General features: G+C 32.8%; 3 protein-coding genes across 7 annotated transcripts; all 3 read right to left on the bottom strand.

Annotated features, from left to right (window-relative positions):
- Nucleotides 1-13,004: 13,004 nt before the first annotated feature.
- Nucleotides 13,005-31,696, bottom strand: LOC105343470 (secretin receptor). The gene is made up of 14 exons (XM_011450862.4): nucleotides 31,549-31,696; nucleotides 27,958-28,651; nucleotides 23,530-23,635; nucleotides 21,549-21,659; nucleotides 20,503-20,621; nucleotides 20,101-20,195; nucleotides 19,516-19,669; nucleotides 18,231-18,387; nucleotides 17,658-17,718; nucleotides 16,477-16,549; nucleotides 16,046-16,131; nucleotides 14,402-14,540; nucleotides 13,972-14,013; nucleotides 13,005-13,746 (listed from the first exon to the last, which is right to left on the bottom strand). Exons 2-14 carry the CDS (start codon nucleotides 28,042-28,044, stop codon nucleotides 13,453-13,455), a joined length of 1,524 nt encoding a protein of 507 aa, XP_011449164.3. The 5' UTR covers nucleotides 28,045-28,651; nucleotides 31,549-31,696; the 3' UTR covers nucleotides 13,005-13,452.
- Nucleotides 31,697-34,555: 2,859 nt separating this feature from the next.
- LOC105343473 (ribonuclease Oy-like) lies at nucleotides 34,556-43,703 on the bottom strand. Of its 4 annotated transcripts, none has more exons than XM_066072099.1 (10): nucleotides 43,547-43,703; nucleotides 40,861-40,937; nucleotides 40,486-40,570; nucleotides 39,383-39,429; nucleotides 39,175-39,244; nucleotides 39,019-39,086; nucleotides 37,474-37,587; nucleotides 36,031-36,073; nucleotides 35,762-35,839; nucleotides 34,556-34,887 (listed from the first exon to the last, which is right to left on the bottom strand). In XM_066072099.1, the coding sequence occupies exons 2-10, from the start codon at nucleotides 40,917-40,919 to the stop codon at nucleotides 34,663-34,665; spliced, it is 789 nt and encodes a 262-aa protein (XP_065928171.1). In that variant the 5' UTR covers nucleotides 40,920-40,937; nucleotides 43,547-43,703; the 3' UTR covers nucleotides 34,556-34,662. The 4 variants fall into 4 exon arrangements, with proteins under 4 accessions (XP_065928171.1, XP_065928169.1, XP_065928170.1 ...); XM_066072097.1 differs by having other exon boundaries at nucleotides 40,480-40,570; nucleotides 43,547-43,702; XM_066072098.1 differs by having other exon boundaries at nucleotides 40,861-40,920; nucleotides 43,547-43,698.
- Nucleotides 43,704-48,419: 4,716 nt separating this feature from the next.
- Nucleotides 48,420-59,104, bottom strand: LOC136271686 (ribonuclease Oy-like). Of its 2 annotated transcripts, none has more exons than XM_066072094.1 (7): nucleotides 58,971-59,104; nucleotides 56,441-56,528; nucleotides 52,647-52,737; nucleotides 52,485-52,531; nucleotides 52,229-52,301; nucleotides 49,700-49,767; nucleotides 48,420-48,870 (listed from the first exon to the last, which is right to left on the bottom strand). In XM_066072094.1, exons 2-7 carry the CDS (start codon nucleotides 56,497-56,499, stop codon nucleotides 48,753-48,755), a joined length of 456 nt encoding a protein of 151 aa, XP_065928166.1. In that variant the 5' UTR covers nucleotides 56,500-56,528; nucleotides 58,971-59,104; the 3' UTR covers nucleotides 48,420-48,752. The 2 variants fall into 2 exon arrangements, with proteins under 2 accessions (XP_065928166.1, XP_065928167.1); XM_066072095.1 differs by lacking the exon at nucleotides 48,420-48,870 and adding an exon at nucleotides 48,887-49,285.
- Between the last annotated feature and the right edge of the window lie 2,459 nt (nucleotides 59,105-61,563).

Genomic DNA, 61,563 nt, shown 5'->3' with positions numbered 1-61,563 from the left:
AAATGGCGTATATCCATTATACGAGACAAATATTAATTTGTAAAACTTAAAACCCTGTGCTGGATGATTATGCCAGTGCTAAGATGGCATTTTGCACCCGCTTACGATACGGTTTCGTAAAAATCCATATGTTCCAAAGATATACTCTCGCCCAGAGATTAAAAGTTTTAAGACCATCTTTGTTTTTACAGTGTCTTACCTGACATGTAAGATATTGGCATTTTTAAAAAAAATGTCCCATATAGAAATAATAATTACCATAGAGAAAATGATTTTTCTACAGGAAAGATTAAAAATTTTATAAGATTTTTTTATGATTATATTTCCTAGAGGTGAATATCCAAAAGTATTTCTAATAACCCTATAGGCATTATATATCTTTAAGTTTTTTTCTGCATAAATTCGATTTAGACAGGTAGTTTTTGTATAGGAAATTAAAATTCCTTATCAGATTTTAAACTCCTTTAGGAAGTTCTTTTATTTCGCTTGGAAATTACAAATATCCGATAGAAAATTGTTTTTCTTATAGGAAAACATTTTTCTGTAGTTTTTTTAGGGGTAAATATCTCACCTGACAGGTGAGATACATTAATAACAAACGACGGACTTCCTGTAGTATTTTGTCTTTAGAATAAAATGAACGGGTGTCTTTATTAAATATGGGATTGTCGAAACATTGCTAAAACAATGTCGAATCTGTTTAACACCATAGTTTTAGCATTTTTACTATCGTTTTTCTCTCTGACCCGATTCTATATTTTACAATTTGTGGCAAACAAAATTAATTAAATAATTATTAGAACACGAAAGTAGATGTCCCAGCTTTTGCAAACAAAGTAAATATTTGATATGGTAATGACCTCAGAGCTCTGCTGGGATTATATAGGCCAATGACCAGTGAACGCCATGTTTATTTTTCTTTACTTATAAATATACACACAGTGAATTAGTGCTGTTTCCAGAGAGAGAGAGAGAGAGAGAGAGAGAGAGAGAGAGAGAGAGAGAGAGAGAGAGAGAGAGAGAGAGAGAGAGGTTTACATGTCCGCTAATGATTGTAAACTAAGCCCCAGAAAAACCAACACGAAGGATCGATACACAACACCTGCTTCTTCTGTACACAAAAACCCCAACAACAACAAGAAGAAAGCAACGACAAAAATAACAAATAGGGTGTAAACATTTCACTGCATTCGGCCTTATAGCAATCCCGAGAATTCTTTCTCCGACGATCTATACAGATTTTGTGAATAGATTATCGAACTGTTGTTGCGATGTAAAATTATGATAGCGTGTTGAAATACACGTGCAGGTGTTATAATATTTTTTTTTATCACTCCCGATCGATTGGGTTGAATTATTCCGATATCTTTCTAATCGGCTTTTAGTTATGCATATGATAGTACAGAAATTCTGCTTTCATAGGATGAATTTTGGGGGGAAAATTGTCTATGTTGCAAATCGTTTGTGTTTTATAATAGATAACGTCCTATAACGAAATTTTTTAAGTTATGGGAATTTCAAATAATTATATAAAATACTGTTATCATATTAACTGTTACAAGCTGTTGTGCCTCAATTCATCGAGAATCTTTAATAAGTCACCGCATTTTTGGACTTTGCATAATTTCAGATGAAGGTGAATGTAACACACCACAGTGGACATTGCTCTCTCACTCACATACGATCAATACAGACTATTAATTTGTAAAACAGTAAAGGTTTGAGACATGTCTAGGACTCCTCGATCTGTATAAGAACAGAAAACAAACCGAAATGGTAATTTCTTATTGTGAATATCGGCATGCGATAAAACTATTGCAAATTCGAATCTTGAATACTAAATATTTATATTTCTCAGTGTCTTTGTGATAACACCACGAATCGATTTTGTAACATATAGTCCAAAACATGTCATCACCCCCGATCTCATTTGATCAATCCATAATACTCAAAGAATGATTCTATATTGTATATTCCTTTAAATTTACTAAATTCCTGTCTGTCTGTCCGTCTGTCTGTTAGTCATTAATCCCAATTTTCTAATTTTTACTTTTCAGTTGTCAATACAATGCATTTTAGAAGAATGAAAACACCCAAAGAGTGAAAAATTGCTCTTGATCATTAGCTAACGCTCATGATCTATGTAATTTATTATCTCCTGTTTATGACGGGCGTTTCTTCGGCATTACAGGTATTACTTTTTCTTAATCTCTCTCTCTCTCTCTCTCTCTCATTTTTTCTCTCTCTCTCTCTCTCTCTCTCTCTCTCTCTCTCTCTCTCTCTCTCTCTCTCTCTCTCTCTGATTGCTTTGTTTGGTGATCATATATATGAATACACGTATTACAAACAAAACAAAACAGGTCGACAATACTACACAAGGCCAAACCCTCAAGCCGACAGAACATAGCCCAGGCTGTACTTATAAACACGGGAGCCGTCCAGATAACGATACAGTGTATTAACGACCGACCAGGTAATTAATTTCTACGGGAGTCAATAAATCCTAAATTTTAATTAATTAAAATGGATCTTTTTACCCCAATCAATAGTTTGTATCAATGTTTATTTTGTCAATACTACGGAAGGAATTTTCAGCTATATTTTGTATGATTGATTTTAAAAAACCTAACCAATACAGCATAGCATTTTGTCAAAGGCATTGAGTTCTAGCCTATCTATTTTAAAGATTGAGTTCTCACAATTTCAGATCAAACGCTACTAAAAAAACGATGAATGTAGCTTTCAATATAAATTCCGTATTTTTAAAATAATTCAAAGAAAGTATATAGGAGAATATTTTTTTGAGGAGGAGTGGGGGGGGGGTCTGATGCCAATTCTAAGTAACATTACTATGTGCATTTAATATAAGAAGTTGAATTTTCAAGGTGGTTTCGGACCCCCCCCCCCCCTCCCCTTCCCCGATCCCCACCAGATGCGCGCATGCTGTAACACAACACAAAGAATGTCCCCTTGTCATTTCCAACCAGAAAATCGAGAATGCAAAATGAATAAAAATCTCCGTCACTATAGTGAAACATCCACTGAATCGAGGAATGAATTGATTGAACGTGGGACCAGCAAGATGGAATTAGATCCCAGTATTGTTACGGATTGAATGAGAAGACAGACGAATAATGAATTTTATTTTTTAGAACAGTAGAATTTAGAAGATGTTTTAAGATGGTGGGGGAGACTTATGTCGCCGAATCATTTTCTAATAATTGAAATCAAGCGTGCGTCATGGAACAACAATAAAAAGTCCACGTTCTTTTTCCAAGGGTATTCTTAATGCATTGTTACAAGGAACATTGTCTGATACGTTCCACTGTACAGCCTGATTGTCTTCTAGCTCTACAGATGACGTCACAGGCCTTTCAGTCCTAATCCTTTTGCTAACAAATCAGTGATCTTTGTTTTTTAGTTTTCACCAAGTCGTTATACAAAATGAATAAATTAAACATTAAAATTAAATATTTATAACTCAAATTAGACAATTACTAGCTATACTTGAAATCGCAACAACGCCCTATATCTGCAAGAGTTCATTCTAGGTTATACGGGTTCTACATTACTTATACACTTGGTTTCCCTTGGACTGAAATGTAACTGTTTCATTGGTTTAAACATTACACGTGACTACTGGATATATCGCTATGTCCGTCTGGTGAGAACAAGTAATCGGCAATATGGCCGACGCTTCGCCTACTCATATCGTAAATACAGAAACTGCGTTACGTGGCTAAAGATATTCTTTTGCTGAGTATTTATAAGTTCGTTGTGCCAACGTTTAACAGCGACAATAAAAATTCAGCAATATTTGATTTGTTCAAAAATGACAACTACATAAAGAATTTAAAATTCAAAGAACACACATTCCAATGGATAGATTAATCTACTGTTATGTTGAAAAATACGACACAAATTTTATTTCACTATTGCAATCAGGAACGTAAAAGTTTTTGCGATATTTCTATTTTTTTCTATCAGTATTCTATTTTAAAGAAAACTTAGACACATATTTTTCTCCCCCGAAATTGCAAACAATTTCGTGAAAATATTTAGTTTATAAAACCGCAACCTCAATACAATTAAAACAACCTCCACAAAATGGCATCACACGTATTACAGAAGATGATCTCGCCCTGATAGAGGGAGGCATTTTGCCCCGCCCTCCTTTGATTTCGCTTTTAGCCTAAAGGAGACGCGGGGTTATCAATGCTTGGGTAAGGTGCTTGAATCAATGAACATGATCGCTATGGCAAAAAGAATCCTTATCAAAGTTTATTTACACCCTACTAACCAATATTTTCAGGCGAAGCTACAAATATAACGTGATTTATAAACCTCGTTAGATCTCAACTAGTTTTGTTTTCAGTTTCATTCACTTTTTTTGTGTGGAGTTTTTATTTATGTGACGCCTCAGCGTATATCACGTGATATTGTTATCACGTGCCTAATTGTAACTATCTGGGCAGTTTGTTAAGGACACGTGTTTTCTCGTATAAATAGAAGAAAAGATTATGTCTACGATATATGTTTTCTTTCTGAACAATATATTAATAGAATCTATTTGCCAACTTGCGAGAATGTACATAAACACATTTTTTCGCATGATGAAATGCATCTTATCTCTGATAACTATACCTGCGTGTCTTCCTGTAAAATAAGAGGCTACAACTTCAGTAAAAATTATGAACAAAACATTGATTGCTTGCTTTTTTAAAATGTCGACTGTTTCAACGATTTTTAAAATAAATACATGTCCGATTGAAAGTCATTAGTGAATCTTTGGAATATTTCGTTCAAAACCAGAGACTTAATGGAGTTTTTGCAGGAATATTGTACATATAAAACAATTTCCAAGCGACTGTTCATTTTATTACAAAAAAAAAACATATTATTTTTTGGCCACGGCTAGAATAGGAAAAAAGGTTAACTGTCTATTACAGAGGTTAAAGATATATAATTGTCTAAAAGAATGCAATAAATCTTGCCCCAAAACTGTTTATACATTTTTTTCCCAAAGGTTTAAACGCCTGATTCTGTTAAGTTTATACCATGTCATACAGAGAGTTAGCGCATTAATCAACATAAATAAAGCTCTATCAACAGATGTGTGCATTATTTGGAGTCTAAAGTGTTTATGACCAGAAAAAGCCTGTAAACCTCTCAGATATTACAACAGTTTATATCATGTTGTACAGAGTAAGTATGTTTGTATGAAATTCCTTCAAGTTTATCAATATTAGTATAAATTCAACACCAGGTGGAGTTCTTCAGCCACTATTGAATTCAGAGTAACATATATGAATACAAGCAGGCTGAATATCTATCTATCTATCTATCTATCTATCTATCTATCTATCTATCTATCTATCTATCTGTCTGACGTCATCACTTCTACTTTTTGTTCGTTTCAATGGATCATTTAAACGTTAAGAGAACACAATGGTTGTCTGCCTCCTACGTAAATTCGTTTCATAATTGGAAAATTAACAGGAAATGCATGCACCGATAGATTTTGCAGAGATTTTGAAAGTAAAATTTAAAAATATTGATGAGTAATTCGATTAGCATCCAGATAACAGTCAATTGAAAATGAAACTATTTTATTGGGTGTGTCGGCATGCAGTGAGAGGGGGTGTTAGAAAGTGATGCTAATTTATTAATGATGTCAAGAATTTATGTCGGGCATGTCTGGCCTAATTTTAGTGTAAAATAATTTGTGTGTGTGTGTCTGTGTGTGTGTTTGTGAGAGAGAGAGAGAGAGAGAGAGAGAGAGGACTGAAAATTCAAAGCAAAATTGATAGATAATTTGTTTTAGTATGCCCGTTATATAGTAGCCACGAAACAGTCTTTTCTAATGCAATACCACATTCTAGTATCTAAATCTAAAATTTCTGATGTTTTACTTTAGCATATAAGAGTTTTGGTTAGAACATTTTTAAATATTGTAAGTGTTGAAAGTTTTAAAATAGGGATGTGATGGGAATGGGTTTTTTTTTCCCCACACTCAACCTCCATCCAAGATTTAAGGTGCAGAGTAAAAGACTTATCAATTATAAATCTATAAAGTATCTTATCATTATTGTGTTATGTACGGTTTAATTTAAGAAATGAATTACCGTCAAATGTAAATGACCTTTCCTAACAAAATTTTAATCGATCAATTTCACATAGTTAACAACATGACATAGTTATACATTATACGTTTCTGAATCGTTTTTACAGAGAATTTAATAACACGGGGCGTCAATCATAGTGCCTTCATCAGTCTGCCATCAAATCTGTAGAAACACCTTCAATGCTTAAGTATTTCATAAAGTCACTGATAATTCTTGGGTTAGCTGGCCTAGCTCCCAGCACCTCCAACATTTTGACTCTTTGATTATCATTAAAATATCTCTCTCTCTCTCTCTCTCTCTCTCTCTCTCTCTCTCTCTCTCTCTCTCTCTCTCTCTCTCTCTCTCTCTCTCTCTCTCTCTCTCTCCGCAAAAACTTAAACTTTAAAATTAGAATCAGTTTTCAATTCAAATCCCCGAAAGATTAGTTCATAAATTTCAGGTAAAATATCTTTGAGCCTGAAAATTCATAATTATTAATCTTTAAATCTTTAGCTCAAAATAATCATCGATTAGTATTTAAATTTCTGAATTATCAATATTATCTTTTTGCAAAGAAACTATACGTTTTACCAGTCAAGTAAGTGGTTACCTTATTTATCTATATACATATATATTTTTCTATCGTGTTTACACATAATTACATAATCATAATCAAGATTGTCCGGAAGTGCGTCTTTATCGAACACTTCTATCGAGATACGTAAGTTCAAAAAGGTCAATATCTCTGACAACACGGCCGTGACTCAAATGACCTTTCTCTCAAACTAGTTCAAGGTCAATGCCAACGGTGGATAGTAATCTCTGCTGCCAATGTTTGACCATGAACATTTTGAGATACTGATAGACTTCATGCATCTACTATGGTGTATTGTTTATCACAAAAGAACCCTGTGTGGTTCAGTGTTTTAGTGATAACAAGTTGATACACATTTATTAAGGAACTATTTTATTGATAACATATTTTCTCTAGGTCAAGAGCTGTGTTATGTTAACGATGAAATGCTTTCTTTGGTGATTCATGCGGGTATGAAGGTATCCGTCATTGCAGAAAATATATTTTAAAAAATCTGCAATACTCGCTGCCTTTTATAGCCCGTCTCAAATTACTGGCTATTTACATCTCTCTCTAAATCAGTAATCATGTTTTAAAAATGAGCAAACGTATTTGGATTATTTTAAATATTGTCGATCAGCACGTTACACAAATGGAACAGCGTATTCCCATGTACATGTATGTGAAGGTGTTCACACCTGTACCCAGTCCGTGCAAGTCCGTGGACTTCGCGCTCTCAGTGTAGCGCCACAGCTTAATTCAAATGATCGAGTAATGGCGTACTCTTGATCATTAATTAACAGACGTTCATGATATGTCTTATTTATTATTTCTTGTTTATGACAAGCATTAATTCGGCATCACACGGTATTACTTGCTTTGTCTTTTATTAATTTCTCTCTCTCTCTTTCTCTCTCTCTCTCTCTCTCTCTCTCTCTCTCTCAAGACAAATGTCTGTGAACATTTTTTTTTAGTTATATGTTGTAATTACGAGTCATGTCGTTTTCTTCACCATGTGTTGCTTTCGTTTGAATCAATATTTCAAGAATTTTCTTTGCATTGTACATGGATCTTGGAACTGATGTGATGCTTTCTTTTTCAAGACCAGTAGAATAAGGTATTCCAGTATTTCCGACAAACCTCAATTTCCTATTCCTGGAGGGTGGGTGGGGGGGGGGGGGTGGTGGGTATACTCATTTAGTCTTTATAACGTTAAATTCACCGTAAATGCACGTGCTCATGTTTATGCTTATGTAAATGACAAGAGTATCAAATGTTGATTTACACCGACAAAATGCACATTTGTTGTTTCAATAATGATTGACTTGTAAGCCTAAAGCTGTCCCAAAACATATCGTCTTTACACAATAAGCGGTAATTTGGATTTCAGGGGAACTGGTTTTAGGTCTATCGTGTCAATGTACATGTATGCTTTTTCCTGTTGAAATGTTTCATGATTTTTTCATGTACAGATCACTATCTGTATGGGTGAAAGTGAAAAAATATTGATTTTTGTAGTTAAGGATACCGTCACCTAGGATGTCCCTAAGTTACCGTCGAGCTACATCTTAAAATGTGTCCTAAGTTGATCTTAGGGTGTTCCTAAATTTTTCCTAGGTCTTATCCTAGAAACACATTTAGGTCATATCTTAGGAAAGTGAACATGCCTGTGACTATACAAACAACACTATTTCAATAACACACTTTGTTATACTTTCATTTTAAATACTGAAATCTGATTGGTTAAGACGCAGTTCATAATCCTTTCTATTACCCTCAGTGTTAGCAACGCACTTAGCAACGGGTAACATTAAAAATGTTACATGCGCAAAAATTATGCGCGTACGGTTCGCTGAAGAATTCACGTTATTCCTATATAAAAGCAGTAAAATTTTCTTAAAAATTAAGACATTCAGTATAACAAAATAAATAGTGCCTGTTTGGGAGGATAACAGTTGAAATTGACACCCCTCGAAAACCATTGTCAACCTCCGCTTCGCGTCGGTTGACAATGGTTTTCTCGGGGTGTCAATTTCAACTGTTACCCTCCCAAACAGGCACTATTTATATAATAGTAACTGCTGCAAGGCTGTTCTGCATTCCCCATTCAGGCTGGTTTTTGTATCGTAAAAAAACCCTGATATTTTATTTGAATTTATCTATGTTTTGTTTGATATCTTATAATATTTAGAAAGAAAAATAATTGCATCCATTTAGGGCGCCTTTCTCCATTCACTATTCATTATTCAAACATAAGAGTACATTTACTTGTACGCAGTAGTAATTAATGAAGACGTGATTTACCAGGAAAATAATATAATCATGGTATCTCACAAAACGCAACACTCTGAAGGTCAAAAAACAAATAGAATGCAAACAATTTTGTTTTCTGTAAAAGTAAATTAGAGAAGCGAAGAATCGCATGTTAATTGGGTACAGTGGGCCTCTTTGCGGGTATTAGCCGCACCTGAAGTTGACAGAGCAAGCTATAATTGCAATCAAAGTCCGGACAATGAGAATCGCTCGTATCTCGGGTGAAAAGTCCAACATTACACATCGCACGCCAACTAGCCATTAGTCCCTGAGGTGTTTATCGCGAGACTCAAGAATAGCTCCATAATCCGGGATGATAGATTTGCCGGCGTTGCATATTTTTCTTGCGCATTCTGGTTTAATTGCGTTGTGATCAAGAGATATTTGAAAGACATCTTATCGGTTTATTAGTTTATTTTTCATATGGTGTTATTATTGTTGTTCCACGAATATTGTTTATAAAAAAATATATTATTCTTTGGATACTGGACAAGATAATTCTGACTGAATTTACCGACCAATGTCCATGTGCGCTACAAAATAAGTTGATTTTAAAACCACGTTGCGCGATTTATGAAGCAATGATTCTAGAATGGACATACCACATACATCAGACACTGTTACTAAGTGGGCCACGTTTATTTTATATTTTGACATTTTGAATTCTTCATATTTTGTATTAGTCTTCCCCACTTCGTATATATAGTATTTCTGAAAATACCATTAATTATACGATTTTTACAATCAATATTATGCCATTTAACATATAACTGTTTTAATCCGGCATGGAGTATTTTAAAGATAACTAAATACCCAAGATTAATGATATATTTGAGCTTTTTTGTTCAAAACCAGATGATCGGCCTAAATACAAGTACCCACTGACTCGATGTTTGTAAAATTCATAGCTCATCAGTGCCAAAAGATGGATTATTGAAATTAAAAAAAAAGATGGAGGAAACAGTGAAAGATCTAGGTCAAGTTGGCAGAAGACCCCCCATACCGACCCGTTTTATTTTTAAACTTAATAAATGTCATCGGTGTTCGATCAGTCGTATTTTTAATTATGATTTAAATCTCAAATCAATCGCTGTCGTTTTGATTACGACAGCAATGAGGGAGTATTTACAAGAGTCAAAAATTGTCAGGTATATGCGAATGGTCACCGGCCACACCTCTAGCTCAGTAAATGTCACATATATATGTTTCTGTGCCCCCCCCCCCCCCCCCCGTAATACCGCACATAGTTATGGGTTATACGATATCGGGGCTTGGGTAATTCACAAGATTTTTATATTCGGTCCTTTATCCCAATATATCCTGTTGATTTTAACGCAGAGATATTTCCATAATATCACAAAACACACAAAGACATTGATGTCGGAATAAATGCATCTAATTTTCATGGCTGATTTTTTATTCAAATAATGAGACGATTTATGTTTTGGACACCTTCATCTATATTTATAGAAAAAGAGCATATGAAATACGAGAACAATTCAGAAATCATGCATTGTTCATGCATTACAATAACTCTGGCAAATTATACTTTCATTATCTTGAACCAATAATCAACTCGGATCCATAGAATCATACGTTGAGACTAAATTCTAATTAGAAAACTTTTTTTAATTTTTTGACCGATCCCAATTGAAAACAAACTGCTTACAATTCAAATTACCAAAATAGATACATATAAAAAAGAAATCAAGTTTCAGAAAAAATACTTTAATTTTCAATGAAATAAACTTTTGGTCTACCGTTCTCGCCTTTCATGGTTCAATCCTGTTTTTCGGACTGTGTTTGTTATACAAACGTAATTGTGAAAGGCATCACAAACGGTAGTAAGTACATATCTGTAATGGTAAGATAAAAAAACTAGAAATATAGAAATAGAAAACTTTCATATGAATATTTAGAATAAACTGTAATTGACTTTTTCCACATTGTAAAGTCACATTACAAAATTATTACTATTAATAGTTAAAAAGAGGAATACAATATCAACATTTTCTTCAATGGATCATCCATGTATCACTTGTTGTTAATCAGAAAGTGGAAAATCTGTTTTAATTGCAAGAAAGAGACTGTATAGAGAGTTTTCAATTGCTGTAAATAAACACATTTAAATAATATCTAGTAAATCATATCCTTTACATGTAATGATATTTAAACCTTTTATTTTAATAAATAAAAAATAATGTATCAAATGAAAAGCATCTTTTGTTTGTATTTTCAACATATTGCTGAAATATTCCAAGGAGATATATCTTTAGAAGAAAGCATACTTTTGTTTTGTTAAAACAAAAACAAAAAAGTAAAAATTTTTAGAAATATAACTGATATGTTTTTAATTTTTTGACCGATCCCAATTGAAAACAAACTGCTCACATTTCAAATTACCAAAATAAATACATATATTAAAGAAATCAAGTTTCAGAAAAAATGCTAAAATTTTCAATGAAATCAACTTTTGGTGTACCGTTCCATCTGCATTCTTTAAAAATCATGCATTGGAGTGCGCGCACCTTGCAAGGTTAGATTAGATTTCTTTGAGTATGCGTAGTATATAATCAAACAATGATTATAAATCGGCGGATATTTCGGTAGCTCAGCTATCAAATAAACAATCGGTTTCAATTCTAGAGTTAAAGAGTAGAGTGCAGAGAACTAAATAATTGGGCCTTGAGTGTTTTCTGAAGCTTCAACTGTCAGCCTTGTTGAAGGGTCGATCCATTTCGAGAGTGAGAGGCGCTCACCGCAGCTTCACGAGGGGCAAATTCTTTCTAATTGAGGGACTCGTTTTTTGTTTCGATCTTAATGAACTTATGGGGAGACACACTATTGTCAGTGTTAAAAAAATTGAAAAATTTACGAGTAACTGTAATAAGCTCACGAGCGGGTTACTGCCAGAGATTTTCGCCTTTTCCTGTATGAAATGCTACTGTTTTGCGTACAGTACAAAAGGCAAATTAATAGTAATGAACTTGGGGGTAGGTATTTTGCAAAGACAATAAAATTATATTATACAACATGAGGTCCAATTTTTGTTTCGGTTAACAAGTACTCAAAACCCATAAAATTATATTTGTTGTTTCTGTTTAAATCTTGTTTTATGGACAAGCTGTTTTCTATATCTCGTTTTGTAAACAAATGTCGCTAGAGCTCCGCTATTCCCAGCATTCATTGTATTTAAATAATACTGATATATGCATATTACATCTACATGTAGTAAATTCACATTTTTTGGCCTTGATTAAAAAAAGTTATTTATAAGAATGTGCTCAATATAAATATATTAATGGCACTTACCAATCATGATTTTAATTTTTATAAGATTATATTTTTGCTTTTCGCTGATGTCGCAAAAGAGGCACATTATATTTGTTCTAGAGAATGGGTGTCGCTTATTAATACATGTACACAAATGTATTTACGAACAACAAAGCATCAAGCAAACAAAAACAGTAACGTAAAACCACAACTCACCGAACAGAGTGTTACACAAGTAGTGTTATGGCACCAACTTGTAAAGTAACATTCATATATGCATGAACAGCGCGACACATTTTAAATAGTTTTATTCCTTAAAATTAACGAAGAATCTATGTTTTAAGCAGTGCTTTAGATTTCATTTATCTGACATCTCAAAAAGTGTAATGACGTATATTTTTTGTAATAATTGATGAAATGCAAGTCTATTAAGTTGAAATCAGTTCTGTTTTTCAACTTTCATCAAAGAACTGTATGAGTATGGAGTTAACTTATTTTAATTAGGAATCTTTCTTTTGAGCAGTGCTTTAGATGTTATTTTATCAATGCTATATTTAATGGACTGTGTTATTTTCAAGATTTTGATCTAAAATGGTATCGGTTTATTTTTATGAGAAGTGTTGGTATAGGTATAAGATACTGTGTATCATCAGGTGATAATTTTTTGTGCAATAGTTGGTGGATAAAAAACATATCCAGTTTAACACCATTTCGATGAAAATGAAGTGATATCTAAGAATAATTTAGAATAATTTTATTGTGTATTAACGATATGGCTAAAACAGAAGAACGTTTAAACGATAATAGCAACAAATATCTATATTAACAACGAATAATTTAATCATACCGTATACAAGTATATAACACATATTGTTCTTCAATTGTCAAGCCAGTAACATCTCCTCTGGACAGGTATCATATGTACTATCGCGATATCTAGTAAATAACAAGATGAGCTGCCCCTTTTCGCACAACGCTTGTAGAATAATATTTCTACAGTGACGTTCCGGGAGTTAATGACATCATAGCAGTCACATGTGACCGTGTTACCAAGGCTACCAATCAAACTGCACGTATTTTACAGGCAAAAAGGTGCCCTTCGACAGTTAGGAGACAACACGTGTGCATTTGAAGGCCTAAAGTTAAGCTATTGTAACAAACCCTCAGTTGGGTCATATTACATAACCTTCATTGTGACGTCAACAATCCATTACTCTCTTGCAGAGTCTCATCGCTTGCACATTCGTGCATGTCTCGGTGTGGAGACTGATTGAGATCCTGTAACTCCATATGTACATTTTGCTTCCATTTTCCTGATTTGTTTTGTATGACGTTTCCCGCCAAAATCAAAGCAGACAGTTGTTTGTCTTTTATACACACTGCGGACCCGACCGACATGGTCCTAGTGGACCGTGACGACACGGTACTGAGTCTGCGCAACTTCCACTTCCGGTTCCATTTCTTTCGTATTTCCTGCTGCACCTACCAATTATGAATGATCGAAACCTTAAATCTAATTTTGAATAATTGTAGACAAATTACATTTGAAAGAGAATCTTTTTTTTTTTTTTTTTTTTTTAAACATCAAAAATTCAAACTGATAATATCTTAACTAGATTTCTATTTTTTAAAATAAACATTTATTACATACATGTACAATTATGAAAGTTTTGACAAGGTATTCGACGTTAAGCAAATTAGACGTACCTCTCCATTTAGGAAACAGAAAAGAAGAGCTACGAGAAAACCCTGCAATGAAATTATGTCATCAGTACATGCCGTCATACAAACTATAACAAATTTTATTCCTATTGACTGTTATACAGTGTTTTAGTTTTTATGCAAATAAATTCCAAAAGGATGTCTTATCTAATAAAAATCAATGCAACGAATTTCCGGAAAAAGTGATGGTCATACAAATGTGAAAAAAACCCAAATTTTAGAATTAATATCTTCGTAAAGAGACAAGAGTATTTCCCAGTAAGCAAAATTTATCTCCACTGAAGGAATCTTTTAGTTCCTAACTTTAAACTCACTTACCACAAATATCAAGCCCAAGGAAACATTTGATTTTTGCTCTAAATGGTATCAAAAAGGAAACACGTGGCTAATTATTTTTCATTGAACGAACTCTGACCTGGAAGGAGTTGACCCCACTCTCCACATAGAGCCAGATGAGCTCCACCCCGGGGTCCATACACTCAGGCATGACGACGGAGATCATGTAGTAGACCCCGAACAGCGGGATCAGCACCAGGGTGGAGCGGGCCAGCTTCCTGCAAAACAAACGCTAATAAGTTATATCCAGGTATCTAATGTACTTCCTGTCATAAAAAGGTACAGTATATACACCTGTATGCACAAAGAGTTCAGAAACAGCGTGTAGCTTCTTGCATTCAAAACAAACTTAGGTGTGTGACTCAAGTATGTATGTATACTGGGAATCATCATTAAATTAAGGTTTATTTTGCATGCGCAAATCTAGATGGAAAGGGGGGGGGGGTTGTCAGGGGTCCAAGGATTCACATTCCCGAATTGTCTGAAATTTGATATTTACGTTTTCCTGGCAAGTACACTGTAATAATTAAAAAAGCCAAGAAAACGTCAGATATTTCGGACTTATTTCTGAAAAATTGAAAGTTATAAAACTAATATAAAGTAAAATTGCCGAAAGCAGACCTCAGACAACCCCTCCCGGCAAACAAAATTATGTGACCCTCGTCTCGGAACCCCTATAGCTACCCCCACGTAAAATTTTCTGGATACAGCAAATGTGATAAAAAGTGAAATAAGAACCAATGTCGATTGAACCAAATTTCTGTAAAGAAAGGTATGTAACTTATATACGAGTGTCTTAACTGAAGTAATGAGTCTTACCTGTAGTAATGAGTCTTACCTGTATTAACAAGTCTTACCTGTATTTATAAGTCTTACCTGTATTAATGAGTCTTACCTGTATTAAAGAGTCTTACCAATATTAATGAGTCCTACCTGTAGTAACGATTCTTACCTGTATAAATGAGTCTTACCTGAATTACATTGTAACGAGTCTTACCTGTATTAATGAGTCTTACCTGTATAACATTGTAACGAGTCTTACCTGTATTAATGAGTCTTACCTGTATAACATTGTATCGAGTCTTACCTGTATTTATGAGTCTTACCTGTATTAATGAGTCTAACCTGTATTACATTGTAACGAGTCTTACCTGTATTAATGAGTTTTACCTGTTGTATTAAGTCTTACCTGTTTTAATGAGTCTTACCTGTAGTAATGAGTCCTACCTGTAGTAATGAGTCTTACCTGTATTACATTGTAACGAGTCTTACCTGTATTTATGAGTCTTACCTGTATTAATGAGTTTTACCTGTAGTAATGAGTCATACCAGTATTACTGAGTTTTACCTGTAGTAATGAGTCTTACCTGTAGTAATGAGTCTTACCTGTAGTAATGAGTCTTATCTGTATTAATTAGTCCTACCTGTAGTAATGAGTCTTACCTGTATTACATTGTAACGAGTCTTACCTGTATTTATGAGTCTTACCTGTATTAATGAGTTTTACCTGCAGTAATGAGTCTTACCAGTATTAATGAGTTTTACCTGTAGTAATGAGTCTTACCTGTATTAATGAGTCCTACCTGTAGTAATGAGTCTTACCTGTATTTCATTGTAACGAGTCTTACCTGTATTTATGAGTCTTACCTGTATTAATGAGCTTTACCTGTAGTAATGAGTCTTACTTGTATTAATGAGTTTTACCTGTAGTAATGAGTCCTACCTGTAGCGATGGGTATCGTGGTTATTGGATGCTGTCAGCTTGGTAAATATGACTCTTATGATGTTGATGAAAAACATAAAATTTACCTTTGAAAAAAAAAATGAAGAAAAATGATATATATATTTATTCGTAAATTTAAAAGAGGAGTAAGAAACTATGAAAGAGAAGTTTTAAAATTGATTGATGCTACATGTAAATTAATATCATCTTCGCTACCCAAGGATTTTCGGTTCACTCTACTACCCATAAATGGGGAGCAGAGTGGACCAAAAACCCTTGGGTGGCAAAGATGAGTTAATCTTAGAAATCGAACTTAAAAAGCAGATTATTTTTATCGGACGTAAATAGTTTTAAATGAAATAAATGATATTAGAAATTAATATCTATATATAATTTAAGACAATTTATATAATTTAAAAAGTGAGACTCACTACAATGGTGGCCACGATAGGTCCGCGGATGATCCACACGTACTTATTTTCTGCTGTGTGGGTACTCCAACATCTGTTCAACACAATTTCAAGAAAAATCTTAAGACACATTCAAGCAGGAGTGTACTTCTTGATGCACCCAGCTCTTGAATTACTCATATTCAATCAAGGACTCAATCATAATGAACCCAGCAAAGGAACAAACAAATGCAATAAAATAAAAATTAAAGTAAAAACCTATTCCAGTAGAATAAATCGAAAAATTCACGGATTTCGGTTGATATGTATACATGCATTTGAAGTTTAGATAGAACATAATTATACTCAATCAAAACTTGTTCATTCAAAATGAAATTTTATCTTTACAAGAAATATTTTGAAGGTATGATCACCAGGCGTTAAATTTAAATTTGGAGATTTTTTTATTCTTTTTCGGTCACCTAATCTCAAATTTTCAAAGATTTAAAAAATTCATAAGTCAAAATCGTCTTTGTTGTCTCAAGTAACGTTTTGTATGAAATAACATTGCGAGGTTAAATAAATTAACTTTAGCGCGTATGAGATTATGGGAGATGCCTGCTTTAATTTGGGACGACTTTTATAAATAAATGGAAGGCTTAACTGGGCCATCCTTTATTCATTCATGACCTGTATACTGTTAACCCTTATCTACAAAAATCAGTTCAGGAATCTGCCACGCCGTGGCTTATTTTACAAACAATGCATCATCATGCGGAATAGTAGTGTGAAGACGCGGTCAGAGTGAGCGGGGGGGGGGGGGGGGGGGGGGCTAGAACAAATGGAAGTGATACTATACCAAACTGTATAAATGTAGATGCTTGTAAATCAGAAAGTGCGTTACCCAATTTACGAAACGTTTGATGAAATTAAAATGAAACGGCGATAAAATTGAAATTGAACGAAAAATATTCAGTCTATTTGGAGAGAAGGGGAAAAATATTAAGTCTCAAATGATGTGAAAAATATCGAGATTATGAAATAAAACTATTAAGAGATATATTCGATGTTTGCTTACAACGATTCAAGTCTTAAAAACATTTACAAGCAAGTGGTTGTGTTTGTATTTATACAATGTACAGTTTGATGTCCGCAAAACAACTTTTCTAATAAATATTACAAAATGTTATGAATAGATAAAAAAAAAAAGTGTAAATATTTACAGGGTATCTTCCAGGAATCTCCTGACAAGGATCCAAGGTACGACACACAGCAGAGGCAGTACTGTAACAAATAAAACCACCAATACCGTGTACTGTATACAGGGGAGACAATACAAAATTCATGCAAGCATATCACCAATCGATCGATTGATAATCAGTATTAGTCAATTCAATAAATTAATCAATCAATATAAAAATCACAACCACTGAACCAAAGAGCTTATTATCATCTGTAAGTTTGCATGATATTTAAAGAAGCTGTATGATCAACAAACTAACCTTCAGTTCTACCCATCACTGTATGATATGATTTGTTTAGCTATAAACTATAACGTGTTTAGTTAAGAAAAAATTATCATATCTTTAACCTTTTAAAATTAGGCAATTTCCTAAATTTTAATATAGAGCTCTTCTTCTAAAGGAGATCAAAACAGTCTACAAAAATGGACACGGCCATCGAGCCCTCTTAACATATTCATATACAATTATATCATTCACAGATTTGCATCAGTTACATATAGTACATGTATAGTAGTACTCACACCATCAGTTACATATAGTACATGTACTCACACCATCCTGCTAGTATGTAGAGGTGGAACCGCTTGCTTTTCTTGAATGTTGTGATGAAGATGAGGTTATGGAGATAGAGTCCCTCGATGAAGATCCACAAATAGTTAGCCACGATGATGTAGTTGAAGAAAGTGAATACAAGTTTGCAGGTCCAGTTCTATTCATAAAAAACCCCAAACATTCATATAAAGTAGAGAAGCATGTATTAACATTTTCCAGTGTTTTTGTGTGTGACAAGACTAAAAGTCGATTTTGTAACATATAGTTCAAAACAGTTCATCAATGACGCGAATAAAGTACTGCTTTGGCGCAAGCCGGGTTTGCGAAAGTAACGTCATAATGTCAATGATTTATTACATTCAAGGGTACGCGAATTTTCTTTACGAAAGTCTAAAGGAACCAATCGGAATTGGACATTAATTATTCACAGATCGGGAAAATTTCAGCGCATAGCCCCACTGTTGTAATCGTATACGAGATGTTTAAGTTACAAATATCCACACTCAACAATTTACATATGATTAATGCATTAATGTGTGTACCAAAAAAAGAATAAAAAAACTCGAAGCAACAAATAAACAAGCAATGAAAATTAAACCATAGCCCCGCAGTAATTTCGAATACTTGGTTTCCGATAAAAACAAACGATTTAACGACCTTGTTTTCGCTGCCTCTTTTATTGGGGATGTTAACACTCTCATCACGAGTTTTTTTTTTTGCAATTATATCAACAGCCGTCCAAAAAAATGGTCGTTCTCCCAAATCGTAAAGATTGAAGTAAGCTCAGATTCTTTGGTGTGCGTTGTCATAATATAATCTCGTTTTATTTCTGTAGTTGGAGAATAAACAAACCGCTAACGGGCAAGACCCTAAGTACTGTGGTATCGATTAAATGAAGCATAGCGCAAAAATATTACTTAATCCATATACATTTATTTGAACAATTTTGCATGATTGGGTCAATAAATCTTATTAATATATTTCCTCTTCCATGTACCTCTTTTTTACTTATATACATGTATAACACTTTTGTTTGACAAAAACTCTGTCGAGTGAAATCCATTTCTGGATAAATGAAAATACAATGCAATCAATGTTCGACATTAATTTTTATAATTTGTGTATTGATAGGTTTTTAGTATACTTTGATTATCAAATCTTGGTTACGTAACAATTAATGCACTCTTAAAAAACTGATATGCCGCTAAAAAAATAAATTTCAACTTGTTATTTGATTTAGAAATATTGAAATGATATAAAGAGTGATAATTATTCCGGAAATTACCGATCCTTCAGTTGTCAGAGTGGCGGTGTTGTTTATGACGGCTGGTCGCCCTTCCGGTGTATGGAAGACGTCTTTAACAAGGCATATTATAGATCGCAGAATGAAGGAAACAAAAAGGTTGATGTGTATCGTGTTCCTTTGGCAGTGCAATCTCCTGACAATAATAGATATTGCAGACATTTTATCTATTTTCTCTGCGCCTAACAAGCGAGTGTACGAGACATAGTGACAGATTGCATTCAGTTCTCAGCATTTATTTGCAAAAGAAAAAGGTAAAAACACCAAACAGGAGTAAAATAAATATACAGATGACATAACATTACCTCTTAAATAAAATAATTAAAGTTATCAAATTAAACTTAGAGATTTACTCATATTAATAAAGTTACCAATTAATGTATTTTTTTCAAATAAAGATAAATCTTTACAGGTAAATTAATAAAGAGAATATTGAGGCAGGTGTATGTGCTTAATTTTGACTCTCCTTACAATTTACTTTGTACAAAATAAAGAATTTTAACAATAACAGCAGCAATTTCTTCTGCAAGTTCCGAAAGGTCTACTTTGCTACAAATGGATACCTACCGAAAGCGAGCCATCATTCCTACCGCCACAAACAGACATGCCAGGGACACGGAGTAACCAATCAGGTACAGGTTCTTGATTCGGGGCAGATGGTCCTACAAAGTCAACGGCAGCTAGGGTATAATGGGGACTTTCTAGTTAATTCAGAGAGAGAGAGAGAGAGAGAGAGAGAGAGAGAGAGAGCAAGAGAGTTTTCTATAAAATTCCTTTAATTTTACATTGTGTATAACATTTTTCATCATCTCATAATTCTTTAACAGTTACTGATTATAATGTGTTAACCAAAGAATTAAATAGAGTACTTTAAATCAAATGAATATACGGTCTAGGTGTTTTATTTTTACGAGTACACAAACAAAGGGAAAACTTGAATTGTGGTGTACATTTGTTTGAGAGATTTACCATGAGCGGATCCACGGGCTTTCGTTTGTCCAAGCAATCTCTGAAGTCCGTCCATGTCTTATTGAAGCCCGGATGAACGTACCATTGTCCATTGGGTAGACACTCACGGCGAGCTTTCGCTACAAAACGGTGGACAGTTTCGTATATTTTTGATTTTATGAATAACTATACAGAATATTGTTTTAAATTATAAATCAATAATTATGCTGTACCCCTTTAACAATATAACAATGGTACATAATGTATATTAAGAAAGACACAAACAAGGTCAGTGAAGAAGATAAAGGTTGAGCGGAATTTTTTTTTTTTTTGGGGGGGGGGGGGGGGTGTTAGACGCGTTCGTCAGTTCTATCTTTTCATCTTACATTTTTGATTGTACCTCTTAAACATATAAAAATCACTTCCAGAATATGTAGAAAGAAATCATTTGAAAACAAAATCTTAAGAAAAAAGATATCGCCCATTCGTCCCTAAAAGGACGTTAATTTTCGATAAGTACAATTAAGTAGTTTACATCAGAATATCCGTAAAGAAATTCAGTATGTGTACGTGTACACCTAAAACTTGTCACACATCGAATTTTACCGCTTAACAACAGTACAAAAACAGGATATAGTTTTTTTTTAAATTATAGTATCTTTAATACAAAAAAGTAGCGAAAATGGTACTTTTAAACGTTGACAGCAATTTTATGAAAGAGTAAATAAAGTTATGCGATTTGTTTAAACATAAGGTATCTTGTAAAAATTGGATCTGAACTGAAGTGATATTGAATACTCTTTTTAACCCTTTGAAAGAATGTGTGACAAATAGCATACATCTTCAAATAAACTTGATGGATCTGTCGGAATTAAGGTATTATAACTGACAGGAATAAAAGCGAATTAAGCTTTGTGTAAATAATCTAGATAAATGAGTATTGTCCCTACCGCTTACATATACTGCAAACTCAGCAGTAGGACTGAGTCTAACGACAATATGTGACAACAAATGGTGGACCTAGAATGCAGACAATATAAATTACGTGAAAACTGACAACAATGTACCTCTAGTATCAAAGTTGTTAATGTAGTTTGGACAGTTCTGTTCGGCCATTGTTCCCGCCATCGTATCAGGCCAGCAGACGATGTTATCAAAGGTTTGGTTACAGTAGGGACCTGGTCAAATAGAGTTAGCAGCCATTGATAGCATTCAGTCAAATAGAGTTATCAGCCATTGATAGCATTCAGACAAAAATCATACAGAAGAAAGTTTGACCTGTTAAGGTCAAGGTTAAGCGGTGTGTAAAAGGTTGTGTGAGGATAAGTGGACTAGAAAACGCTTGTGACGTGGTTATCAACACACATATTGTTAAATAAGAGAGTCCGAAGGCCGTGGCCATATTTATACTGTATTAATTTCATTGAAAAGAAGACATGAATATAAAAATAATGCAAATACAAAAACTTAATTGTAAAATTTATGGATTTCTTCTTTTCTATATAAATAATAGTTTATAGCTGAGCAATTCATAAATTAAAAAAACTAAGGTAGGTATAATGGTTCCTTTGTTGACGTCCCAGCCTCCCTAGTTTGTTCTTTTGAATTATACAGGTTTACCCATAAAAAATCTCACGAGAAAACATACCCTGAAAATTTGTCAAATCGTTCTGTAGAATTTACAGTTCATTATATAAAATATTTATCATTTGTCTAGGCTGTTTTTATGCAGTGCCGCCTTGAACTTGGTATTGTTGATGATGCTGTTTTGACGCTTTTCTTATAAATACATACTGATAGGGAAATGAGCATTTTTCAAAATGGAGTTATTTTGAGAAATTGTAAGTAACTTTTAAACAGTTTAGACAAATTTATCAACTGTTTCTGTGCGTAAAAAAAAGTAATTTAAAATAAAATTATGTTAAAAAAATGATATGTGTTCTCGCTAGATTTTTTGCTATTTTGTTCCGCTCTTTTTAAAACCTTTTTAAGCAACCCGCGACAGAGACTCCTAAAATTGACCTCGACAAATTAAAAGAAGAATCAAACGCTGTTCCAAGGAACAACGTGTAGTGACTTACTGACATTATAATAGTGTTACCAGTGTCTACGAAAAAGCAGATCAATGTGTCTACTAATTGTATATTGTCTACCGACACTGTGTCTATCTGATACCTATGATTTAATTTTACGACATTTTGTCTACAGAGTGTCTATATTATGGAAATGAATTGACATAGTGTCTAGCTGACGTCTATCTATATGACATTGTGACTATTCTGATACTTATTGCCTATCCTTTAATGAGTGAGGATAGTGTCTACTTGCCTACTGATCAACAATTGGTGAACCAGGTTTTCTTTTTATATTACATTCCAATTGCTTGATGCCATTGTTTCTACTGAATGAAAATGTCTATTTTGTGTTTATTAAGGGCCTATGTCTACCTTGTACTTAAGTGATAATGTGTCTACCTAATGATCACTGTCTACTTGACTGATATAATGTCTACCAAATGACTATATATAATCTCTATTGGCGTGACTCTCTGTCTACGACTACAAATTAGGATATACTGAGTCCCGCAACCCAAAATCCACGAGAACCATTCAATCTAAAAACGTGTACTAAAATCCGCATTATTTTTTTTTTATCAAATCGAGTTGCAAATCGAAGTGAGCAAAGTTTAAACACATTCAGTGAAATCTTTGAACCATCTTGACAAAAACCAAGAGGGGAGATTGGTGTGCCATAAATCATTAAAGTTATTGGGTATAGCTCGGATCTTGATGGATACCCTTACACGACGGCGTCACAAAGGGAGCTTCTATCTTATTGCTGGAATATCAATCATTTCCTTACGTACTCTCACATCGCCACATAAACAGCAATTTCAATACACCTATTCCTATTCAGATGGCAAAAGTATGAAAAAGTGATAAATCATATCGCAGACTCGCTTGTTTGAATCCCGACGGAGTGGAGAGGGGGGTTAGACCTTTACACGTACATGCACGGTCGAGAAGTAAAACGCCATCTGTAAAATACCTGATACCGCCGGTCGCGGCACAATGTGTTCCTGTAGGCACCGCTCTCTCGCTTTCTGTAGCAGCTGTAGTTGTTTCTTATAGCTTAATTTCACGCTGTACACTTTCTGTAAAAGAGATTATTTCAATACAGCTAGAGAGAACAAGTCAGTCATCATACCGAGTGACGAAAAAAGGCGACTTTCTCCCATCCTAGTACATTGTACCATACAGAGAAACGCAATAACGCACAGAGAAAAAAAGACCCCCCTCCCCTATTATACCGGTATAACGCTCAGGAAATGAAGCGGCTAAAAATATTATACAGCTGTGCCCCCCCCCCCCTGTACTATACAGAAAGATATTTTCACGGAGAGTAAAAGCCCCCCCCCCCCCCCCCCCATTTCCTTTGTACAAAACAGAGAGAGACGTTTTAAATCGTATTGAATAAATAGTAAATAAATTATTAAAAATATTACCATTCAGAAAAATGCTATAACGCAGAGAAAACAAGGCAAATATATTCCTTGATAACCAGATAATATGACAACAAACTGCCTGGTGGTCAATTGGTGACCTTACTGTACCGACTCGCACTCTGACGATATTGGAACAACGCAGTGCGTAATCCTACGTCTATTATAATAATGCAATTAAACATTTTTGTACATCTTAAACAAAGAAGTAAAATATATGGTTTTTCATTTACACGATTAATCAAACTGAACTGTAATGATATATCTTACCAAAAAAAATATGAGTCAATTGTTCTTATTCATAATCTCTACATTTAGATAAATGCGCACGTGCATGTAGCATCATATGTACACGTGGTTTTGGTGTTCATCTGCAGGTAGCTTGATGGTAATACGTTATAAAATTGTTTTACTTGAAGGATATAGCCAACTATTTCATTAGAAAAACACAAAAAGGAACATTGATCGCAATATTTGCATATTAATTAAGTGCGTATATAACTTTCTCTTTTCTACTTGTGTATATTTTTCGCTTACTTTTTTTTGCGTGTTGTCGTACACCAGTATGTAATTTCTCTTCTTTTTTTGACTTTTAATGTATTCTAGTTGTTTGTAATATATATTGTACATTAACATGAAATCTCAGCAAAGGGGGGGGGGGGGGAGTCGGGGTGGGGGTGGGGGTGGGGGTGGAGAGAAACACGTACATGTAAACAACGCAATGTTCTCGTATCACACATTGTATAAAATAGATGTAGCAACTTTTGTTATACTTAAGCGAAACAAAAATTGCTCCGTGGGTATATTAACATATTTCCTTATAATACAAGTTAAATTGATTTATAATATTTACTTTACTCATAAAAATGTATTGGAAGTTGTTAACATCCAGGAAAATATTTGTCAGGGTGATAAAAATAGATAGACATGATAGCAGCTTGACAAAGTTAAGATTATTGACTTGTTATCAGTGAAACAATGCAAGAGAGATAGCGGACTGTGAACAGGGAAGAGTTTATACTATAGACGGATTGTGTTCTGGAGAAATCTAAGGAAATATTCATAAGAAATAACAAGCAATGCAACTGAGTAAATAGTAATTGCTTCATTAAACACCGGATCTGAAATCAATGAATAAATAAATTCACTGGAGAATTCAAAATGATTTCTGTAAATCGACCCATCTCATTGAGAGAGAGAGAGAGAGAGAGAGAGAGAGAGAGAGAGAGAGAGAGAGAGAGAGAGAGAGAGAGAGAGAGAGAGAGAGAGAGAGAGAGAGAGAGAGAGAGAGATTAATACAACCGTTTCAGATTATATCTAATGACGATGATAACGATAGATGATTAACTATCATAGCTTCTAATGATTTTGTGTGTGAAATATTTGGGGGTGACATATTTTTATTATCATTCGACCATAATTAATTTTGTATGCATGTAGCACCCTCGGTACAACGTACTATTATCATCCATGTTATTTGCTGGGGGAGGGGGGGGGGGGGGGGAGGGGGAGAAAACATTTCATGTACCACGACTTACATCAGACAGATTTTGTTTCATTTTGAGCTGTAGAAATAATTGCACTTATAAAGATTTTTGATATTCTTTCAGATGAACGAAGTATTATTATGTGGACTTTGTTACCTTATTCGACATGTACATTATTCATGTATAATGTAAAGAATAAAATGCTTAAACTTACACATATCCTTAATGTATGGTCTTTAGGTCGGCCTGTTTTTACATGGTATACGGTACCATTAAATAACTGATACTATGCATGTATTACATACATGTATACTGTCAATGCAGCGTAAAAATCGGCAAACGCAAGTGCAAGCACTGATTGAAGTCTAGAAGCTATAATTAAGCACCAGAGCTTTTTACTTTTTCATCAATTGATTCGATTAAAATTTTAAAAACACCACGTCGCCAGCAAGTTGAAAATCATTCATCTACATGCACTTTATAACAACATGGGAAGCAAAAACCTATAAAAAGCTATTGTATATATTTAACTCAATAGTATTTAACTGTTATATAGCTTTGTTTATCAAATAGTGATTTTTGTTTAGATTTGATAGGCTTTATTGGTTTAACAAACAGATAAAAATGTGTGGGGGGAGGGGGGGGGGGTGGTTAAACACATTCTGTTGAGGTTCGGCAGTATATCTACACACATTTACTATATATAGATAGTGTCAATAGCCGGACAAATGCTATTGAATATTATAAAGTACATCGCATACACGGCTCTAGTATACATACAATGACAAAAAGTAGAATGATCAAAAGGATAATGAAAGAAAAAACTGTAATGATATGTAATGATATGTAATGATTTCTTACATGAACATATTAATACTTAGATAAGACATTCATATTTATATGATACATATATGAATAAATATAAGTATCAGTTGTGATTTTTACCAAAAGCAACATTTCTATTTTAAACTGTGTGATGTTTCAGATTTATGACATTTAAAACAGGCCGAAATTACAAATTAAAATCTTAGTTAAAAACCCGTTTTACGCAATAGAAATAGAAGTTGAAAGAAAACAAATTTTTGTGACGGTCTGCTGTTAATTTCAAGCTTGTGATGCACATGTATGTTAAGCATGTGAAAAATTGGACACCACACTATTCTCAAATAAAGAATTTACAAGCATCAAGTTCCTAAAGAATTTAAACAACCCAACTGCAAATGTATCACGTATCGTTATTTTTAAATAGATCTGCACCTCCATTTGTCCAAAACTCTGACTAAAAAAAAAAAAAGAAGGAAAAACGAGGCCAAGTTTAGGGTTAAGTTTAAGAGTGTGTAGATGATGATATTCAGAGACTGTCAGTATCTTCATATAAATTAATCGCGCTGTAACATTAATATTTGCGTATAAAGCATGCATGTCACTTAGATTTTAGATATATCGATTTTAGTTTTCTGACAAAACTGTATGAATGTATTAAAAGTTCGCATTTCGCGAATAATATTTTCGCGTTTTATTACTAAACGACAGAATTAGGTTCCCGAGTAAAATAACAGATAACTTCCCTCTAAAACAGACTGTTTACAAATACTGTATAAGCTAAGACCCCCAAGGACATTACCCTCATAAATAATACATACAAGATAAATCAGGGATGTAGAGCATCATAAAACGTAATCAAATATCATATTGATGACAAACACAGTAAAACTCTTTTGGGTCCATAATTGCAGCCTAAGTATCCATTCTCACAAACACACATGAAAACATCAATGGACAGTCTGAGGGATATCTATTTAATAAGTTTCAAACATAAGAACACTAAAAAGAAACTTAGGATTATAAATTAGTAAGTTTTAGTTTAAATGGATTCTTATTTCTTTATGTGTGGCGGATGATCATGAGTGGTATAGGTATTCGTCCTAGGGTAGGTAGGACTACAAAAAGTTAACTCTGAGTGGGGAACTTGTGCAGGGGAAAATTTCGCTGAATTCTAATTTCATGCAGAAAGGTATATTAATCCATTAACCATTTATATTAATAAATAATGAAACCCAAGTCAATGCAGAGTATTGGTATTTTTTTTAAAACAAAAAATGTATAAACACCTAATAGAGGAAGAAAATATGAGCATATTGTTATCACTGCTTGGTCCGCCTTATTAGTACTTCCTGTACACGTCTTATACGTCTGATTAACAGTTATATGTATTGATCAAGTACTTGTACAAAAGTACGGCATATAATGCAATTCTTAACAAAAGGAAGTCATATCATGAGGGGAAAAACGATTTCTTTTTGTTTATCCCCCCCCAATAAAAAAACAACGTTACAACAAATAACAGGAGTAAATGAATTTTATCATTTACACGAAGGTATGTGTGAAAGAAGTCGACGAAATAAAGTTACCATGTAAAAAGAAACTTACAATGAATATTAATAATTAGTTCTTAATCAAATACAATACAAAAATCAAAATACTTACGGGGTCCTGGAAACACCCCCTCCCTACCACACATCGTCCACATGACGTCACAATCCATAGAATGGTCAGAAAGGACCAGTAATCCATTGAACAGGTCACACACTCCCCGACCCACTCGGTGCGTTAAATGATAATAATTATAGCAGTTTTCTCCTTGGCAGATTCTCGCCCTCTCAGATACAAAACAAAAAATAAGCACACCACATTAATTAGGCGAGTGAAATAATTCTCCCGATTCCTGGAACTCACGTTAGCCGTTGATGAGGCAGTGGATCATTATATAACGGGAATCACTATTTCTTGCCCGTCAGAAGCAAGGGTCGAGGCCCCGCTATCTAGACATGTCCAGGTTAGTGATAATCTGTCGCCCTCTCGTTAACTTCTATTTTCTCCACTTTGTTTTCATTCCAAGTTTTAAAAATAGTAGTTTTGTTTTATATTGACGCTTATCGATACGTTTTCGTTCCCAAATCACGTGTGCGCGTGCGGGTCGCATGCATTGGTCAGATTCTCAGAATACCGTATAGTGTCTACACCGTACGTAGCTTGTCAACACACAGTTCTGCAACTCCACTACTGGTTCACTGAGTCACGATTAGTGAAATAGTTGAATAGATGTTGAATGGACAGTGGTAAAAGTTGGACATTCCTGGCGCGGATTTCCTGTCATTTCAACGATTCGGCATCACAGCTCCTACAAAAGAAATTGCACATGTGTACAAAAAATGAAAAAAACATTTGCACTTTTGAGTTATGATTCGATTTGTTTCTCCCTCTGTTACAGCATGGTGCTGGCCGTTAAGTAGCGATGTTTTCTCTTTTCTGAGAACACGACAGATTTACAGACCCCCTTCCTTTTCTTCCATGTGAAGGACGCACGGCTGAAACGGTCACACAAAATAATACAATGTTGTGTATTGCAATGCCCAGGTAAGATACGTGTGTTGGCTTATAGAGTTGAATGACCTTGGCTGTTGACTATAGTTTACAGAGGGTGGAACATTTACCTGTATGGTACATTGTATTGTGGAAATAATGGAATTTATACCTCAATGGTTACAGAGTTAATTTTACTTGCCATGCCTTGCACTGTGCTTGCTCAGTAATTACACAACCTCTATTTTACTATGCACTGATATAGATAGGGACTAGGGGTCCGGGTCTCCGTGGGTCTAACCCCTAACCCCCACCACCACCCACCCACCTTTCTGAAATTACACAATCATTTAATTTACAAATCAAGACATTGAACCTCTTTCTCCCTGTCTCGACAATCAAAATCCTTGCCTGTTGTTGTATCATCAGCATGTACAGTTTCAGTATACATGTGATATAGTTCCTTCTGTGTCTAAGCCCTACATATATTCTTCATTGTATAAGTGGAAATAAATGCTATTGGAACCGTTTTAACAAGAGCTTGGACTTTCGGTGGGATGTTTTTATCTAACAAGCTGTCAGATATTGACCTCCTTTCTTCTAATTCGCGAAGAGAACCTCATTAATATTCATATGCTGTCAAAACCTTGTTCTGCTGTGTGAAACTGATGCTGTTTCAGTGAAATATACATCCCTGGATGAAGTCGGACGACTGTCATTGCGTTCAATGTATGCATATCTTATATTAGCCAATGACTGGACAGTTAACCATGAATAGGCCCCGCCTTCATTAAATCGGAGTTTATCACGTTATGCCCAAAGTCCAAGCTCTTGTTAAAACGGTTCTGATTAAGATTGTAATATGTGGTCAATATTGTTATATGAAGCAAATGTCAGTATGATTTGAACACTGTGCAATGGTTTATGAAATAGAATAACGAAATATTTTATAACGATATGCTAGAAAAATATTACAGGAATTCTAACAAATCACACTTGTTTACAACAGCTTTGTTATGCCACCAGCTATACATGTTCATGTAAAAAGAGGGTAAAATAAAACCCCGAGAAATATATTAAATATACGTGTATGTTATCAAACAAATAAGACATATTGTTGTTATGAAAAGCACTGAAAGTATACAGATGTCTTAGTAAATATATTCATTTTGCATTTTTGAATATGTGCGGCTAGTAAATATACAGTCCGACATGTATATAACTTTGATATATATGTTTTATTCACCAACCAAGGGCCCTTGGGGGGGGGGGGGGGGGCATATGCATTTAAACAATAAAACATCTATCTGTATTCTAGATCTGTATACCGTCCCACTCTCATAAATCGGTGCGTCAAAAGTCATACAGGTTCTCGAAAGAGAGTGCACGGGGGCACTTAGTTCGTGGGAGAGGGTCAGTCTGTAGCATGCATCTGTACGAGAGTTGTACGTTATTTTGAACGCATGCGTGGAACCCGGCGTAATGACGTCAGGATTAAGCCTATCGCATGTACATGTATCTTAGTACAAGTGTACCGAAGAAAAAAAGATTTATATGGTGATCGTAGACCTCGGTTATCTGTTGAATAAACGAAGAGCAAGATGAAAGGTCTCATATAATAAGACTGATCAAAGCAAAACAATAGCTGAAATAGACACTGGAAAATTACATTTTGTTTCAATTATCTCACGTGGGGGTTCACAATCATTCAAACTCCTTAATAAACGTATTGTGTTATAATGAGGTTCGGTATTGGTGTAGTAAAGCGCTCCCAGTCAGTGATAAATCGACTGTATCTGTTTGAAATAATTAAGCAAGCGATCTTTACTTCTATGATTTCGTGCCTTTTTAGAATTAATTTTTTATTAAAATATATAAGTAATTTATTATAAATTGACAATTTTGAAATAATACATTCCAATCCATTCTAATCGATTCATATATAGACAATTTCTTTAATTCCCAAACCCGTGGGCCTCATCGGTTTAATTATGTGTATGTTACATATTATATGTATTAATAACCCCCCCCCCCCCTTCCTCCGGAACATTCTTATAATTGAAATATGTATTCGAACGAAAACATTCAAGCGGAATTCGGTGGAGTGCAATATGTACTGGTTGATACTTCCTCTGACAATAGAGCAGTTGTGTGGCCTATTTTTATCTTATTAAAAATGGGTTTTCCGTTTTAAAGCGTGTCACATGTTTTGATAGAATTAATTCTCTGTCTGTTTTTTTTTTTTTGCTGTTGTTTTTCAGCTGTAAGTAATTTGATATTTTTTTAAAAGGGAGTACCACATATTTCATAAAATTCCCAGTTAAAACCTTAAATCTTTTACATTTTCGCAAAAAAGTGAAAAATAAAATATAATATCATATTAAGTAAACCTAAATCTAAATATCAACTTCTGACTCTAATTAGCACCATTAATTAAAACTCTTAATGACTGTCATGCAGTTATAAATAAAGACAAAGTCATTACATATATGCGTATATACATAAAATAGCACGAAAAATTGTCCATATTTAATACACCATATTAATGTGCAATTCATAGATTCGTTGAAATACTCCATTTTTGAATTGTATTAGCTGATATATTTTACATGTGGCATCACATAGTTGATTTATCAAATATCAAATAACAGTAACAATGTACGTATTTTACTATGCATGGGATAAATCAAATAATTTAAGGCTGTTTTAACCTACCTGGCTCCTGACATTACATTCCTGATCGCCTCAGAAACAAAACTACGTCAGGCTGCATATGAAACAGCTGCCGATTGTTTACAAATATTTACACACACTCTTTGACTTATATTGCCGTCATTGCGTAACAGAATCTGTGGGGACCTGGAACTTGACACTTAGTATAATTTTTTATACACGCGCTGTGTTACAGAGAGAAAATTAATAGGGCTCGCGGTTTGTCAAAGAAAAACTAGTTGTAAATACTCTGTTTATTTTCAAAAATAACCTGTATTCTTCTCAAATAAATGCAAGAATGTCAACAGTGAATTGAAACTTAATACAACGTTTACATCCACATGTGATAAAAGGGAAACGAAAACGTTGCATGGAAGAAGCTTTAATTTTGGTTTCAGATATCTTAAAGCAGTTTTGTGTCCTCATTTACATGTATACATGTGAACATACAAGTATTCACTCCAAGCACCTACTGTATTACATGTATAGTTTTCAGAGGTTTTCGAAACTGTGCGTGTATGTTTCGGGGGGGGGGGGGATGATATTTGATTACGTGAACATTGTGAAGAAAAAATGGGGGTTGGGTAGGGGAAGCCCCCCCCCCCCTCTCTTTTCTCTTGTTGCTACATGGCTGTACTTATATTTGAATTAATATGTGACAAACATCTAGCAAATTGATAGTTATTTTAAATATTCGGCACCTGGTTTAAGTTATTGTAAAAAGGGATTTTCTTTCTTTCTTTTTTTCTACTCGCATATACCGTCACTAGTTTTTAGTATTGTTAGACTAGTCTTGGTTTGTGTGTGTGTGTGTGTGTGTGTAGTTTACCTTTGTTTTATTTTGATATATTTACATTTTCCTGTGTCTTTGCCTGTGATAACACTACGTATCGATTTTGTATAACCCATAATACAAATGACGATAAATATTGAGGCGCCAGCGGGGTTTGCTTATTCATATTTAAATATTTAATCGTACAATGGCTTAAAATTATATAAATATAAGTAACAAGGAATCATTCTTTGAATATTATGAGGTGATAATTTCGGTCGGTTGTGATCAAATCTATCATAAAGCCCTTCGGGCTTGATTGGATTTGATCACGCCCCGACCAAAATTATCACCTCATAATACTCAAAGAATGATTCCTTATTTAATCCAAACTATTTTGTAAATTTTTTTTACGGTTTTGAGAAAACTCACCACCAAGCGTTAGAGGTGTAGGACAATCAAGGAGGCCGGATGGTGACAAATTTCCATCACATCTGACTTAAACCTTTAAATATGATATTCTTGGCCGTAAACTATTATTAAGTAAAGAAAAAATCAAAATAGTTTAGCTTTAAATTTCAGACTGTTGCAAATTTTTGTGGTAAGAACTTATAGTCAATTGTTAAGATTTCACCTTCAAAACATTCGTATATTTCAGTATGTAATAATATGCTGTAATGTATGATGTATAAAGTGAAGGTTGGTGCGAGGAACTATAAAGGGGGTTGGATGTGCCCCCCCCCCCCCCCATTTTGAAAATTAAAACTTTGTAAAATTACCGGTAATATTTCCGAAAATAGGTCACGGATCCCCCCTTCCCCCGGCAAACACAATTTTCCAATGGGACCCTCCCCCCTCCTGGGATGTATAGTTAGGAAACAGTATGTAGTGACGAATTCACTTAAATCTTCAGTGATGATTCATATATATGGAAGATAACACCTGTAATATGAAGAACTTGTACTCGCAGATAATCATATTATAAGTTCACGGTTCGAGGCTCGATCATTTCAAAAGAAGGATAACTCATTTTTCATCCAACTGCATATATGAACCTGCTACATCACTGAAGTCCCTGTCTAAAAAAAAGACAGCAATACCTGGATCATATTCATGCGTTTCTAACGGAAACGTGAACGCCTTAAGATAATCCGAGATTAATTCCACCGACTACTTTAACCTTATGACATGTGCAGGGGAGGCTAATTGCAAAGTACAAGCAAGTCTAGGTGTTGCCTTTAACCTCTAAATTTGTCCGTTGTATAACGTGTAGCTCTGACCCTTTTTCCTCAGATTTAAAGGGTTCATACTTCTAACAAAATGATGAATTATATTAATAAGATTACATGTTTAGTATCAGGCATTGAACAGCTAGAACTATTTAAGCTCCCTGTAATTTTCGCTTTTCTACACTTGTAAACAGCTTTGCCCCGGCTTGAAGTCGCCGATACACAGTTGTGTTTAAAGAGAGATAAACTTTGAAAAGTTTTTTGAAACATATAAAAGTTAAGTTTTTATAAAATATAACCACTGTACATTATCTTCAAATACAGGTAGCTATTTATAATTGTACATTTTCCAATAATTGTAGGATATCGTCTTTTCCAAACACTTTCTTCATCTATTATTTCAAGTTCACTTGTCCAGTTTTTCTCATAACATTCAGTTTCATCGTACTTAATATAGATAGCTAAATATTTAGCTAAGGTTTACGTAGTTCTTATCCCAGATTGATAAAGGATTATTGGCGCACTCAGTTACTCATCAATTTATAGGTTAACCATTTTATAAACATTCCGTCTTGGTTCTGTAATTGTTATTGTTATACTTTCATGTTAGATACTGAAATCTGATTGGTTTAGACGCAGTTCATAATCCGTTCCATTACCCTCAGCGTTAGCAAGGCACTTAGCAACGGGTAACGTTACAAATTGTTACATGCGCGAAAATTATGCGCGTACGGTTCGCCGTAGAATTCACGTTATTCCTATATAAAAGCAGTACAGTTTTCTTTAAAATGAAGACATTCAGTATAATAAAATAAATAGTGCCCGTTTCGCGTCGGTTGACAATGGTTTTCACGGGGTGTCAATTTCAATTGCTACCCTCCCAAACAGGCACTATTTATATAATAGTAAATTCTCAATTTGTTTTTAGTTCCTTATTAGACGATTTTGAATTTTGACCACATAAAAACATGGTACCAACCTCAATAAAAAGCTAACAAACTCAATGTCATAGAGTAATATTATGTATTTTTTGATTAAAATAAAAAGATGCACAAGCTTAAGATTTAAAAAGACTACGATGATACAAAAAAGTTGATCCAGAAAACGTCTTTTAGGCTACAATATACTTGACAGGAAGGAGAGAAATGCTATGAAAAAAAACGGGGATAACAGATGACCACTGGAATGTCCAGTCGATGGCGGATCGCATCTCAAAGCTTGTGGTGATTGCAGATCTTTGTTCGGGTATTTCAATATCAGTGTTGATTTGGTTACATTGGGACAGTTGATCACTCCAAACTGTTTGTCGAGGCATATCCGAATTTCATACAACCAGTTCCGCTAAAATTTACAATCAATATTATTTTTATTTTTGGACATTGCGTTCATTTTGATCGATTGTACACATTGTAATTCGTGTTTAGTTATCCAGACAACAATAGTTTATCAACTGATAGTTGAAGACAAGGAAAATGGCGTTTGTTTAAGAAATAAAGTACGAGTTTTCGTGAATGTTGCAGAATAACCGCCGAGGTTGAGAAATGTTGTTTTGAAATATAAATTTCAAGACCGAGGAGGTTGTCCTGCAACATTCACGATAACAAGAACTTTATTTCTATTCTACTAACAGCCCAGTATTTCTTCAGATCGTTTCTCCTATAGAGAGACGATCTAAGACATTTTAACGGCTGTTCCGGGTAACCCCAACGGTTTTGTTAGTAATGTTTATATGTGTATCAATCAAAGGAATCACATGCAGACGACATAATTTTTCTTTGGATTTTTAATACTCTTCACTTATTTATAAAATATCTTTGAATCACATTCCTAATATTTTAAGGGCAATTTGATACGATCATTACTACTATATGTTATATATTTTATGTAAAAACACGCATTGAAAATGTGCTAGGGAGGTCCTAGGAACAGCCGAATTGATCTCTTAAAAATAAACATTTGAGGCGATACACATCGTTTTGACTGGAACTAACACGTGAAATTGACATGGTTTTAAAAAAATTTACGGTTTGAAATTGTACTTTCATGATCAGTACAAAACAAATAGGTATTTCTGATCTGATAATTTACTGATGACGTTCGTGGTATATTGGAGAATAATGTCCGCGGCATCTCTCTGATCTCGGCAATAACTCTAGTAGAATAAAATATAATTCATAATGTATGTTTTCTGAATGCTAAGATAACGTTTACTTACAGCACACTTAGATTTAGACCATGTGATCTTGCTTAGACGAGTTGTATTACGTTTCATGGCGTCCTGGATAGATGAAATCTAGCAAAAATAAAAAAGACACTCCTAAATTAATACAATCTGAGAGAGAGAGAGAGAGAGAGAGAGAGAGAGAGAGAGAGAGAGAGAGATCTGAATTTCCTTTTTTTGTATTTCAACTTTTCGCTTCGGTTGAGATAGCGTTTATCAATCAAGCAAAAATGATCTTTTTTAAAACAAAAAATAGTTCTTACTGTGTAATTTTTTCCTTCAGTAACATTCCTACTTCTTAGGATTCTTAATTCAAAATAGAAATAAAATTTATAGTTTATTAAAATATGCATAGAGAAATTGATGATTTTGGGCAAAAATAGAGTTTGCATCTGATTTGTACATTCAGAAAGCATACTTGTACAAGTAAAAATTTCTTTTACAGATCTGCATATATCTATAAAGACGAATACGGCAACTGAACAGACAATAAAATGTTGTTCATTTGCTCGCGAATTTTCAGAAATTTGTCATTTTATGGGCGTCGTAGATAAACAGTTATAGGACAGTAATACTAATTTAAGATTGTTTTGACAGCCATTTTTAGTTTTCTAAAGCATGCTTTGATTTGATAGTATTTTGATAGTATTTCAACATTGATAAACATGGGTATGGGGTACATATTTGACTATAATAAAGGGACATGGTCACAATTTTAGTCAAACATTTTTTTCGAATTTGATGTATACAATGCTTCAATAATGTATTCTTTATAGGCAACCAAAATTTGAGTGTCATTTGTTGAGTTACGAGCTAGTTACAAAGCTTATAAGTATTTGCTATGTAAACAAAACTTTTGTTTACATTTTGAATTTTGGAGTGAAAAGTCCAGTTTAAGACCTCAAATGAATGTGTTAAACGTCAGGAACTGTTTATCAATGCTTTAAATGAATAAAAAGATAAATCAGCTTGAAAAAGATTTTTGCTGGTATATTGAACCTATGTTAGTATGTAAACAAAACAGATGCACGATCCTTGCTTACATGACAAAAAATGATGACCCTTGGTCTTGCTTATAACTCTACGTCTGACTCTTAAATTTCATTTGCATAATATAAACATGAACATATAAAATGTATTCCTAAAACATTGTTAATAAATGAAACAGAAAAATAGAATTTGACTAAAATTGTGACCATGTCCCTCTAAGTACAATAATTCTTTTTTCACTTTTACAGCGCATATTTTACTTTTGCCATATAATTAAATAATATACACTAAACGTTTTTCGATTTATTTTATACACGAAGGGTGCGACAGATCGGCAGAGTATGCTTACTCCTCCTTTGCACCTGATTCATTCTCTCTCTTTCTAGAGGTCCGTGTTTGCTTAGAATTTGTATTTCGTTTTATGGATTTTTGAGATGGTTGACAGTTTGTTATTGTCATTTTTCCTCTGACTTTAAGTATATATTGTGTCATCAAATTATTCAGTAAGTAAAAAATCAGGTTAATCACCATCCTAACTTATTCTTCCTAAATTTATCCTAATGGATTAAAATATACTAATGATAACTTAAAAAAACAACACTGCATAAAGTATCTTTTTATTTACAGTCACATGCAGCACTGATCCTTCTTTGAAGATAGATACGATACATTGAGTGATTTGTGATATCAATGATCGATAACAGAGTAAACCTTACTCCTTTATGTTATACATCTCAGCCAACTTCACAGCTTTAGTAAAGTATTGGCTGATATTCTGCACGCCCGGTACGCTTTCTGCACAAGATCCATGCACTTTCCATTGCGTAGACCTATGATATAACAAAAATAAAACCAAACAAAATATTTACAGGAAAAAATTAACTTTTAGATGCCAGACGTACGATTTCAAATACATTTTAAGATATACACAATGACACACGTGCATGCAAAACACATTTAGAATTTAAAAACAAATACACATTTAAAACAAATGTATTACTCTAGAACAACTGTGTGCAAAACTGGATATTAATGTCCATTTTATGTCATTTTTGTTTTGCATAATATTTCAGCATTCGTGTTAATATCAATTTTACGCTAATATAGAATTTTTATATTTGGATCTGAATTCGTTTAGTCGCCAACGAGACGCTTAAAATTGAGCGTCCGGGGTAACCGTTGCTATTATAACAAAGCTAAAGATGCAAATTGCAAATTGTATCTATTTTTATGCAATAAAATAAGGTTTCGCCACTATAATGTAAGCTATTAAAGACGTTGAGGCTTCTATGGAAACACAATAGGGGCATAAATGTATATTTATTTATAAACTTCTAACTCAAGAGGAGTTACTATATATGTTTTAAAACAAATTTAATTTAAAGCTTCAGAAAGAAATGACTGTAATGATGGTATTTTGGTTTAGTTTTAGACTTGAGTATTAATGATATCAGACAAACCATATTAAATGTTTATGGTCTCAACTTTGACTGTCTATAAGAAATGAAAATTATTCTCCTTGAAAAACATAATAAAGTAGCTGGTTGGTTGCTATTTAAACATAATAAATCTTTTTCACAAGAGCTCTGTATAACCGATAATTCAAGAAAAATATTCAAATTTTTAATTGAAATATGATATATGTAATCTAATGCTAAACAATTTATTTTAAGTGGCCGATTTTAATTTTCATAGGACATGTTTATGCGCAATCTAGTAAAATACGGTGGATTTCTTTATTAGAATTAACATTAAAAAGTAAAAATTGTACGTCTTGGAAATTTTACACACAGAATTATGCTATGGGATAGTTATCTAAATTTTCAAAGAAACCTTTGTACCAATCTTCATTTGTAATAATTCCAATCTATAGCAACATTTTATACATATTTAAATTTTGAGATGACCCCCGCTAAAAACCAAATCGTAGAATTTAGTAATTTTACATATAAGAAAGAAAATGATATTACTAATCACAGATAACAAATTGAAAAAAAAAGCAAATATAGTAGAGAATGACAATTTCTAATATATTCCAATCGTAAATGTGTATGCGTCTTGAGGTGGTACCTAAAACATGTAATTTACAGACAACTTTTCAAATAGTTTACAGTTAATGTATATTACACAGAATTTAAAGATAAAAGTTTTGCTATTGTAGTATTTATAGAAAAAAGCCACATCGGCCTCCTACATACTTAAGAAGTATCTTACAGGTAATTTGCGATCCACCCAGCTTCCATAGTAATCTAATCACTCACCAGAACTTTTCATTGGGTTCATTTTTGATCAGGTTTGGCCATTTTTCATTCATTTCTGTAATCACATCCTAAAATCCAAAGGAGTCTAACTTTAAGTTTTTTTGAAAAATTTAAAATCATAAACTTTCTCCATTTATTTATCTATTAAAAAAGTACCTTGGGAATATGCGACACGTCAAAAAAGTCACTACACTTTCTTGGATTTGCACCAGTAAAATTTGATGGCCTGTATATGCAATTCAACCAAAAATGCATGTAATGTTATCATTAATATCATTTAATTTAGTAATTTATTCATGGTATTACACGTCTTAAAAATATCAAACAACGCCTTCCGGTATTGCTTTCATAACTATATACTTACCATAATCCATGGATTGTCCAAAAATTCGGCATAGAAGACATTTTACACTGAAAAAAATATATATCAAATGTATGTTATATAGAAACATTGTTTACCATTTTCACTACAATATTATGTGGTGAAACTCATTCTTTTTATTTACAAAAAACAACTCAGAAAAACCCATCAATGTATAAATTTTTACAGCTATTATGTGTAAACAATGCTAGAGAACTCTATAACTTAGGGATGTTCTTGCATCATGTCTTCAAACTACATGATGATTGATATACTATTATTTTAACAATTGTTGTAACTAAATCGATGTGTTGAATTTTATATTCTCCAATGCTATTATAACTGTACTACATATTCATTGCTGTTACCAGTTTGTAAGTAAATCCATGCAATGTGCTGCACATATTCTGTTAAAGACATTCCATATATGTAATAAGATATATGCCCTACGTAATAAAGAAAGTTGAAGCATGTTAAATGGCATAGCTTAATGAAATTAAGGTTGAAAAAATAAAGAAACATGACAATGGTAAATGTTAATGTCATAGATACCCTCGCAACAATTGTTGTAACTAAATCGATGTGTTGAATTTTATATTCTCCAATGCTATTATAACTGTACTACATATTCATTGCTGTTACCAGTTTGTAAGTAAATCCATGCAATGTGCTGCACATATTCTGTTAAAGACATTCCATATATGTAATAAGATATATGCCCTACGTAATAAAGAAAGTTGAAGCATGTTAAATGGCATAGCTTAATGAAATTAAGGTTGAAAAAATAAAGAAACATGACAATGGTAAATGTTAATGTCATAGATACCTTCGCAACAATTGTTGTAACTAAATCGATGTGTTGAATTTTATATTCTCCAATGCTATTATAACTGTACTACATATTCATTGCTGTTACCAGTTTGTAAGTAAATCCATGCAATGTGCTGCACATATTCTGTTAAAGACATTCCATATATGTAATAAGATATATGTCCTACGCAATAAATAAAGTTGAAGAATGTTAATTGGCATAGCTTAATGAAATTAAGGTTGAAAAAATAAAGAAACATGACAATGGTAAATGTTAATGTCATAAATACCCTCACTTTATTAACGCGGCAAAACGTAACTGGCCATTGTAATGAAAATGTGAAAAAATCAAATTTTTCTGCTTCAACAAAGTCTTGGAATCTAAAAATGACGAAAAAAGAAAAGTTACCGCTCATTAAGAAATCTCAAATCAGGAATTAACGATAGAAATGGTTTGTTGTTCTTTTTCTGAAATATTTTCTTGTATCAATGTGTTTCAATGTATCATCGAAAGAAGCTTAATCAGTCATCAAGTATTGCTAATACTTTACAGATTTATAAAATCATATTTGATTTATATAAAAATAATAAATGCAAATTTCATATATTTGTTTTAATTAGAAGGACTTATGAAAAACCTTAATATCCTTTAACAGCATATTTACACATACCTTATTCCTGCCAGCATAGCGACTGAGAGCCCTAATCTCATGGCATACCATACAATCATCCTGGATAATATATGAATCTGTCATCGAACAAAATGCACCTATACTACTATATCAAAATGATAGACTCGAATTTTTGAGCTTTAATACCGAGAAATCGGAAGAGTAATGTTTTTTGTTTTCTATATTTTAAGCATCATTGGTACTTGAAGATAACCACTGTATTTTTATTTTTTCTCAATCAAGCTATTCAAAATAATAATCAACAAAAAATTATTTTAAAACTCTGGATATCATCGCATTAGATTCACGCTAAATATGAATAATTTGACAGTTATTTTCAATGCAATTTCATTATTTTTCTCCAAAATCGTTTCGGAGCGATTCTGCAATATTTTGCTACATTACGGGTATATGGGAGGCATTTTAACTGTGGTGAAGGCCTGTCCCGAAAAACATTTAGATAATTCTAACTAAGCAGAGTGTAGTGAAAAAATAGCATTATTATAGGCTTAAAGCTTGGGTATTTAGATGTCAGCAATACGGTGTGTCAATGTATCTACTTCGTACATGTCCGATATCATATGCAATATGTCAACCCGTGCACTCACGGGTGAAAGTCTAGTAATCATTGATATCAACGCCCCAAACGTGGTCCATCTCTAACTCTAAGGCAGACACTGTTTTGACAATATTCAAAAAGGTATATGTTTAACATTCATACATCAATTGATAATATGAATAATGCCTCGCTTAAATTGATTGATGATAAATGTAGAAGGTGTGCAAGTAGTGTCGTTTTAACAAGGCCGTGGACTTTTGATTGGTAGTTACTATCTAGGTAGCATTTTAGAACTTATCATATACTTCAAATTCATGAAATGCCTTCAATTAATAAAACTAACGATCTTATCAGAAATATTTTCAAAAGAATCATTGAATGACACGGATACATAAATCTTATACGTGCGAAAAACCACATAACTTCCGGTGCGATCAAATGCACAAAGAAGTCCATTAAAACACTTGTTCAACAAAACACATTACATATTAATTATCCTGTTACAGTACCGATCAGACCCAACCTAAAAGAAAGTAAACTCCAACTAAACCCTGGGTTTACTTTCTGGGTTTATTCTGGGTTTACTAGAGTGGACCCAGAGTAAACCCAGAGTAAACCCCAAGTAAACCCAGAGTGGACACAGAGAGTAAACCCCGATCAGAAGTATACTCTGAAAGCAAACGCTTACTGTGTATTCGGAATATACTAGGAGCAGGAATCACAGGCAGTATGATGATAAAATAAAACACAGGTCTGCTTTTTGGAAAAAAAAACAATTGTTGCTAAAATCTTCTAGCTTACAGTGTTATGCACGGTATCACTTTTAACAAAAAATATCTGTCTTATATTGCTTTGATATCCCATTTTTATTTAAAGCTTTTAATTGATAAGTTTCATATGTCTTCAAAAACACTGGTATGATGTCATTACGTGGTTGCAGAAGTCTAAAATGTTACTTATGACAGTCCGATATTAGTGAGCTTCTTAATATCCAGTGGAAACCTGTGGTTACAGTACTGATATCCTTAAAAATCGGACTGTCTCAGGTGAATCAGCAATGAACTGCAATGGCAATGTTTTAAGTACAATATATGCCTCAAACACTTCTGTATGAAAAAATATCAGACAGTTCTCGGTCCAAGCAGGTCTCAAAACTCTAAGATATTTTTTTCGTACAGAACGGTTCTCGGCAATTATCCAATACATATCAGCTAAGGATTTTGTTGTTGTAAAACCTTAGAGTGGATATTAGCTATGAATAACCCGTATTTTTGTTTAACCATGCATGCTGCACTTTACAATTTATGTACTTTTTTGTAAGTACCATATAATGTTTGTTTTTACACGAGGAGTATGTATAAAAAATAAAGAAATGACGTATTTAAGAATTTGAACTATTTTATCTGTAGTTTCTTCCGCCACGACCGAATCGTTTTAAAACATATCCCTGTATACATTTCATAAAATATGTTCTTAAGTGTTTAGTTTAATCGTATTCATAGGCAGTACATGTAATTATACTTGTTGACAGGATGTATTGGTGAGTTTAACTGGGATCAACTATTGACGTGTTTTCGTAGTTTTCTGAAAACTATACAAACTTTGCTTTTATAAAAACGCCTCGATATATTTTTAATTTTTATTTCATGAAGACTTTTATTTACATAAAACAAAACCATTCAAATTTTTTTATGTTCTTCAAATAACACAAATGATAGATAGAACACTAGTTTACGTTTGCCTGAGAAGCATTTATGAGAGTAATTTTTATATTATGAACTATATAAATTTATAATTTTTAGGGTTTATTTTATCTCTGAATAATGGTACTGTTCATCTTATATATATTGAACTTTTGTAAAGCCTAAATAAGTTTTCAAAACAAAAATTGATAAGAAATGTATTTAACAAGAAGATTATCACATATATGAACAAAATATTTCTATTAAAGGCATTGCAAGTAGAACAAAGACAATATTTAAACATTTATTTTTAATTTGAAAGTTACATGTAAATCATGTTTGAATGCGGTTTTTTTTTTCAAATTCCATTTATGAGATGTTAGTCAATTGTCTTAATTTCGAACACATAGATTGTTTTAAAATAAATGGTTTAAAATTACATTACCTTAATTAGATTCTCGGGTATCTAAAATTCCTAAGAAAAACTTTAATCCAGCTTTTCTTTCTTGCTGTAATAAGCGTATGGTGACTACAGTATTATCTGCACGTCAGTATTAATTTAGTTTCACTCCTAGTATACACTTAAAAACATTTATCACTCCTTGGATGAAATCCTTCCGCGTAGTTTGCATACCTGATACTTAATATTTGTTAAGCGGTAGTTTGTGCAGGTTATGCCATTTTTGTCTCACATGTGTAGAAATGTTACTAATAAACACAGATAAAGTACTTTTAGTGATCCCAGGACAGGAAGAATAATTGTATGAATTGAGAATTCCTTGATAGCTACCGTGTTTGAAAGTTTTATTAACTACACACATATGCATTCTCGTTCTTTTCTTAATTTAGATCTTGGACAAAGTGTCTTCACACGTCGAACTTAATTCAATTTTTGGAAATAGGAATTCAGAATATGTACGAACAATTTTAGAAAATTGTTACTGAAGTGGTTAAAGCTGCTTGATCCGATTTTATATCAAATTTTGTGCACAATTTTAAACGATGGTTATGCTTTGTATTTTTATAATAATAGACATTACAGTAGTTTTCCCGGTCAATTACGCCAAATTACAATGAAAAAAATCATGTACAAAACTTTTTAACAAAACAAACGACATAAATAGGGTATCGCGTTATTTCGCCTCATGTTAAAATTCACCCCTGACGTCAAGAGGGATATTGTTGTAGTACGACTTTGACATCGCTATAAATAAAGGTCGTAATGTTCAGACAAATTACAAATAAACCTGTGTACGTTTTGTTCGCTAATATTTCTGAAGTTTGCTTTGTTTACAATCAATGTATAACATAGCTGGTTGAATAGCCTTAACCATTCTGGGGACTAAACTAAACAGTTCCCTTTTCTAAACACCCCATGATGCATTTTGGTTTTTTTTTCGTTTGCCCAAAGAGGAATTATTTTTATTTACTTTAAATATTTCTAACTTTGAAAGAAGACCGATTCTGCTAGGGTAAATAGGAGAAAGTCCATAACTTTCTAAGATAAATGGTTTGTATGGAAAATTATTTGATACTATAATAACAAAAAAATCGGACCAAGCAGGATACCCCACACGTATGGGATTAATGCTGTATAGAACTGATATTGTATGGGACTAATGTTGTATGGGACTAATATTGTATGGGACTAATGTTGTAAGGGACTAATGTTGTATGGGATTAATGCTGTATAAAACTAATATTGTATGGGACTAATGTTGTATGGGATTAATGCTGTATAGAAGTAATATTGTATGGGACTAATGTTGTATGGGACTAATATTGTATGGGACTAATGTTGTTTGGGACTAATGTTGTATGGAACTTATATTGTATAGGACTAATGTTGTATGGGACTAATATTGTATGGGATTATGTTGTATGGGATTAATGTTGTATGGGACTAATGTTATATGGAATTAATGTTAATATGGTCAACAGTCAAGTCAAGACTATTTCCCCAATATTCAAGACTATTTCCCCAATATTACAAGAAAATGTTTTGCTACAAATCTAAACTAATTGGTTTTTAATAAACTAAACTTGAGTCCAGATATTTTATATCAATAGCTCTATTCATCGATAAAGGTTCCAAGAGATAATTTTGAGCCATTTAGTATTAGTACAGAGTCGCCAGCATATTAAAATTTTTAAAGGTATCCAGCTTGTGTGACCGATGATTCTATATTACATTGAAAAATAGATAACCATGATTTAATGGATGTTCCAAAATTTAAAACAATGTAAACATTTGTGAATAAAGGATTACAGCACTTGGGGACATTTAAAAATTAAAATTGGAATATTTTTTATAATAATTGTAGGAATTACCAATGTCTTAACTGCAACCTTATCAACTTTATGTATTTACACTATAAAAAGTTTCTATTTACAAAGAACGTTTTCATAAGCAGTAGTCATTACATTTTCTTGTACCTCCATATGTTAATGAGGACGCCCACATTTTACAGACTTAATACATAGTCAGCCTATGTTTGTCTATTGTTCTCCTTTTAATGGTAGTTGAGTATTTATACATATAGGCTTACGTTAAACAGACAAAAAAACACGTTTCTTTTTACGTTCGCGTTCTCTGTTGTAAACAGTATTAATAGCTTAACCTGTTAAATATTATAATTCACCACGCGATTTCTAACCCTAGGTTACTTTGTGAATACAAGACGCCCGTTATGTGACGTATAAGTAGCATGCATTCCACTGATGGTCCCTTTTCTAATTTTAGACCACTCATCACAATATTAGAACAACCCTCCATGCATATTTATGAGTCTTATTTTTAATCAAGGGAAGACAAGTCTCATTCAAGAAATTTGCAAAGGAGTCAGAAAATAACAAATTCTTATATTGCAACTTAGTTTAAAACAACAATGATAATAAATTGTAAATTTTTATTGGAAGTTTACCAAACTTATTTAACAAATGAAGTAAACTTAAGTGATTAGTAATCAGAGCAATACAGACGAAAAAGGATACAAAATACGGTGTAAAGTGCAGTCATCCTTTTCATAAAACAGTATCAAATGCTTAATGAAAACCAATGAATAATACACCAGGGATGTCATTTTTATCTGTATATTACATAATATCATATGTCTAGTATTCTCATAGATATACCTTCCTGATATAAAGCCTGCTTGATCGGGAATAATAATAATATCAAACACATTGTTATTCTCATGCAATGTTTATTGTACCAATGAAAAAGAAGACTCATGCCACCCATATAGTTTAAGAATTAAGATTAAAAAACCCAAGCATACTTATATTTTTATCTGAATGAAGTACTTTATGATTCATTTTATAAACTACATAATATTTAATGACGAGAGTACACTCAGGGCACGGTCGATGTGTCGATGTGGTTGTAGTAATGCCTCTTGTTTTACTTTAAAAACGATACTTACAGGTCAGGCAATGATTTGCTATTTGCATACTGTAAGCATTTTGCAACGAATGGTTAAAATTCGCAAATCATACAATATATGACCATGTAAGTCAAAAATTACATAGTATAGAGTTGTAGTTCGTTTCCATCACTTTTCAGCAGGCGAGAGTTATCTGATTTTGCTGTTCTTTTTGGTCTTGTTTTCCATTTCTTTTGATATGCATAAATGATAAAACCTAACGCTGTGGATATAATTATAACTAGTAATGTTCCGAGTAAAACCAGCTTGTAATTGGAACTGTTTGAAGTAGGTCTATGTGGTGAACAATAATTGTTCCGTACAGAGTTTGTGACATTTGTACAAGGTGTTTTCTCCGAGTCGTCTTTATCAGAGTACTTTATTTTATGACATTTTATAGATGCATTTGGACAATCGATTACGTCAAAGGTTTTGTCGAAGCATATCCATATTTCCGACAGCCATCCAGGCTAAAAAGTATAAATCAAAATATTTTATATGTCATAGTCATGCAATTGTGTTCAATCATCTTAATACATATTAAGATTGAATGAAAATACTCCTTAATCATCTACAATTGTAATATGTTAACTTTAAAGACAGTTAAATGATTGTTGTTTTCCTTAATAGATAATCAATTAAATGCCGATGTGTTGATACTTGCAGCACAACTTTCGTTGGTCCAACTTATTTTCGCTGTTTTTCCAGTTCTATTCATCATGGCGTACTGTACATTTTCAATCTATTAAAATGGTTAAAAAGGAGACCGTCTATTAAAAAAAACCCACATTTTACATTGTATAAATTTTATCAGCTATACACATTTCTAAAACTATGTGATTCATGGCCTTAATGCATGTTAATTTGATAATGAAAAGAAAGCAAAAGCATTAATTCTAACTATGCTTATTCACCGTGTCCGTGTTTTAAATGCTGTTAAAACTTCAATTATCGAACCTTTGTTTAATTAAGAATGCCTATCTGCTCTCGCCGCCCTTAAAGGGGCGAAGACATGGTTTGATCTAACCATGTTCATAGTTTCCAGTTTTAAAAATGATATATAGAATGATTTACATAACAAGTGAATGCTTTCACAAGATAGAGTGTTTGAAATTCTTTGTCATGTAAACAAAGCTAGAGTCTTGTTGTTGTTACCATATGTGTTGTTTTGATATAAATTTTAATCAAATTCCAAGTTTGCTTTCTTTTGTTTACAATTAACTGCTAAACATATTGAAAAAAGAGTTATTGTGTTTGTCTAGAGTCATTTTGTCAGAATTAAAAAATGTAATTTCGCTACTTTTCTATAGTGTAAACAAATATAAAAATCGAGTTTTGTTTAAATAAGAATGGATTTTTCCCTTTGTATATTCCTTGTAGCCTAAATTTTAACATTTAAATTTGGTCAATCTTTAAGAATACACAACAAAATCATTTTAAATAGAAAAAAATCAATAAAACAAAAGATGCTGATCTCTAATCATATCTAGGTCCCTTTAAGATATTTTTACAAAACATTGGCTGTGCACGATTTCGGCATAGTATGCTTACGCTTTATAAACCCTGTGAAAACGATGCGAAAGATATACTAATAAAACAACTGACAGGAGGAAAAAACAATAATTAAGGTCAGACGTCACGTTCCTCAACTTTATATAACTTTTTCCAGGAATTTGTTAATGGTTTACTACTACTTTGACAAGCTTTCTTGCCAAAAATTAGGATACCTTACCAGGCGTTTCTGCAAAATACTAGACTTTGCAATCTCCTATATATTCTTCTTGAAAATACACTTGAATTGCTGATATAAAAACAAATAAATATAGAGCACAGCGGCCGGGCTTTGACTCACAACTTCTATAACCTATGCTCCTGACAGTGAGCGGCCACGGCTCTAACCACTCGGCCATCTAGGCATACATCCATAGACAAGTAAATTCCAATCATTTAAAAAATAATTATAAAAACAATAATTTTATTGGAACTCATCACTACGAGGAGATACAAAAAAGATGCTCGAGGAACGTGTCGTATGACCTTAATGCTATTTGCACTCACCAAGTAACATTTGCCTGTCGTGATACCACTGTTTTTAAAAATTCTGAATTTGATAAAAAAAAGAAGTTAGGTTTGTTTAGATTACGACGTAACTTTGCTCATTACGAACTTCAAGTTTATAACATGAAATACAGTCAGTATTATCAATATGTGATATCAAATTGTATTTTACTCTGTTATATTATATAATCTTGCAAGCTCTATAGCCTTGCTGAAATAGTTGCTAATATTCTCAACCCCGTTGACCTTAGACGCACATGATCCATGCTTCCACCATTGCTGAGCCCTTAGAGAAAATAGAATACTTCTATTATTAACAGAAACATATATACTTTCGATAAAATGTCAGTCATTTTATTTTTTTAAATGTATACATCTTACGTATTTCTTTATTACAAAACAGAAAACAGAAAGGTTTTTCAACAATTATACAATACAAACTACACAACTAAAGGAAAAGATACAGTTTCTTCATATATATACCCTAAATTTCAACTTTTTTTAATCTCACGAAAAAAACCCCCAGATATACAATACTAACACAGGTGTAAAAAGTACCAACTGATGCAATTTTATTCTGTTGGGAAAAGAGGAACTGATTGCAACATTATATCATATTTCTAAGATGTAGTGAAAAATCATGAAAAATGGCATATTTTCTCATATTTTTCATAAATGAATATGTGCCCACAGTCATGTGCCTACAACGAAATTATAATATTTTATATAATATCACACAGGAAAGTTAAGATGTGAATTGTGATGTGGGCAATGCCTGCAAACATCATCGTTTTATAAAAAGATACTATATTTTGGTATTTTGCTTACTTTTATGAAAATATAGGAACATGCACTTATCTATGACGTCATAATTACCCTAAAAGTCAAATCAGATGACTACATTAATTAATTTTCATTTTTAAGTATTGAAGTATTGTTGTAAAAAAAAAGAACTTTTGTCTTAATAAATGTTAAATTTCATTTTTTTCTGTGATTAAATAAATCAAGAATCACTTGATCATGAAGCAGGGCAAACTATGACTATAACTGAAACTTAGTTCTTTGTTAGCAACAATAGAAATTCAAACCAAATAAATGTCAGAAAAGTAGTTTACCAAAATTTTGTGTCGTTCTCATCAGTATTAAGATTAGGCCAAATCAGTTTCAATCTCTTCCTGACGTTCTGAAAGGAAAGCATCATTTGAAACCAAATGTTATGTGAAAAAAGTATTAACATCGATAAAGTTAGTATGGGTACATTTAGAAGCCAAAAAGAAAATATTTTTGTATTTTTCGTATTTGTCATATTCACAATTATATCTGTAATTAGAAGGAGAGGTTTATGTGTTTGATCTTTTAACATAAAAGGTAGTCTATCTATACTACTATATTAAAATAATAGACTCGAATTTTTAAGCTTTAATCGGATAAATCGGAAGAGTATTGCCTTTTGTTTTATGTATTTTAAACATCATTGGTACTTGTAGTTTTCCAATTTGTCAAAAATTCCGTAAAACATCTGGATTTTTAGGATTTTACAATCTAGCGCATGCGCAATATATTCACGCTGACGGGATCTTTAGTTTATGTTTCCACAAAATCATGTTTGCATTAATAAACTCAGAAACGATAGTATAAATACGTGTAATTTTTCTTTGGTTTAATTGCTATTATTATATTCTGTTCATATATAATAAGGTGGGTCGCGGGTTTGCTTTCGTCATCAAATTTTGTACTCAATTTAGACAACTTGAGAGGCTGTTTTGTGCACATTTGTTTATGACGTCATAACGGAGACATCTCAAAGTTTCCCGCGTCACATTTTCTAACGTCAAATGCTCTTAGTAATAATATAGAAATTCGATTTAGGTCTATAGCGTAAATACTGTAGTAGTAATTCATATCAAGTCTTAGTTTTCGACTAAGAATCGTAAGTTAGAAATGCAGATTGGAAGCAATACATCATAATATGCAGATTATTATCAAGAATTGGAGCTTTACTTTTTAACTCTATCGTCTATGTGAAACTGTACATAAAAGCTAAGTAATGACAGTCCTGTAGTCTCGAACGTTTGAGAGAGAGAGAGAGAGAGAGAGAGAGAGAGAGAGAGGTCTGTAAATTAGTTTGGGTCGATAATAAAGTTTACAAGCATTAACAGTAAGTATATCGTAACTATTTTGACCGAAAAAATGGAGGAGCAAAGCCGGGGAATTAAATTTCCAAAATAAGTTGTGAAGATTTTGATAACCAAAATAAAAGTCCATATCTTACGAATATCCTCTGTTTTCTAGATTTAAGACTATTTGCATATATGAACATTAACATGACATTCGACGAAAGAAAGTGGAAATGGGGAACCCACTTAAAAAAATTGTACCACCCTTTCCTCTAAATTTTAGATATAAAAAATATCAGGCTCTGCATTCTCTGATTTAGAATAAGAGGGCAAAAGTGGACTTTGAATACCTTTAATAGCCACTAAACAAATCTTTATAATTTAAAACAAAGGAATGTTTTTATAATACAAAAGTAAAATTAAGGATTATTGTTTTTTTACAGGCCAATGCTAACCGGGGGTACACAGGAGGCCTTATAACTTCGAATTCATAGTAAAGATATGGTTGTTTTTTTTAAATCTCTGTATTATTTTCATACTCTCCAAAGTTGCTTTTTCAGAAATGTAAGCTACTAGTTTTAGCTTTAGAAGTCTAAATTTGATTTTAAGTGATTGTTTTATCACTAAATAAGCGGAACGGGTTAAAAATAAATGACGTCAAATACGGAAAATACGGCAATTTTTGGTAAAATTATCAAAAATAAAGATAAAATAGCAAAAAATCTAACGAGAACACATATACTTTTATTTACATTAATTTATTTTAAATTAATTTTTCTTTACGCACAGAAACAGTTGATAAATTTGTCTAAATTGTTTGAAAGTTACTTCCCATTTTTCAAAATAACTCAATCTCAAAAAATGATCATTCTCCTATGTAATCATTAGAAAAGCGTCAATACAGTACCATCAACAATACCAAGTTCAAGGCGGTATTGCATAAAAATGGCGTAGACAAATTTGATGAATATTTTATATAATGAACTGTAAATACTACAGAAATTAACAAATTTTCAGGGTATGTTTTCTCGTGAGATTTTTTATGGGGTAAACCCGCGACCCACTTTATAATTCCTTATGAGAGAAATTAGAGAATAACAAATATACATATTTACTTTACTACTTAGCCTACTTTTCTGTTTGTGTACCTCTTAGGAGAGTGAAGATATAATGTTTAGGTTGTTTTATCGTTAAAATGAAAAAATATATTTATGTCGTACGGACCCGGTTTAACGATAGAATGCGTTCCGTGTATTGTCTCTGTAGCAAAGAAAATACGTGTACGTTGTTCAAAAAGTGTTGAATGTTTACATTATATGGATCAAAGTTTTACGGGGCGATTCTGCAATTTGTTGTTACATTACGGGTATATGTGAGGCATTAATAATAAATGGTTACATTGAAATTAATGTTAAAACAGGCTTTGCCCGGCCCTGTGGATGTATCTATTTCGTAAATGTCCGATATGCAATGTCAATCCGTGCATGAACGGGTCAAAATCTAGTGGTATCAATAAGCGAAACATACTTGAGGTATTTGCTGAGCATCAAAGTTGTTATTACAGCAAACAGGTCTATTTTGTTTTGATTCATTTGATGGCCTGTAAGTGAACATTAAATTGCAGTCATATCATAATATTATGATTAATGTAAGTTCAAACAATTTATTTTTTTTATCTCAAAATGTTATTGTTTGTTAGTCAAAAAAAAAAATAATTAAGTGTGAAGTAGAAATTTCCCAAAACATGTACAATATCTATTTAACGAGCCGATGACACACATACCACAATCCATGAATTGTCCAAACCTCGGGCATACTATCCAAGTTACACTGCCAATGTAAAAAAAATATGTATGTATAGAATATCACAAAGTTTCAAATAAATTGTAATAAAATGCAAAAGATTTTAAAATTTTAATATATATATCAGATATATCACACAAACCCTATCAGAATGTATCTTGCAATATGAAATTGGCCATTGTAAAGCCAAGGTGAAGTAATCAAACTGTTTTGCTTCATTTGCTTCAAGGTATCTACAACAAATATCATTTCTAAAAATAATCATGTGTATTATTACACATAATATGCGTTATAAATACCTTTCATGAATTGAACTTTAGTGTCTATTTTCCTATTTAAAATATTGATACTTAAACTTCAGATAATTCCCCTTTTCTACAAACGTGTCACTCAGGTGACCTACTGCAAGGGGTCATCGTCCGACGTCGTGCGTTGAGCGTCGGCAATTTTACATTTTTAACTTAAAAACTACCACCCCTGGGGTGCCAGGGGTGGGGCCATATACAGTTATATCATGCATTTTACAACTTTATGCTATGCTATGCGATTTTAATTGCTTGCTTTGAGATTTCAATGCAATGCTATGAGATTTGTATGCTATACTATGAGAAATTAAAATGAAGGGCTTAATGATAAGGTATGGTATGGTATGCCATGTGCTATGAACGAAAACGCCTCCATACACAGAGGAGTTCCACACATTTCGAAGTAAAATAATAAGAGGTTGGAGTTTACCACAAATCTACAGTACCGATCAGACCCAACTTAACACCAAAGTAAACCCCAACTAAACCCCGGGTTTACTTTTTGGGTTTACTTGGGGTTTACTTTTTGAAAGTTTGGGCCCTTTCGGGGTTTACTTTGGGTTTACTCGGGGTTTACTTTGGGTTTACTTTGAAATTGCTTTTGAGGTCAATTGTATGCACTGAAGTGTGAAGTAGACTAGTATTTAATCTTACCATCCTACTGTCTGTAATTCCTACCCGTTGTATATTCCGAATACACAGTTAGCGTCTGCTTTCAGGGGTATACTTCTGCCTGGGTTTACACTCTGTGTCCACTCTTGGTTTACTTTGGGTTTACTCTGGGTTTACTCTGGGTCCACTCTAGTAAACCCAAAGTAAACCCAGAGTAAACCTAGAAAGTAAACCGAGGGTTTAGTTGGGGTATACTTTCTGTTAGGTTGGGTCTGATCGGTACTGTACAATGTGAACATTCATTTTTTTTTTCAAATAAGAATATTAAAAACCTAGTTAAAATAATGCTGTATGCTATGCTATGGTATGATTTGACGAATGAGATTCTATGAGATAGTATGCTATGGTATGAGGTTCCAATGATATGGTATGAGATGTATAAGATTCTAATGCTATGCCACGAGATTTCAATGCTATGCTATGCTTTGGTGTATGTTGTAAAATATATGCTTGAACTGACTGTATGCAAAAAAGGCCAAACTTTCAAAAATCTTCTCCTCTCACACATGTACAGAAAAATCTGAGTGCATGGTTATGATTTCCATGCAACCTTTTCCAAAATTGTGAAATTCATGGCCCCTGGGTCATGGTTTCAGGCTCTCGGGTGGGGCCACTTTTATGTATTAAATCTTAGAAAAGCTTCTCTACTCCCATATATATTTGAATAAAACTTAGTGCATTGCTATAATGTCCAATGACTCCTCTACCAAAATTGTGAAAATCATGGGCCCCTGGGTCAGGACTTTAGGGTCTAGGGGGGCCACTTTGGTCATATACTGAAAATGTTTTAAATCTTAAAAAATCTTCTTCTTTACTCCCACACATGTGGGGAAAGAACTAAATGCATGGTTATAATGTCCACAAACTCCTCTACCTAAATTGTGATAGTGTCTATGCATATAATGTTTAAAAATCTTCCTCTCTACAGACACAGAACACAGAATAAAAACTAACTGCATATTTAGAAAAAAATATTCTGTCATCTTTAATAATATTAATGTCACCTGCATGTAAGGCAAGGCAATGGCTAGGAAGGGGTGTATGTATTTGTGTCATTATTTTATTCTGCTCAGGAATTTCAATGAATGAAATGAGTTAACTCATAAGTTTAGAAAAGAAAAATAATAAAACTGTCCATCAAAGTTATCGATAAGATATTATAAAAGCATTTGAAAAGAGTTCAGGGAGGAGGATTAAAATAGTTAATGGAGTTATCTCACCTTGTTTCCTCATAATGGAGTTATCTTTGTTCATATTTAGTAATTAATCATTAAATATAATGTAAATAAGAAGCTGTGTGATCAAAAAAGTTTTGCAAGTATTTTTGTTTCATTTGAAACAAAAACAGTTTTTAATTTTTTTTTTTTTAAATAAACAAGAAGACTTGTTCATTGTAAAGTAATAAGAAGTATACTAGCCACCTTGTTTTATTTTATCTATGAAAACTTTTAAACATAAATCCTAATTTGTAAGTATCATACCTGGGATAAACAATTTGAATGGAATATGTGCACTTTTCTGTAGTATGTCATACACTCTGTTACGAGCTCTAAGTCTTTTGCTAATCTATAGGGTTAAGAATTCTTTCCAAAAGTGTTCACGTAAGGAGGTGGATGGCATTACAATATTATAATATTCTACTTCATAATGAAACACGATTAAATTCATTTATGAGACTCCTTGACAATTTTGTGTATGGGCTATGGTGCTCAGGTGACCGTTAAGGCCTATTGGCCTCTTGTTTGTTGTTGCTTTGATGTGTTTTTTGTGATTCGCCTAAAGCAAAGTCTCGTGTGATTATTTTCTGATCAAGCTATTCCACAGTCCGTCGAAGGCGCTGTCGTTGTTCATGCTGAAATCTGTCCACAATATAATTTTCATCTTTTAAACCATTTAGTCTATTTACACTTAATAAGTCATTTTTTTAAATTTTCAAATCATATTTATATTCTTATCATTATCAGCAAAGCTATGATTAGTATACAAAAAATCAAAGGCCGGAACGGCCACAAAGGCGTCGAACTGACTTTTTCTTTTATATAGAATGATATCAATAATTTGAATTTCTGTTAATTTAATAGTTGTATATCAAATAATTTTAGACATAGAATAGAGAAGTATATGAATTATGTTTTGTGCTGCTTAAAAAAAAATAAGTTTATTTTCTTATAAAATAGGTATTGGTGCTTTTACAGTTCAATAACTCATTATGGTTACAAAATTCGAAGAAATTTCAAAGTTTAAAAATAAATTATTTTCTTTAAACAATTTTCACAGGTTCGTGATTTGAATACATTAACGGTATGTCCCTCATTATAATAATAAAACATACTTTTAGTTAGTTCAATTCCCGTTTGAAATAAGATTCCCTATGGTACTTTTGTTTACAAACAAATCCACAACACGTACTATCTAAAATGCTCGACCAGATCAACTGCATTATCGTGTTTATTTTTAGCAACAAAATCACTAGATACGTTTATCGCTTACATTTTTTTTGGAGATCGTGCCCGATAACAAATAAATTTACATCGCAAATTTTATTTCTATCGGGCACGCTCTTCAATTAAAATGTAAGCGATAAACTAAAATAATATTTAGTGAATGTTTACACCCGATTGTATTCATCCGCCATTTCTTGATTAAGCAAATGTATACTTATGCAATGAGTTGTAAATAACCAGGTAGGCAAAGTTTGTTTTTTTGTACACAATTTAGTTTAATAAATGGAATAAAAATCTTGTAATACGTTTAATACTTTAAGAAACTTATTTCTTATGCGCATTTAAAAAGCGGTGCAGTGCATGAATTTGGACGATTGCCAATCCAGACGATCGCTAGAAGGCTGTCGAGCATTAGCTCGACGCCTTAAAAACTATCAGGAAATGTTCCTTCATATTTTACTAGTTTGCTTCCTATTAATTTACATATATCATTCATAAAAGTAAATGATTCTTACCTGCTTCCTAAAAGTAATATAACTAAAAACACCATTCCTTGTGAAAACAGTGTATCCATATTTAATAATCACCAGTATATTAGAAGACCTGTATAACAAAAAATAGTCTGAGATTGTTTGCAACAAGATAAACATTTATTATTGAACGATGCTTTTCTAACCACTTTACGTTTTATGATCATAATACAAAACAGGGCATTTAAACAAAACATATATGAAGAGAGAGAATATGCAAACAGAAAAAATGTTTTGCTATTATAGTTGTTGATATTGGATAAGAAAATATTAGCGAGTGATGAATTTTTTGCAATTGTAGAGATAACATCTCCAGTAAACCAGTGTACCTTTAATATGAGTGTTCCCTTTATATGTCAGTATGTCAACATTTACATCTTATAGTACAATAGTTACATTAAAGCCCCAGTCATTTTCCAAACGCGACCAACGGTTGACGGTTTTTGAGTCGTACATGGGAGTATTCGAGCGAAGGTTTTGACTGTCATGTTAAATTATAATTTTCTGCGTCGGTTGCCAATTTCTGTACAACAGTTGTTGAATAGTCAAACAAGCAACCTGCGATCATTAACCGACCATCACCGGACATTGTTTTTAGTATGTCGTCGGTTGTGCGACACTTAGGCATTTTGATTATCTTTTAAATGTCGATATTTTTCTACCCACATCGTCCTATTTACACATTTCTGGGTTTCTGTTTATCAAGCCCTGTATAATCTATGTTAATATTCTTTGATGTTTATTCAGAATTGGCATGTAAAAAGCCTAGCATATTGCACTTTTTAAAATAAAAACATATTTCATGGTAGCATTTTGAAATCATTGGAGTTTAAAAAATGTAAAATGTGTGCATAACTCTAGCATTATTTCCATAAGGTTTCCGTTAGGTTAACTGTTCGAAATAATATTCAAAATTATACCGTATGCACAAAGTACCAATTTCTGCACTATGACGGATTTGAATCTCAAAAACTCAAAAGTATTTTTGAGTAACATAATCTTGTCTTTTACAATGCATATGCTTACGAGAAACTTACAAGGGTATAAATATTTGCATTATGTATATATGCATTAATCTGTTTAAAGATTACTAGAATGAAAACATGACAATAACAAACCGTCAACCATCTCAAAAATCTATAAAACGCAATACAAATTCAATGCAGAGCAACAGAGACCTCCGAGGTCAAAATAAATCAAGAGATAAAGGTAGGATCAGGCCCCGGGGCCCTAAAAGTTAGATGAGCTCACTTTTGATCTCAGTCTCACTTTTACAAAAGGAACAAATAGTGAAAAAGTGAGGCTGAGATCAAAGTGAGCTCGTGTAAGTTTTATGGCCCTTGGGCCAGGTGCCTAGGAGGAGTGAGCATCCTCTGCTGACCGGTCACTTGCCGTAATCGAGAAAAAAACGGAAAAGTCCATAGACAATTAGGTGATTAATTATGGTCTAACAATTAGTATGAAAAACGTCAGTCAGCATATGGTTAATAAAAAGTTATCCTAACACATATGTATCGCAGAGACGGTATTTGTGGAGTAACGTATTGTCTTGTAATGTTGGCATGGTTACCGAAGAACAGGTTCGAGATATCCCTCTTATTTACTTAACGAAGAACGGAACTTACATGTAAATAAAGTTTTGAATTACTCTTCCTTGTCCTATTTAATGTTTTAAAGACCTGATGACATTGTCGGATATCAAATGCGGATCGCTACTCTGATACCCCCAAAAAACTGATATTGATGAGCCCTTAAAAGATAATCAGTAAAGATCTTAACATTTTTATCAAGGTCAAGATCAGTAAATGAAAGCTGTCCACAATTTTATGAAATTCAAGATTAAAATTCTTTCAATGATGCTTTTAAAAAAATAGCTTTGTTTGATAGGAGCTTACCTTTTATTAAATGCAATGAAAATCATGTTTAGAACTGTCATATCTAGACGGAAATAAGTAACAAGTTTCGGAGTTTTGTCATTTTTTAAAAATTTATGTTATATATCTAGAATGCCTAAAGTTACCCCGAAACTTTATAAAACAAACACGTACTTTTGTAATGATTTGATTTAAAATGTCAACAGTCTGTTTCATTTTCAACTAAACTTCTGTACGAAAAGAATTTAAAGCAATAATCAATTATGACGTCATAATGGTTCTAGCATCAAAAAATACACTGGAAACATTTACTAGATCATGACCGTAAGAGGATTAACCCTTTAACAGGATTATTTATGACATCTTTTACGGTACTACACATTAGTAACATTTAAATGTCATATATAAGTTTATATTATATTGTATAAGAAGCTTAGTGAACCTTGGATAAATCGTATTTTTTAAAATATGCACAATCTATGATGATTTTTACAGGACTTCAACCAACCTTGAAGACGGAGATATTTCGTCGGCCCATCCTTTTAGATCGATAACTAATGTTTCAAATAACAATTCCGAATAAAAACCTTTAATAGAAAATAACCTAAAAAATAAAATGATATCGTGTGAACCACGCTTACCTTGTAAGTGATTCTCCAAAAATAACTCTCTCTAAGGTTTCATTTTCCTTTAAGTTTCCCTGTAAGGCAATGCATTATTATCAATCAGGTAACATGTCAAAGCAATGGCTAGTTCCAGAGCGCCTATGTTTAACCAGCAACGTTCTATTATTGACAGACAATCTTATCAAAACGACTTCATCGATAACAGCATAATGCGGCCTTCCTTTTTTTTTTTTATAAACGTTTAATGCATTCCAAGGTATTCTGATTATGAGCATGCTTAAGTTTTAAACCTTTTTTTTAACTTAACCTGTGAAGAAATAATATCATGTATAACAATACTTTACCTTGATATTCTAATTTAGGTTAGAACTCAGGGGTGCGTTTTACAGGAGAACTTACGACTTACAACCAAATTAATGAATGCAAATTAATCACAAACTTGTCAATATTTTATTCTTATAGCTGTAAAATATAATGATGGGAATTGAAATAGTTGCAACCAAATGGTTTTATAAAAATTCTGTCCATTTATGATCACTCTAAGAGACTACAAAATAAGTTATTTTGTAAAATGCAGCCCAGCATTATATACATGATCTTTGATGATCTTTCCAGAACTTAAACAGACATTCCTTACGAAGAAATAATATCAGGCCATCTTTCTAGATTAGCAACTTGTTTAATTATATGATAATTTTGAAAAACAAATTATAGAATAGAACCCAATTTAAAAAATGATATCTTGTGAACATATATAGCTTACTTTTTCATAAATTTTCCAAAAATAACTAATTTTCAGTTTTATTATGCCTTTATTTTTTATCTAAAGGCTGTATACAAGTCAATAAGATAACATATCAAAGCAACGACTTCCTTTTAGAGCGCATTAACTTATACAGAAAGGCATTGAGTCAAATCTAACATTTTTAAGTTGCATTCTAAACCAGATAATAAATTAAGTATGTGCTTTAGAAATCGATATGCCTGCAATGTGATACTGAGAAAAAATTTCTTCTCGTTTACAACATTTTATCACAAATATGATTTGTTTAGAACCAAACCCTTTTAAATTATTTTTGTCAGTTATTCAACACATAACTATGATTAAATTGACAGTCAATAATATTAAACTTTCTGTTGAAGCATATCCGCATTTCAGAAAGCAATTGACCCTTAGTCAATTTTAAATTACTTTCAAATTTGTTTTTTGAGGCAATGTCTTTAGAACATGTTTTCGTATTTAAATACAGACATGATAGCTAGATTGGTCATTGATATCTTAATTATGTTTTATGCATCGCCCCTAACATATCATGCAATCAATGACCACACTTTCTTCTCTCCAGTTAAGATCGATTTCTTTTCGGTTAACAGTGCGATGACTGACCAAAATAATCTTTGAAGAACAAAACACAAAACGTCACCAAATGGTACGTTTGAGTGAATATTTCAGACAAAAGTTATAAATATGATTTACAAACAAATTTTAAAAAAATATAGTTCTACATATTAAGCATTGTATCATTTTTAATGTGTAAATCGTTGCTTCCCGCGCTCGCGTTGGATACTATCTAGTGAAACAGGAATATTCCAAATATCTTGAAAACTGTTTAGATTCCGACCACTAAACCATATATATTCTTGTTTATAATGTCATTATGATGCATCAAATAGTGTACTTAAAGTACTTCCCGAGGAGTTGTCTTTAACCCCCACCCCCGCTCCTTCTAAAATAGGAAGTGATGGTATATTTTGAGATCCTTATCTCTAAACCATATTTATCTTTGCTCGTTGTGTCATTGGGCATCAAAAGGTATATAGGTTATGCACCCTTGGAGGCACCTTGACTTTTTAGAACTGGAAATAATAAAGCATTTTATCTGATTCGTATGTAGTGTTTGACCCATGTGGGTAATTCCTAGCCTAATGATGACCCTGCTTTGTTTAGGAGACTTTAGAATTGCACAGAAAACATTTTAATGTTTTTATCTTAAAAATTAAAAAGCAATTTCCAAAATTTTAATGTGCATTTAGAGAAAAATACCAATGAAGAAATGATTTAAACGTTGCTACTGTACACATGTAAGAATGTAAGACTGAATCTTTAGAATCAGGTTTGATTCGGGGGGTGTGGAGGATCAACATTTTATTTTATTAATTTATTATCAATTTAAACTTGAATATTAGTTATTGATCACCACGTAGAAAATAAGACTTTTGATCATAGGTCAATAAAAATATTTGGCAATTATGCAAGATGTAATGTACTTTTTTTTAATAAAAATAATTTTTAACCAGTTTATAAAACTTTTTAGACCCCAAATTATATTTTGATTTTAATAGATCATTCAACAATTAAGAAGAGTGTAAATGCAATGTTTTTTTTTTTATTTTAAGAGAAAAAAACGTCATTTTATTTACAGTTAAGGAGAGATACATGCATGGATTAAAAAAATGTTCAGGGGAGAGGTAACAGTTATTTGACTTTGCCAGGAGGTTCTTTCGAGGCATATTTTTGGCAGTTTTATAATAGCATTTAAAGAAATTTGAATTTTGGAGAGGGATCTGGACCCCCTGACCCTCCCTCCCCCCCCCCCCCCGATCCGCG

The sequence above is a fragment of the Magallana gigas genome, chromosome 9 (assembly GCF_963853765.1).
Source record: "Magallana gigas chromosome 9, xbMagGiga1.1, whole genome shotgun sequence".
Lineage (NCBI taxonomy): Eukaryota > Metazoa > Mollusca > Bivalvia > Ostreida > Ostreidae > Magallana > Magallana gigas.
Note: the sequence above shows the minus strand (reverse complement) of the source record. Positions and strands in the feature narration are given on the sequence as shown.

Coding starts and splice junctions, on each gene's coding strand:
- LOC105343470 (XM_011450862.4), bottom strand. CDS start 28,044: ATGGATTACTGGTCCTTTCTGACCATTCTATGGATTGTGACGTCATGT. Junction 21,660..23,529: donor GCCGCGACCGGCGGTATCAG/GTATTTTACAGA, acceptor CTATTTGACCAG/GTCCCTACTGTAACCAAACC. Junction 18,388..19,515: donor CTCTGACAACTGAAGGATCG/GTAATTTCCGGA, acceptor TTTTATGAATAG/AACTGGACCTGCAAACTTGT.
- LOC105343473 (XM_066072097.1), bottom strand. CDS start 40,919: ATGATTGTATGGTATGCCATGAGATTAGGGCTCTCAGTCGCTATGCTG. Junction 40,571..40,860: donor GCTATGCTGGCAGGAATAAG/GTATGTGTAAAT, acceptor CGTCATTTTTAG/ATTCCAAGACTTTGTTGAAG. Junction 39,087..39,174: donor ACGTGTCGCATATTCCCAAG/GTACTTTTTTAA, acceptor TTTGGATTTTAG/GATGTGATTACAGAAATGAA.
- LOC136271686 (XM_066072094.1), bottom strand. CDS start 56,499: ATGGATACACTGTTTTCACAAGGAATGGTGTTTTTAGTTATATTACTT. Junction 49,768..52,228: donor ATGCTCAGCAAATACCTCAA/GTATGTTTCGCT, acceptor CTTTCCTTTCAG/AACGTCAGGAAGAGATTGAA. Junction 48,871..49,699: donor GAGAACGACACAAAATTTTG/GTAAACTACTTT, acceptor ATTTTCTCTAAG/GGCTCAGCAATGGTGGAAGC.